Source organism: Protomyctophum parallelum, assembly GCF_964188405.1.
Source record: "Protomyctophum parallelum genome assembly, chromosome: 22".
Lineage (NCBI taxonomy): Eukaryota > Metazoa > Chordata > Actinopteri > Myctophiformes > Myctophidae > Protomyctophum > Protomyctophum parallelum.
This window is the reverse complement of record NC_139714.1, coordinates 410368-482456: the sequence shown is the minus strand read 5'-3', so window position 1 is coordinate 482456 and position 72089 is coordinate 410368. Positions and strand designations below refer to the sequence as shown.

General features: G+C 44.5%; 1 protein-coding gene across 1 annotated transcript; it reads right to left on the bottom strand.

Annotated features, from left to right (window-relative positions):
• Positions 1–28178: 28178 nt before the first annotated feature.
• Positions 28179–59283, bottom strand: LOC310853546 (Fanconi anemia group D2 protein-like). The gene is made up of 36 exons (XM_083757927.1): positions 58974–59283; positions 57823–57898; positions 57594–57728; positions 56922–56989; positions 56731–56831; positions 56351–56411; positions 56106–56158; positions 55876–55951; positions 55602–55726; positions 53738–53825; positions 53176–53280; positions 52939–53039; positions 52407–52489; positions 51656–51786; positions 49998–50678; positions 48510–49062; positions 46981–47684; positions 46338–46434; positions 46123–46138; positions 44509–44649; positions 44271–44307; positions 44109–44147; positions 43947–43985; positions 41414–41526; positions 40991–41086; positions 39057–39187; positions 38789–38888; positions 37618–37740; positions 34147–34240; positions 32356–32427; positions 32190–32228; positions 32011–32085; positions 31447–31521; positions 30422–30568; positions 29846–29941; positions 28179–28463 (listed from the first exon to the last, which is right to left on the bottom strand). The coding sequence occupies exons 2-36, from the start codon at positions 57896–57898 to the stop codon at positions 28365–28367; spliced, it is 4770 nt and encodes a 1589-aa protein (XP_083614053.1). The 5' UTR covers positions 58974–59283; the 3' UTR covers positions 28179–28364.
• Positions 59284–72089: the final 12806 nt, after the last annotated feature.

Genomic DNA, 72089 nt, shown 5'->3' with positions numbered 1-72089 from the left:
TCATACACTTCACAATATCCAAAATGCAGACAGAGATAGTTGTTCACGTCTCATTATGTTGGCACCGTGCAGAAAGTAGAAATCTCTGTACTGGTCCTGAGTGGTGTGTCATGAAGCCACATAGCCTATATGAAGCACAGACCCGCATTGCGGTATCAAGTAGGCTACGGTCGCCCCTAAACCATCTCGCCCCTCGATTCCTTTCCGCCGACCTCACGCCGAAACCTCGGTGGAAACCTCATGCAAGAACCTCGAGGTGCCACGGTTCTTGTATAGAGGGTATGCACGTGACATCGTCATTAAACCAGGAGGTTATGCGGGAACGTCTACTGAGTGCCAAAAAACTACTTTCTGGCCTTGACAGCCCAATAGACCCCATACATCCAAACAGAAAAGTCCAATGTTATTGCATTAAACGACGTTAAACTCACTTTGCCACTCGATTTGCCATTGCCCTCTATTCTTTATTTTGTTTCACTGAGAATAAGGTTGGAAATAAGTTTAGGGTTAGGCATAGATTTACTGGGGTCAAGTTTAGGTATAGGGTTAGGTTTAGGCATAGTTTTACTGAGGTTAAGGTTAGGAATAAGGAAAGGTTTAACTGTTTGAGCATAATTTACTTAGGTTACTTTAGGAATACCAGGCAGCGTAGTTCCACCAGCTGTACACCAGGGGCGAGTTGGTAAAGGGACGAGTTGTTTGGTATTCCCCATTGCAGCCCCTTCAGTGGCTTTTACGTTAAAGGTCCACTTCACCCCTTTGGCAACCAGAGCTTATTTTAATGATGTTTAGGACACAAGAAACACTTTCCTGGGGTTTATATGTGTGCAATAAATGTTTTTTTCTTTTTTGATATTTTGCCATGTTCATGACCAAAAACCTGCCATGAAAATGTGGTCTCACTTCCTTCCTGGACTACCAAGTCCCTCCATGCAACCCTCCCCCCTCTCCACAAGGAGGGGAAGTGTACTAAAGCATTATGGGCATTGTAGGAATTCAGCAATCCTAGTCAAACATTGTGCTACTGTTATAATATACAAATACTTAATATTGAGTGCAGTTTCTTCCAGTGGTGAAATGTGCCTTTTAAAGTCACTTGACACTGACTGGGGCCCCTTAAACAATCAGCGCCGGGATTTCTTTCAAAATACCAGCTCGTGGTGCCGTGCAGATATGGCAGCTTTTACTCTGAAAGCCCCCCCCCCCCCCTTCCGTTCCGTACAAAAACCGGGAGAAATAATGTTGCTTGCTTACCTCGCTAAGGCCAACCCCCCAAAAACGAAAAAATAAATCGGAATATTCTTCTCTCATTTGATATCAATGATGTGTCCTCGCTATCCATCGGTTGGATTACTCCCCCCCCCCCCCCCCCCCCCCTCCCCCACAGGGAGTGCAGTGTCCGGCCTTGAGTCGGTCGGACACATGGTTGTCCAAAACCGCCACAAAAGCCTCTGATCAGGCTCTGTGAAGTGAGGGGCGCTCTTATGATCCTACAACATTGAGGAGGGAATTCGGTATAGCTTGGTATGATGTAAAATGATGTATGATGTGTCAAAACAAACATTACATTCTCTTTATTGTCAATTGACTAAAAACAAACATTAAACCTGTATGTAGAAATGTAACACTGGGTCTGATAAGAGGCTTGAGTTTTGATTGATTGATTGAAATATTTATTAACAGTTTGCAGAACAGTACATTTCAAGCACAAACTCAATACAAAGACTGTTAACTGTGAGTGGACGACCCAATTAAGCATTACACTTGTTTACGAGAGGGTCCACCTTGTTCAATTCATCAAAACATTGATGAACAACATACAAATAGACACTTTTATATAGTCAAAGAACAGAACAGGAATTCATCATAAAGGAGGTAAAAAGGGAAAAGAAACATATATACAGTGAGGTGAAAAAGGGGTGGGGGGGATTCAGAATTTTTGTATTCACATTCAGTTACACATTTTCCTACCATTTTTGAGGAGTGCTAGCCCCTCCTATACATAGGTTTAATGTTTGTCTTTAGTTCAATGTTTGTTTAGTAAACACCATTGACAATGAAGGGAAAATGTATGTCATAATGTGCCTCATTACGTCATATTGTCTCTTTATTGTTAATGGCGTTTAATGTTTGTGTTTGCACCGTTTGTTTTACATCACCATTACATCACCTGATCAACATGAGACAGACTTTAATACATTAGTTACTTTTTTCTTGTACTGACTTTCTTTTTGTTTTCTGGCATTCCGCTGCTTGTTGTTTGTTTTATGTGAAGCACTCCCATTGCAGTCAGAACTACAGACTCACTGCCAATCTAAACTATGGAATGAACTTCCCATTACAGTCAGGAATACAGACTCACTCCCAATCTAAACTATGGAATGAACTTCCCATTACAGTCAGGAATACAGACTCACTCCCAATCTAAACTATGGAATGAACTTCCCATTGTAGTCAGAACTACAGACTCACTCCCAATCTAAACTATGGAATGAACTTCCCATTGCAGTCAGTACTGTACCGTACCATACTGTACTGTACCGTATTTTACTGTACAATACTGTACTGTGCCATATTGTAGTGTTCCATACTGTACTGTACTGTACTGTACTGTACTGTACTGTACTGTACTGTACTGTACTGTACTGTACTGTACTGTACTGTACTGTACTGTACTGTACTGTACTGTACTGTACTGTACTGTACTGTACTGTACTGTAGCATAGTACGGTACCATAGTACGGTACCATAGTACGGTACCATACTATACTGTACTATACTGTTCTGTGCAATGCTGTACCATACTGTACCAGACTGTCATACTGCAACGTCTCGTCATAGAGAGCCCCCTCTCTCTGATCCCACAGCTGAACGGTGTGAATGACAATTCACACGATTTGCGTTTGTAAAATTACTCGTTTGCCGACTACAAATTGAACGGAAAACGAATGGAAAGACGAGGCTTGTGCAAGTACAAGCTATTAGGAAGAGAGCTTTATCTCCGCAAAATCGGGGATATGGAAAGATGATTTTGACAGCTACTGTCCCACTTTCAAGGCTACAGCTGATGCAGCGCAGAATTGCATTGCTTATAGCGAAACATCTGCAGAGATCTTTCATGCCCCATGTTTATTTTACATCTGCTGGTGGGTGCTCAAACTGCTGATTCACATCTACAATCTAGTGCAAAACAGAAAAGCGTCAATACTTTTTCTAGTTGAGTGCTGTTGATTGCCCAATGCCCAGAATGCACGTAATATTTGTCTAAGCAAATCAACATGATGATAAGAGCGCCCCTCACTTCACACGGGTGTCATTTTTCCCCCCTTTTTTGTCATTGATTGGCCCCCATGTGTTTGATTGTAGTATTGTTCCACTGTTGCTTTGGCAAACATATGTTTTCTCATGCCAATAAAGCCCTTTGAATGGCATCCCTGCTTGGCACTCAGCATCAAGGATCCGCGGTAAATCCCTGCGACCTATAGTCATGTCCAGGGGCTGAACACGCACTGCCTCACGCTACATAAACAGGAGATAGGCTCCTGCCCTATAGTGTATATGTAACCATGGTTTGGCAATATAATGATAATGGCTTAATATGTAAGTAAAGTCTATAGTTAAGTGTGATCCTCATTAAAATTTCTATTACTGTACATGTTTTCCTGAGTTGAGTTGCACGAACGCACGCATGCACACACAGAAACACACACACACACACACACACACACACACACACACACACACACACACACAAAACTATTACTGTTTTCGTCCCTCTATTCTGATGAAAAAAATACGGTAGAGAATGACATGCATGCCTGCATGTCACATGAGAGTCACATCAGAGTATATTGATTGATTAGGTCAGATAAACAGCTGAGAGACAGTGGATAAACAGTGCTAAGACACACAGCTGCTCAAATGTGACCAAATTTGGCTGAGGGACTGCCCACCAGTTTTGGAGTTATGGAGTAACAGAAAACAGCGAGTTGAGAAAACAGGCTTGAAAGGTTCACTTCTGTGGTCTCTAACATTACACCTAGCTACATGTTTAAGCCAGTGGCGTATCCAAGAATTCTTTGGGCAGGCAAGATGTGTTAATTGTCGTATCCCCGCGCACAGAGATAGAGATAGAGATAGATTATTTATTTCTGTGTCATGCACCAAAGGCGCCCAGCCCACATGGACTTACAGGACACACCATAACATTGCTTCAATATTGCATTGTGTAAAATAAACATTTTTACACAAACAAAACATTCTGCCTCATTTAGTGCACAATCGTAGCACTAAAGGTTTTCGAAGAGATATACCTGCCAGATGAGTAGGATACAAAGGCTGAAAGGCACGCATTTACATTCCAATGGGTCTACCGCAATGGCCAATCAGCTGTCATTAATAGTTCTCAGGTCTTGTTTTTGTCCTCTTTTTTTCTCATTGTATGGATTTCAGCTCTGACACTTATTTCAGACATGCTCTAGTTACTAGAGTCTAGTATGTGAAGAGTCTGCCTGTGCTATTAACTGTATTTCATGTCAAGGACCCCCAGAATTATCTGTAATTGGCTGCCGACCCCCATCTAAAAATATGTTGTTCCAGGGACCCCCAGAAGCAAAAAACAAAATTTCAAAAGTAGCATGGGATGTGTCAAACTAGGGGGTTGTCATGATTCTGAATCCATTCCAAGCATTAGTACTCCTTGGCCTAAAAACGTCCATAGCCGTCATCATAATGTGATGCAGCACATTATTTTGGGCACATTTGGGCAAGTGGATATGGCCGAACTTAGGCCAAGGAGTGTTTTTTGTGCAAATGCTTGGAATGGATTCAGAATCATGAAAACCCCCTAGTTTGACATATGTCACATATACTCTTTGATGACATTTTGCCTTATATTGGTTGTCTATGGTTTATTGGTAGCCTATTAAAAAAAAGACAAAAATGGCCAAATTCGCGATCTTTCCGGCAGAGCAGAGCTCTCATTCTGTGGACTTTAACCTCTTAAACCCCAGGGGGGTCCAGGAGGGAAAATCAAAAATATCGGAGTTGGAACCTGAGACCTTGACCAGCCCCATTTACTGTGTGAAGTGAGGGGCGCTAATATATTAAAGTCTAACTCATGTTGCTATGATTAGGTGATGTAACACAAATGGTGTCAAAACAAACATTAAATAACTTTATTGTTAATGTCATTGAATGTTTGTGTTAAGGACAAGATGACATAAATTCACCCTTGAACATTGAACTAAAAACAAATTAAACCTGTATATAGGAGGGCGCCCCTCAAAAACACAAATAAAAAGTATGTCATCATGACATCACAGGTTAATCTCTATTCCTTGAGCTTTTGGGCCTGTGGCTCCCTGGGTAAAAGGGTTTCATGCAGATAGCATTAAGACTTGCTTACGTGGCTAGTGGGTTCGTCACTCTGCTAAACTATTGATAGGAATATGAAGCAACCAAGTGGAGTCCACCTCGTTAAACTGGAGTTTCCACTGCATATTTATCTCAACATTAAATATGAAGACGGAGTGATTTTATAGTGCTGTCTTTTTGTTATATATATTTACTGTCAACTTCATCATGTGTTGTTCAGCACAATAGTTTCTCTGTTTTAATAAAATGCATTAGACACGTCTGAATGTGGATTTATTCATCACTATGCATGTAAGACAGTGAATGTGAAAGAATAATGGCAAGTCGCCTCATGCACAAGTACTTCAACTTATTGAATTAAACTAGATATTAGCCACACTAATTCAAACATACTGCAGCTTTCTTAAAACAAGAAATGAGGAAAACTAGGTAAGCATGCAGGTTTATAAAGTGCAGTGTAAATTAGAACAATTAGAATTAGAAATTAGAAAACAATTAGAAAACTAAGGTGTGCCTACTGTAGCTTTAACACATCAGGCATACTAGTTCTAAAGTCCTCGTTTATTTTAGCCCACAGTGTAGGCATTTAGCAGATGAGTTCCACAGTGTAATGACTTTGGGACCCAGTTGTAAAGCTACGGCTGCAGTGCTTAGGCTATCGTATGCCCATCAGAATCCTCTGATGCACACACCCTGCTCACACGCCTCACAGTGGGACTCCTCATGGGGGCCGTTGAGCTCACTTTTGAAGGGCTCTTTGTACTTTTTGGCTGGCATTTCATTGTAGAACTTGACCCCGATATTCTCCATCAGGTGATCCAGGAGGACGTTGATGCTGGCGGGGGAGAAGCACGGCTCCTCCATCGGGGCGTCGCTGCACTGCCTGCAGTTCTGGCGTAGAGGCCTCACCTTGACGGTTCCCTGGCGGCCCGTAAGGCCAACTTCTCCTGCACTTGGAGCAGCTGAACCTTTTTAAGAGAGAGGGCGTGGTGGATCAATGCATTTGTTGTTGTTTTATTGATACATGATTTTAATGGTTGCCAAACTGGGGGTCGGGACCCCCACATTATGTTGGGGGGTCTCCAGGGGATTACAGCTTAATGTGTAACATTGCTTTCTCACTCAACAGTAAAAAATATATAAATATACAAAATACAGTAAGCTAGTGCATACAAGATATCTGCACATTTATGCAGTTACAATGAAATTACAATTTAATACCAAATTGGCCAAATTGTCAAAAATTGTGAAAATAGCTGATCAACAAGCTTATAGTTTGTGAATACCCATGTCAAACTTGAATGCCTAAGTGTTTGTCAGGGTGGGGGTCCTCAGTTCAAATATGCTTATTTTGGGGAGTCGCATCCTGAAACGTTTGGGAACTTTTGTTTTTATTGACAAAAATGCATATGACCATGCTGTATATTGACACACACACACACACACACACACACACACACACACACACACACACACACGTACTGTAGGCCTACTGCATTTTAATATAAGCACTGCAGGCAGTGCACTGTTGCCAGATTGTGTGACCTAATAGATTTATCTCCACCAGGCCGAAGGCATGGGGAGAGAGTAGCCTATGTTTTGCACTCCGTCCGTGTGTGTGTGTGTGTGTGTGTGCGTGCGTGCGTGCGTGCGTGCGTCCGTCCGTCCGTCCGTCCGTCCGTGACGGTCCGTCCGCCCGCCTGTAAATAATAATAATAATAATATTAATAATGTCCGTCTGTTAACAGCTCCGGCACTGTTAATCCGGTCGATGCCAAATTTTGCACACACACTCCCTGGAATGGATGCCAACGATGAACGGCCTGTTATAGCACCACCAGGAGGCCGATTTTTGTAAAACATTTTTTTATATATTAGGCTACTCCTCCAGATTCTGTCCAAAAATCCTGCAAATCGTTACAGTAGCCTATGATGCCTATCTCTATAGTCAAGTGTTCAAGACGGATCTGTCCGATATTTCATAATTCCATCCTAATTGGCTAACATTGGCTTTCAAAGTTAACAGGATTGTGTGTGCGTCTGTCCGTCCACTTGAAAGAATACTGTTATAAAAGATAAATTCAACCCGGGTGTCAGTTTGCTTATAAAAAGGATTGCGGTACAGAGGGGTTGTCACTGGTCCACTTAATTACAAAACACCTAGATAAGTCAAATAAGAATCATGCGCAAGGGTGCTATTCTTAGAATTTTCTTCAGCTTTCAATACAATACAGTCTGATATAGCCTACTATATAGTGTCAAAAATGGTACAGTTGGAACTGATCCATACTTAATTCACTGGTATGCTTTTTTTCTTACTATCAGAGTGCAGAGGGTGAAGGTGAACACAGCCCTCTCCGCGGCACTAACTACTAATAGCCCTACTAATAGTCCTTTTATTCCCATATATGGAGTTCTTTGTCAGACATCCACACTAAAGACTACACAAAATGTACATTCTTTACGGCGACAATATAGGATAAAGGACTCGCGGGAAGTTAACTTTCACTATCTTAACTGAAGCATATAAAATGTATGCTGTGCACGACTACGGGTGTGTGTGTGTGTGTGTGTGTGTGTGTGTGTGTGTGTGTGTGTGTGCGCGCGTGTGCGTGCGTGTGTGTGTGTGTGGGCACGTGCATAATGTTCATTTCAGCTTTATTTATTCAGGGAAGGCCAAATGAGCGCAAGTTCTCATTTTCAATGACACACTGATTACAGGAAAACAAAATGACAATATGACAACATTCAAATGTTCATTGCGCACAAATACAGACACATTTCAAAGTGTTATTGAACAAGTCTTTGTAGATTACAGATCACTTACAGATCACTCACAAATGCAGATCACTCAAATGTCCAAGTGATAAGTAACTATACTGGTGGTTAGGGTTAGAATATATGGCCATACTTGCTCTAATTCTGTTGCGGTTATGATAAGAGTTTTGTTGCATTACATTTATTATAATGTAGTTTATGTTTAGTAGTGAGGCAGACCATTTTCTGCTAGTATCTCCCTTGTTGAGAGAGTAGAGAGATGAATTTCACCCATTAGCCCCCCTCTAGGATGTGGGAGCTGGATGAAACTGTCCCCGCCTCCCGAGCCGACAGTCCCGGCCTCCCCACTAATAAAGTGGAGCAGCTGGATTTGATTGTCCTCGCCGCGGCGGCTGGGCCGAACACAAGGCATCCTTCGGCCAGCTCCACTCCAGGCCCCTGGATAACGATGTCCAGAGGGAAATATCGGAGCCCCCCCCCCCTTCATGAAGTGAAGCGATCTTCCCTTCAAAACATCCTGCACAAGCTCTTGGAATTGTAGGAGTTCAGGCATTACATTATTTTAGTTTGACCCGGTTCCACACAGATAAATAGTGTGAAAACTATGCTACACCTATGCACTGTGAGGCGTTGTGAGCTTGTAGATCAGCTATTTTCACAATGTTTGCCTTTTTCTTACGTAATATTTGACAATTTGGTATTTACTTTGTAAATGTGCAGATGACCTGTATACACTTTATGTTGGTGTGTGTACTATTGAGTGAGAAAACAATGTTGCACATTAAGCTAATCATCTGGGGACCCCTGGAAATAATTTGGGGGACACTCAGTTTGGGAAGCATTGAGCTAAACTAAAGTCCAGCTGTGTTGCTGCAGGCCCAAGAGGCGAGCCAGCGTCTGGGCGTTCCTCTGTCCTGTGGTTCCTGTGAAGAACTACAGTCTGGAGCTGGACCAGAGCGGTGACATCCTGATCCTCAGCGCCGTCAACCAAATGCTGTGCTTCGCTGATGACTAGGCTACTTTGATGAAGTCCACCGTTGCCCCTGCGACCTGACTCTGGAAAAGTGGTTGAAAATGGATGGATGAATGAGAAATTCAGCAAACTTGATGTTTAAAAAAACCTGTTCACAATCAAAAAGTTGCCCTTACCTCTTATCCCTAAACTTATTTTCCATTACTATTTTAAAATAGTTCACCTAGCCAATCTACATCCAAATGTTGTGAACCTGTAGATCAGCCATTTTAGCTATTGGTGAATACGTTTAGGGATAAGGGGCAAGATATACTGTAGCTGTAAGTCTCTCTGTCGAAATGTCTTGGATGGCATTGTTTTTGTCGCTATTATTAACCCTCTCCAATTCTAATACGATACAGGCATTTATATAAATTAGATTAAACTCTGGACATTATAGAAAATAGAAATGGATAAATACTGTTAGAAACCACCGATATTGTTTTATTAGTTGATGCAGAAATGGTCACAAGTCACAATGCCAGTGTGAAAAATCATTTAGAATTTAACTCTTATCCATGCCTTCTCTTTATTTTGTAATGGTCTGTTTTGTTTCATCTTATTCTAATGTGAATAATCAGTGATTGAAAGTTCCCTTTCTTACCACTATAGTGGTTTAATTTTATTGGGACTGCCCCTTGGTATAAAGGCACTAGGTTTTGTATTTTGGGATTTTGTATTGTGGGATATTGAATGAAGAAGAAGTTCAGTTCAGGTATTCAGTAGCGCAAATTATAATCTAAAATATACTTACCATGTACATACTTAACATGTATGTATGGACTTGTTTAGTTTTTTCTTCATAAAATGTACTGAACATGTCTTGACTACAGTCGACAGGACTTAGGACTTGCAGGAAGGATCTCATGGTTGTCCTTAACGAGGATTTAGTTCTCAGACAGTTATAGTTTTGCATTTGAGAATTAAGAGGCATGTATGAGACAAATGACACAACATTCCACAGCTGATCTTTGTTTGCAACACTGTCATAACCTTTGATATGATCATCCATCTTTGGAATTTCACAGTTAATGCATGTTATTTCTGAGTTCTGATAAAGACATTGTGTTTCTATCACATCTTTACTGTCAAAATTCTCAATAAAGGTTACAGGTTTAGAGGTTGTATTGAGAATGGCGGCTCTGCATATTGTACTCTTTTAAAACAGGGTACTATTGAGCTTCCAGGACCTGAAAGAAACATTTAATTTACATAATCAGGACCAGTGCATGTGCACATGGGTTCAGTTAGGGCCACTTATACTTCACCCCTTTTGCAACCAGATCTTATTTAAATGATGTTTAGGACACAAAAAACACTTTCCTGGTGGTTTTATGTGAGTGTGTGTTGTAATTACAGTATTGTCTGTGTGTGTGTGTGTGTGTGTGTGTGTGTGTGTGTGTGTGCGTGTGTGCGTGTGTGCGTGTGTGCGTGCGTGCGTGCGTGCGTGCTGATTGCAGTGCCAGTATTCCTATACCTCCATCAGTGTCTGAGAGATGTACTCCGAGCCAGGAAGCATCGCAACGAGCAGGAAAACCCTCTCTACCCCATCTATGAGAACTTCAACCCCGAATACTGCCGTGTATAGGGACACATGCACGCACGTACACACACACACACACGTGCGCTGTTTCCATTTACTCTCTGACAAATGGCTTCAATTATCTTAGCTCGAGCAGGCAACAAAAACACTATCTCTCTCTCTCTATCTCTCTCTCTCTCTCTATCTCTCTCTCCACAGATTTCATCTATACGGGACGCTAGAGTACAGTGGAGTTCCGTTCTGCAGCACAGAAAGAGGAAACTATAAGGGCCAGTTAGCCAGCGACACTAACTACAGTAGCTACCACGTAATGCTAGCAACCTTTTAATGGAGTTGGAACAACTGATGTTCAGGAGGCGGAGAAACACACTTTGACCATGCCCTCATGCCATCCTCCGCCCTCCTTGCCAATCTACCCAGCCTACTTATACCCGCCTCAGACAACCCAGCATCCTCTATGCTTTTCGTATGCTCGTACACGCCACAACGCACGTACACATACTAGCAACAGAAACAAAACCAGCAACACGAAACCAGCGGCTCACCTGCCATGGTTTATTCCACTTCGGAGGACGATCCTCCCACGGACGGACAGGGGAGCCCAACGCTCATACCCGACACTGACACGTCCAGCGACGATGACAGCCGTCCCACCACAGCACCCCAGACCGCCGTCTCCCAGCCATCCAGGCTCAGCCTCATCCGGAGCCGCATTCGGGACCGTATCCGAAAGCTCCGCTCCGAGAAGAGGAAGGGTCGTGAGACTCGCCACCAACCACCGGCACCAACCCTCCCTCCACCCACCCAGGCGACCCTGCGCTCCAGGCGCGTCCTCACCGCCACCCGCAGCTCCGCCGCTTCGCAACCTCCCAGCAACCCAAGCCCGCCACAACCCGCCATCTCCGACTGGACGGTAGTAGGACTTCACAAGCAGCTCCGCCTGCTCAACGTTCCGTTTGTCCGCTCCACCAACAAGGCGGGTTTGTTCAAACTTTTCTGCGACAGCACCAACAACAACAACAACGCAACTCCTTCAACTTCCTCAAACACGGCGCCCACCGATGACGTCACGAGGCGCGCTCCCAGCGCGGCCACCACCGATGACGTCACCCGCCGGTCCAAGCGGTCCCGCCTCATCCCAACCTCTCTCCCCCCCCCCACCTCCAGTGTTGGGTATTTGCATTATATTTGAATTACTTTCTGCTTAATTAATTCATCATGGTCAATTTACAAGCATTGAGTTTATGTAGTGCTGGTTGCCCAATACTGCTCGGTGCTGGGCGTCTTGCATTATATTCAGATTACTTACTGCTTAATTAGTTGACCGTGGTTAATTTACAGGCATTAAGTTACGTGGTGTTAGTTACCCAACGCTGCCCGGCGTTGGGTGGCTTGCATTACTTTCAGATTACTTTCTGCTTGAATTAATTTTCGTAATTGATTTACAAGCATTAAGTTACGTAGTGTTAGTTACCCAACACTGCCCTCCTCTAACTCCCCCCCCCCCCCCCCTCCATTCCTACCTCACTTCTCTCCACTTTCCCCAAACAGCACAATTCCAACCAGCTCAACCACCCCCCTCCCCCCCGCCATCACAATCCCTCCATTCAGCCAGACCCCCCCAAACCCCCCCACCTCAGTGCCTGCCCCCCACACCCTCACGTCCCTCCTTTCCCTCTTGACCTCCTCCCTCTCGTCCTCCTCCGCCGCGCAGCCCGCACCACCCCCCACCCCCCACCCAAACTCCCCCCATCCCCCCATCCATCGCCACTCTCATGGCTGCTTTGATCCAGGCCTTCCCTCAGGCTCTCCCAGCCTACCCGCCCTCCCAGGTCCCCCCTCCCCCCCTCATGGCTTCTCCTGCCGAGGTTCCCCCCGCCCCCCTCATGGCTTCTCCTGCCGAGGTTCTCCCCGCCCCCCTCATGGCTTCTCCTGCCGAGGTTCTCCCCGCCCACCTCATGGCTTCTCCTGCCGAGGTTCCCCCCACCCACCTCATGGCTTCTCCTGCCGAGGCTCCACCCACCGTCCCCCTGGCTTCTCCTGCCTTCCCACAGGCTCACCCTGCCTACCCTCACCTCCCGGCTACCTACCACCCTACGCTGGTTCTCCCCAGCGTCCTTTCCGACCCCTCCTACCCTCTCCCCCCCCGTCCTCCCAACTTCTCTCTCTCCACAGCAACCCCAGCAGTCGTCCCGCCCAACGCCCCAGCAAGAAACCCCCAGAACATCGGCGCCGCCCTCCGGAACCAGATTCTCTCAGGTAACGACATCGACCTGGCCACCCTCCTCCGTCCCTCCACCACCAACTCAGAATCCCGCATAATCGAGTGCGGAGACCTCGCCATCCAACTCCGCAACCCCACCCCTTCACGCTCCGCCATCCTCACCGTCGCCGAGTTCGGCCTGGCATTCTCACTATTCAGAGACGTCATCTGCTCCACCTACCCAGCCCGGCGCCAGGAGCTGGACGACTACCACACCACCATCCTAGACCTAGCCGTGAGGTTCGGCGGCTCACTCTTCCTAGAGTACCACCGCCAGTTCTCCGCCACCGCCGCAGCAAGGCTCCACCAGCTCAACACCGCCACATACTGGGGTCAACTAGACCTGGAACTCTACTGCCGGATATTCGCAGGAAGGCTCGCCATCGCCTGTAATCTGTGCGGCAACCCCACCCACCCCGCCAGCCAGTGCGTCCACGCCGCCACCCCGCACCCCCGCCACCAGCCAGTACCCTGCCGCCAGTCAGCACGTCCACACCGCCGCCAAACCCACCACCAAACCCACCACCAAACCCACCACCAAACCAGCTTCCAGTCTTCCCCCCCTCCTCGCCATCGGCGCCCCGCCCCCGCAACGAACCCCCCAATACCCAGCTTCCAAACAAACAACTGACGTACGTGGCCACCCAGTCCTTTACTGTGGCACCGAGGCCATTTGCAACAATTTCAACGGCATAGGCTGCTCCGCTTCCGTCTGCAGGATGCTCCATGTATGCACCCACTGCGGGGGCGCCCATGCCCGCCCCTCCTGCCCCCAACACCCCACCAATCCCTCCAGACCCAGCTGACTACTCCGGCACCTCTCCACCCCCATCAACATCCCCGCCCTGGCCGCCGCACTATCACGCCACCCAGACCCCGCAACCGCCTGCTTCCTCCTCGGAGGCCTGAACTACGGCTTCTCCCCCGGCCTCATCACCCTACCTACCAACAGCCACATCTGCCAAAACCTCCAGTCCGCCATCACCGACCCCGACTCTGTCACCACCCTGCTCACAAAAGAAGTAAAAAACGGATTCATGATCGGCCCATTTTCCACCCCACCATTCCCCATCTACCGCATCAGCCCCCTCGGCATCGCCACCCGGAAATATTCAGGAAAAAAGAGGATCATCCTCGACCTCTCCTCCCCCCACGGCACCTCCACCCCCAGCATCAACAGCCTCATCCCCAGCCCCCCATTCTCCATGCAATACGCCACCATAGATGGCGCCATAAACCTCATCCGACTCGCCGGCCAAGGCGCCCAGCTGGCCAAAGCCGACGTCACCGCAGCTTTTAAAGTCCTCCCCCTCCACCCCGACAGCTGGCATCTTTTTGGGGTCTTCTGGCAGGACGCTTACTACTTCGCCGTCCGCCTCACCTTTGGCTGCAGGAGCAGCCCAAAGCTGTTTGACACCCTCGCCGAAGCCCTTTGCTGGATCCTCCTAAACAACTGCAAGCTCCCCTACGTCACCCACCTGCTAGACGACTTCCTTGTCGTCACTCCCCCTCACGCACCCCCCGCATCCGGCCTCACCACACTCACCTCCCTTTTCAACGACCTCGGCGTCCCCCTCGCCCTAGAGAAGACCGAGGGCCCTTCCACCTCCCTCGAATTCCTAGGAATCACTCTGGACACTGTCTCACTCCAAGCCTCCCTGCCCCCCGACAAGCTCAACCGCATCACCCTCCTCCTCTCCAACTACATGGACCTCCCCCACTGCAGCAAGCAACAGCTCCTTTCCCTACTCGGCCACCTGAACTACGCCATGCGCATCATCCCCCAAGGCCGCTCCTTCATCTCCAACCTCCTCCACCTCTCCACTTCAGTCCCTTCCCTTCACCACCAAGTCACGCTCGACTCCCCCTGCCAAATGGAGCTGCGCCTCTGGCACCTCCTCCTCTCTAACTGGAACGGCATCACTTTTTTCTATAATGACTTTGTCTCCTCCCCCGAAGACCTCCAACTATACACGGATGCGGCCCCCTCAGTAGGCTTCGGCGGCTACTATGCCGGAAGGTGGTTCTCCTCCCCCTGGCCTGGCGAACTCCACCTCCTCGACCCTGACCATACCCAATCCTCTACCCTCTACGAACTCTACCCTATAGTCGTCGCCGCAGCCCTGTGGGGCACAGAGTGGACCAGCAAGAGTGTCCTCATCCACACCGACAACCAGGCCGTCGTACAAATCATCAACAAAGGCCGCTGCTCCTCTCTCCCCGTCATGTCCCTCCTGCGCCGCCTAACCTGGCTCTCCGTCACCCACCAGTTTCTCCTCCGCGCTGCCCACGTCCCCGGCCACCACAACACCATCGCTGACTCCCTTTCCCGCTTTCTCTTTCAGAAATTCAAGACCTTGGCACCACACTCCGATCCCCTTCCGGTCCCAGTCCCTCCATTTTCCGACATCACCTTCCCCTAGAGCATCCTCTCCACCACCTCATCTTCCAGTCCCAGCAATCCGTCCTGCTGAGCTTAGCAGACTCCACCCTCTCATCCTACCGGACAGCTTGGATCAACTTCCAGTCCTTCCATCTCCGCCACAACCTACCCTTCCCTTCCCTCGATCTCCTCTCCCTCTCCGCCTACATCAGCCACAGCGCCTCTGCCCTCTCCACCCGTTCCTCCACAATCCGAGTCTACCTCTGCGGGATCAGTTTCTTCACCAAACTCCTAACCGGTTCACCCCATCCCTTCACTCAGCACCCCCAAATCCTTCTCCAACTCAAAGGCCTACAGCGCGGCGAACCACGACTCCCCCCTCGGCGCCTCCCCCTCACCATAGAAATCCTGGCCTCCTGCATCCACACAGTCAGATCCGGCTACGCCAACCAAACCCTCAACTCCACCCTCGAATCCATGTTCCTCCTCGCCTTCTACGGCTTCCTCCGCTGCTCGGAGTTCACAGCCGCCAACCGGAACTTCGACCCCGCAATCCACCCCTGCCTCTCCGACATAACTTCCCACGACCACGACACACTGGTCTTCACCCTGAAACGAAGCAAGACCTCCCAGCATCGCCCAATCCCCATCTACTTCTTCCGCCTCAACTCTCCCACCAGTCCTTTTGAATCCCTGGCCAACCACGTCCGCCTCAGACAATCTCAGCACGCTCTCCCCCAGGACCCCCTCTTCATCGACGAACACGGAACCGTCGCTACCCGTGGCTGGTTCCTCCTCCACCTCCGCCAAATCCTCACCATCTCAGGCTACCCCGCGGAAAACTTTTCCGGCCACTCCTTCCGCATCGGCGCTGCCTCCACAGCCGCCAGCCGAGGCCTCCAGGACCACACCGTCCGCCTGCTAGGTAGATGGTCTTCCCAGGCATACCTGACCTACATCCGCTCCTCCCTCCACGACATCAAACAGGCCCACAACTCCCTGGCCTAGTAGTCGCCCCCGTAGTCCTTTTTGGGGATCACGCCTCCAAGCGTACAGCGGGCTGACCGCCACGCGATCACGCCCCACGTGTGCCGCGGGCTGACCGCCACACGACCCCTTCCCCAAAGACTTCAGGGTCGGCGAACCCCCCGGAACCCACGCCCCGCTTCTCCCCCTCATCATCACTCTCCTCCTCATCACTTCATTCTCTCATTCAATAAAAACCTTTAAACTTTCCACAATGGTGTGTTTCTTCCAACTAGTGAAATGGAGTTGGAACAACTGATGTTCAGGAGGCGGAGAAACACACTTTGACCATGCCCTCATGCCATCCTCCGCCCTCCTTGCCAATCTACCCAGCCTACTTATACCCGCCTCAGACAACCCAGCATCCTCTATGCTTTTCGTATCCCGCCACCATCCCCATCACCACCTCAAGATCAGCAGCTCCACTGCTCCTTCTCCTCCATCTCTCCTCACCTCGTCCCTTCCTCACAGTTCCCACGGGGGATCACGCCTCCAAGCGTACAGCGGGCTGACCGCCACGCGATCACGCCCCACGTGTGCCGCGGGCTGACCGCCACACGACCCCTTCCCCAAAGACTTCAGGGTCGGCGAACCCCCCAGAACCCACGCCCCGCTTCTCCCCCTCATCATCACTCTCCTCCTCATCACTTCATTCTCTCATTCAATAAAAACCTTTAAACTTTCCACAATGGTGTGTTTCTTCCAACTAGTGAATAGGCCTATTATAGAAAACAAAACATCTCTGATTGTAAAGTAATGGTAGCAACACAGGCCATATGGGTGTTATTATTCTTCTTATTTTGTCAAAAAAGACAAGCCAATGTGCTAATGTGCATAGCTTTGGTCCGACGTACTAACAGTCCAACTCGCAATCGTCCGACACCCTTAACCGGCTACGCATGTGTCTTAACCAGCAAGGCATGTCGGGAGCCATGGGTGAGTCTTAACCGGCCACACGTGTGTCTTAACCGGCACCGCATGTCGGAGCAACGGGTGAGTCTTAACCAACAACGTATGTGTCTTAACCAGCAACGTATGTGTCTTAACCAGCCACATAAGTCTTAACCAGCAATATATGTGTCTTAACCAGCCACATATGTGTCTTAACCAGCAACGTATGTGTCGTAACCAGCCACATATGTGTCTTAACCGGCAACACATGTCGGAGCCACGGGTCGAGTCTTACTCTTAACCGGCCACGCATGTCAGATGCAACAGCATGTCGGACTGTTAGTACGTCAGACCTACGTATGCCCCCCCCCCTGTGCTGGGCCTGCCCCTCCAGTGTTGTTTCCCCCAGGCTGATCATTCTTTTGTGATCAGAATATAACAACGACAAGAAATAAGTAGGCTATGTATGAATAGGAGACAAGATGAGATACATTCGGATTTGGATTTCTGGAGTATTAACCAACACATTTTCCTAATGTATAAATAAGAAATAAAAATATACATAAAATGTAGCCTATGTATATGTATATGTTTGATCACGGTGTTAGCATAATTATGTCTAGCGCTAGCACACACACATAACTGAAGGATTACAGGGAAGTAAAGAGCCATCCTTTTATTTTATTTCATTTTATTTTTTTATGCTGTCCACTACCACTGCTCATTAAGCTGTTTATTTAAATTGAACACATATTGCTGTATGTACATATTTATGTAATACTCTTCTTTTTTTTTATATGAATGATCAAATCTTCAAATGTATTGACAGATCAATTGTTATAGCATACAAAGGGCCCTATTTTGCGTGTCCTAAGTACCAGGTCTCGTGACTTAACTTAACCCATTCTGACCTGAGATCAGATTCATACGAGGTTTCCACTGGACACACACTGGTCTGATTAACCCATTCTGACCCGAGATCAGATTCTAAAAATGTGAGTCGTTCTTCGATTTTTCAAAAATAGCAGACCTACAAGCTCTTAGCGCGCCACTCGGTGGTGTACAGAAGACATGCAGAATAGGGCCCAAAATGTCCAAGACTGAAAAATGTATTTCTCTAAAGCATATGGTCCAGCTTACCAGAACAAATGTAGTAATAAGATAATATTTGAGCTATCTTTGTTTTACTTGTAATTGTAAGTAGGCTAGATTAAATTCATTTTCCAGACTTCAGGGCTTTCACTTCTAGTCATTTGTAGCCTACTAGTTGACTAGTTGCCTAGTTTACTAGTCGACTAGTTGTTTAACTACCTATTATGTAAACAATCTTTTTTAAATAAATATCTGTACTTTTTTTTTCTTATCAACTAGTCAACTAGTACCAACAAGGTTGACTAGTTGAATAGTCGACTATAGTTGCTTAAAGCCCTACTTAAAAGTTGCTTTGCTTTATTCTATTTTGTATTTGTATGCCAGCCATCCTAAAGAATGTACACGGAAGTAAAACTGTGACTGTGAACTGTAATTGCATTTGTATACAGTAGGCTATGTACAGTTTTCTTGGCTGTCTGGAGACGTAAATGTCTCACTATAAGTGATGAGATAAAATGTATCAAATATGTTATTACCCTGTCCAGATTGTAAAGGTGGTTGCACACTGGTGCTTTTTTTTCTTTCTTTTTTGCTGAGTTCTGCGGATCCGACAGTAGTAGGCTATCACTAGCTGTCAGCCTTTATGTCACCAGCACCCCACTAGACCTCACTAGACAGTAGAAAGTAGTAGGCTATCACTAGCTGTCAGCCTGCATGTCATTAGCACCCCACTAGACTAGACCTCACTAGACAGTAGAAGGCTATCACTAGCTGTCAACCTGTCACCAACACCCCACTAGACCTCACTAGACAGTATAAATGAGTAGGCTATCACTAGCTGTCAGCCTGCATGTCATTAGCACCCCACTAGACCTCACTAGACAGTATAAATTAGTAGGCTATCACTAGCTGTCAGCCTGCATGTCATTAGCACCCCACTAGACCTCACTAGACAGTAGAAAGTAGTAGGCTATCACTAGCTGTCAGTCTGCATGTCACCAGCACCCCACTAGACCTCACTAGACAGTAGAAAGTAGTAGGCTATCACTAGCTGTCAGCCTGCATGTCATTAGCACCCCACTAGACTAGACCTCACTAGACAGTAGAAGGCTATCACTAGCTGTCAACCTGTCACCAACACCCCACTAGACCTCACTAGACAGTATAAATGAGTAGGCTATCACTAGCTGTCAGCCTGCATGTCATTAGCACCCCACTAGACCTCACTAGACAGTAGAAAGTAGTAGGCTATCACTAGCTGTCAGTCTGCATGTCACCAACACCCCACTAGACCTCACTAGACAGTAGAAAGTAGTAGGCTATCACTAGCTGTCAACCTGTCACCAACACCCCACTAGACCTCACTAGACAGTAGAAGGCTCTCACTAGCTGTCAACCTGTCTCCAACACCCCTATAGACCTCACTAGACAGTAGAAGGCTCTCACTAGCTGTTAACCTGTCTCCAACACCCCACTAGACCTCACTAGACAGCAGAAGGCTCTCACTATAGCTGTCAACCTGTCTCCAACACCCCACTAGACCTCACTAGACAGTAGAAAGTAGTAGGCTGTTAGCCTGTCACCAACACACCGGAATGCGGCATACTATCGCTCCCGGTCTAGAACAGTTACTGAAGAACCGATGGTCAGACTTTGCTATGGTATTAATGGTATCAATGATCAGTAGGTTGTCCCAAAGAGATTATTCACTTTCATGTCAAAATGACATAATCCCTCATACATGTATCTCTAGGAACAGATGTAGAGGTGTCGGTGTGGGATATTTATACTTGGCATATATTATGAAAATGCAGTTCATTGTTTGAGAAAATATAGCAATAAAACACACTGTAAAAGCAATATCCTACATGTATTATCGTAAGGTGTTGCTTTTGTTTTGTTCAAGTGAAACTTGCACTTGGGGCTGTGCTACTGTAGCTGCAAAACGGATAGCATTAGCAGATGTACTACTTTCTGTAACAAAATATTCGCCACAAAGTTTAATGTGATTGAACTATAGAACTCAAATTGGTCAGATTCTTTCCATGACTTTCAATAAACAGTATCCCCCCCCCCCCCCCCCCCCCTAGTGTTTTTTTTTTCATGTGAAAAGGTTTTTTAATATAACTTCTGACTTAATGTGTAAGAATGAATTATATTTGTCTTGCTGTTTTTCTATAGTTTTTCTGTCTCAAATCATGGTCACGTGACTTTTGGCCAGTTTATCTCACCGCTAATCCAACCATGATATTTCACACTGGTATTCTTGCATCTTAACTTTTTGCTTTGTTGAACAGAGAGCCGACATTTCAACGTACGTTGTCAAAAGCAGATTCCAACACCATGATTATATACGATGATATTTGTGGGGGGAAAAAAAATCTCCAACTGATTTCCATATTGATCTAGGTCAGGACATGCCAGTGTAGAACTGGGTAACCTAGATACAGGTGTCACGTTAAGCACAGCTTGACACCTCAGCATTGATTGCATACAGCTGGCCTGCAGGGCACCTCTCCGTGGATTCGTCCATATCTTGTGTAGTCTCGCGTAGCCAGACAACAATTAATTCCACAATCTCCGAATGCTATATAGAGTCTGGAACCACACCTCCGGAAATCAGAGTAAGGTATAGCTGGCATCAAAAAACATTTTAAAATAGCTTCATATTACATTTTTGAATATCCATTTCTGCTATGCTTGGTCTTGTAAAGACTACACGGGAGCGGGGAGGAGGCTTCACTTCCACTTTATTAATGCTTGCTCATGATCAGAGCTTCCGTGTCCCAGACTGTATGACGGAACCAACGCCAGATCTTGAGTGGTCCCAGTGGTCCTGAGTACTGATTAAGCCAGTGGTTCACGGGGGTCCCCAGCAAAAATGTTAAGATACTGTATAGACCAAAAAAAAGAAAGAAAAACTAAAAAACATTAACCCTTTTTTTATACTTTTGTATTGAAAATAGCTTTCCAAAAAGAAAAATGATAAGCATCCACCATTCGGAATTGCTCAGTTATCAAAGATGAGCAGCTGATATTCTACGTCGAGACAACCGAAAAATGATGTCTGCAACTGTGAAGAAGAGTAGGCTATGTTGATTTGCATTTGCAGGGCGAGGCCGTATTAAGGAGGAAGGTGTCTTCATATGAATTAAGTGCAAGTGTTTATCAGCAGACTCAGGACAGAATGTATACAGGATTTATACAATACTCTGTCTCTTAGGATTTCTACATTGAAGCAGGTAAGACACCTCTTTTTCTTTTAGTCACATTTAGAAGTTCAAAGTCAAAGTCATACGATTTGTCACACACGTTACCGCAGTGAAATTGCGCCGCGCTCGGGAATCATTTGAATAGTAGATTTGACCACCCAATCCAACCCTTTGATGCTGAGTGCCAAGCAGGGAGGCATTGCATGGGTCCCATTTTTACAGTCTTTGGTATGACCCGGCTGGGGATCGAACCCCCGACCTCCCAGTTTCAGGGCGGACACTCTAACCACACTGTCTGGTTTGTTAGTGTGAATTAAGCTCTTCATTTGATAAGCTCTTTATTTGCCTACAATTCGAGTCAACCAAATAGTTACTTAAACAGTTACTGATGAACTTCATCAGCAACTGTTTAAGTAACTAATTGGTACTACCTGTGTCTCAATTTGCTGAGACAGAATTTGTTAAAATTGTGCAGTTGGTGATACGTTTTTGATTATTTTTTTTAGTATGGACATAAGGTTTTCAAAAACCATGGCAAACGAGTTGGTTTGCGCCCTAGTGGGCCGTTTGTAAAAATATATATATATATAAAATACAATACATAGCCTATAGCTATACAACTTCATGAACTAACATGATTAGGAAATCAATAGGCTTAAGTAAATTTTAAAGGGAGTTTAGTTTTCTGTTAATTTCACAAAATATTAGATGGGATCAGACTTGTTTCTCAGTCAATATCACAACCAGTTGCTGTCCCCCATCAGGGTCCCAGCAGATCTCCTTACACCTGATAGGATCAGGGTTATCAGAGTCATACTGGGTCAACAGGGGAACAGACCCAAGGCTGTAACAACTGGCAGGATGACTGGGGCATGGAATAACCATTCATCACTTCCCATTCTATAGAGCACATGCCGTCACAGTTTATATATAGGGATTTGGATAGCATGTGAAGTCATGGTGACTGAAAAACAATTATCATAATTCACTAAGCAAATAGTTGTTTCTGGATAAAGGAAACATTTAACTTGAACTTGGAAAGCCATTTGATTGATTGTAATAACTCCTTTTCCAACAAATATTGATAGTTTACCCACGATGCAACACTACATTTAACTAAAGGAATAATGTTGGCCTCTGATTGGCTAGTAAGCTAATTGGCAAGTTGGGTAGCAGTAACGTATGCAGCAGTCAGAAGCATTATAACATTACAACAAGAAAAGCTTCACATGTTTCACTGCTCGGTTGAATGCTTTATTCTGGTTGGTCAATCACTATAGTATAAGTGCTATATGGAGCCTCTTCTTATGACTTTATAACCTGTGTGAATGAGACCAGCTGTATGTTGTGTCAATGAGATTTCGTTTGAAATCTTTAATTTGGATCACAATCCACTCATGCCGAACATGGATGGTTGACTGCTTTATTTGAACACATTATTTGTTCTGACGGTCCATCGCTCCGAAAATACACTCTGTTGGCATAGCTAGAATTTTCCTATAATAGGCATAAACAACATGGATCAACATCAGGTATAGCCTACAGTGACTACACTGATTGCTTATAATCTGAAGTGTAGCGCTATAGCCTATCTTTTACGCACTGGAGCGCATCATGACATGCCTGCACTGTACAGTGTTTTTTACATTCATTGTTGTAATATAACTACTCACAGTTGGAACTATATTAGAGTGAGCAAATGACGTTACAGTGCCTGTATATGAGATCTTATTATATTATAATACCACAGCATATCAGTAGGAAGTATCGGCGCTATAATTGTTTCCTCATAGCCTACATTAGAGAACGCATTTGTCCAATCCATCCCTGCAGTGCATTTGATTAAATTAGGCCAGTGTGTGGTTGTGAAAGCTTGTTTGGATATTAAACCTATAGGCTACTTAATCTCCGAATCCTGTGGATTCAGGGAAACGTGTTGGCTAGTCAGTTATAATGAGGTCCGTGAACCAGAGAACACAATAATAGATATAATGATAAACCTGCAATAATTCCCACATGTTGGGAAAGCCTGGGTATCGAGGCTACATGTTGGGCAAATCAGCCAAATGCACGCTTCAGCTCCACAGGGAATGAACAGCGACGGTCCGACGGACACGCACGCACGTGCACACACAAACACACACACAAACACACACACACACACACACACGCACACACACACACACACACACACACACACACACACACACACACACACACACACACACACACACACACACACACACACACACACACACACAGCAGAGAGTGGTGATCAAAGGAATAACTATACCATACCTGTGCCGCATATCTTTTTTTGAGAGTCATTCATCCAAGCTATAGGCCTACATTAGGCTACGTGCTTTCATGTTCAATGTTTTAATGTGATAACATTTGAAATGGAGCGGACGTAGAATACGCACATCGACAGGCTGGGTGCTGGGCTAAAGAAACTTCAGATATTGCATGGAGGGTTAAACAGTCATGTTTCATTTAATTTAAATATTTTATCAATATTAATCTCATGCTTTTATTCACTGAAATGAAATCAGACTTCTTCAAGAAAGTTTTGCATAATAACATAATCGACTCCTTATCCAGCAGGAGGAGCTATAGCTCTATGCAGTAGGCTGCAGTTTGTGTATGTTGTGGAAATAAACCATATTTATTCATAGACCATCTTCTGGGTGTTTATATTAACATTGAACATCGTCCTGTTTGAGATTAATTACAGCTCTGTAATGTTGAAGTGAAGAAATACCACGTTTTGGTGTTTCTGTATATTTATTTGGGTCACTCAGTCACTGAACTTGGTGAAGGACTGACTGGCTTTGTCAACGAGATGCTCTCTCTCTCTCTCTCTCTCTCTCTCTCTCTCTCTCTCTCTCTCTCTCTCTCTCTCTCTCTCTCTCTCTCTCTCTCTCTCTCTCTCTCTCTCTCTCAATTCAATTCAACAGGCTTTATTGGCATGACATTTTACAAGTGTTGCCAAAGCACAATCACATATATGACAAATAACTTGGGGCTGGGGCTAAGGGGGCTTTAGAACCTCCAAAAATCCCATAGCACCCCCAAGAAATTCTCAACCAAAATGTATTTTTTTTCCCTATAGGCCTACTGTCAGTGAATAAAATTATTTTCTCTGAAATGATTTGGTGGTCATATAATATTATTTTCAATGGCCTATCGGCTATCTGTTAACATCGATTAGTAAAAAATATATACTTGTATTTACAGTCTATGACTTGTATACGCGCAGTGCCCCGTTCGGGTAACGTTACGTACATAACGTACATTACGTACATAATTATTTACATTATTTACGTAACGTTACGCGAGCGGCGCGCATCACCTGACATGCTTTGAACCAACCAGGTGTAGTTGGGGAGGCGCTGTTTCCGAGGAGAGCTGTCAGACGGGAGGGCGGCTGGTAGTAAATTGGTGAGAATAGAGGGTCAAGATAGATGTAAGGTAGTATGGTGTGGTGTTTTTAATTCCCATAATATATTGTGGGGGGGGGAAGAACAGACGGGAATGGGCAAACAGTAGAAGAGTTAATGGAGGATAAAGGCTTAGTATGCTTAAATGATGGGAGAGGAACAAGAATTGATGTCAACACAGGGCGTCATTCAGTTCTTGATCTCACCCTGGTCTCAGATGTGTTGGCACGGAATAGTGAGTGGGATGTCTGTGAAACAACGATAGGGAGTGATCACTAACCAATAGTGTGCAAACTAGAAATGAGAGTAGAGACAGTAGCAGGAGGAGCAGGGGTGGGGAAATGGGTTTTTGGAAAAGCAAAATGGGATAAATATCTAATTCTATCTGAACAGAACATGATGGGAATTGAGGGGGATGAAGATGTGGACAGCTTTAATGATGAAGTGAGTTCAGCAATGGTGGACGCAGCCACAGGATCAGTTCCCAGAAGTAAAGGGAGGATGAAGAGAAAAGCAATCCCATGGTGGACAGAACAGTGTGGCGAGGCAGTTAAAAGTAGAAATAAAGAATTTAGAGCACTTAAGAGGACACACAATTTTCAGAATTTAATACAGTATAAAAGAGCGCAGGCAATGGTAAGAAGGACAAGGATAAGGCAGGCAAAAAGGACAAGTTGGCGAGCATTTTGTGAAACCATGGCAGAACCATGGGCGTAGCTTGAACTTGACGCCAGTGGGTATGATTATTTTAGCGTTTTTACAATGCCCTAACCCCTAATTTTTTTTTATTTAGGTAGTACAGCAGCACACACAGTGTGCTGCTGTACTACCTGCTGTACTAATGAACTACCTGCTGTACTAATGAACTACCTGCTGTACTAATGAAACTCCGTAGTGCTGTGCACACACACACACACACACACACACACACACACACAACAGGGGCTTAAGCAAATAAGCCATTACAGCGTGCTCCTATTGGTGGTCTAAGCCCATGGAGCAAATTGCAAGACTGTAGCAAGCTGCAAGCAAAAGTTAGAGCTGTGTAAAGGACAGCCAATAGGAAGACAGGGTTTGTGTGTGTGTGTGTGTGTGTGTGTGTGTGTGTGTGTGTGTGTGTGTGTGTGTGTGCACGCACGTGTGTGTGTGTCCATTTAGTTTCGCTCAGGGGGGGCGGCCCGGTTCCGGCGAGCCGCCCCGCGTCTGAAACGGTGGAGAAATGACAGAGTTACGTGTTTCCTCGATTTTCTCCATTGACTTTCAATGTGTGCATGCACATGTGTGCATGTGCGTGCGTGCATGTGCGTGTGTGTGAGAGGTGGTCAACTTGACCTTGAATCATTAACAAAGTATAATTTTCACCTGGGCTACTACAATATGCAAATGCAACCACTATTGAAAGTTAAAAGCACACTGACTTTGAATGGAGATTTTTCGTGTCATTTATTGCTAATTACGTGGGCCCGGTAACGCGAATCGGAAAGAAAAGCACAAGCACACCATTCCCGGCCGAGCCGCACGTTTTGATGTATATATTGCGGGGCTTTGGTAAACCGTGCGGCCGGACATAGAGGTCAAGGTTTCGCGTATTGATAATTACGATTATTAAGTATGTGTTGCCATTGCATGGCAGGCACCCAGAATTAAGTAGGCCTATGTGTTTCGGATTTCAACCTGTGTTTCTGCCATTGCATGGCAGGCACCCAGAATTATTACTGGGTGGTGGTGGTAGGTTATATAGACTCTGGGGGGGGTCACCTGCTTGGGGTCATCGTAGAATATGCAGATGCTGCTCAGGTTGGGCCTGATGCTGGTGCCGAACTCCAGGCACTGGGACGACGGACCCTCCTTCAGCTTGTAGGCGATGGTGACGTTCCTCACGGGAGGAGAGCCCGTCTTCACCTCGACCTGGTGCAGCAGCCCCGAGTAGATGACGAACCCGAACAGCGTCACAGTCAAGCAGAGGAAGAGCACGACTATCAGAATTAAAATCAAGAAGTCAGACATCGTTTTTGTTCTTTCTTCAGACAAACGGGGATAATAATAATACCCAGCCCCGGCTCAAAAGGTGATGCAATGCTAGTTGATTCTGACTGACTTCTCCACGTCCTCCTCTCTCTCCTCACCCGGATTTGCGTACAGTATAAATCCTACAGTAATTGGTGAATGTGGTCCTGTTTGTTGTTGTTGGCTTGCTTCGGTGCGACGTCGACACAAAACGTGGATATTGTGGCGAAAACGTGTTGTTGTCACTGACTGAATATGCCTTCAGGGGTTGTCAATTCAATACACTTTAAAAAAAATATAGCCACAGCCCACATTGCATCGTGTAAAGAAAAAGAATGCCATATTAAGCATTTTCTGTCCAATAACTTCACTATTCCCCCGTCAATTATTATGCAATACCTCCTTGAGATATTAGGGAACTTTCGCCAAGAAAATGCTATATCCCTGTGAGTTGGTTCAAGCTGGTGTTTTTTTTTACATAGCCTACATTTATTTTAAAAATGCTATGTCTTTTTAAAGGCCTGTGCCCTAACAGGTTGTTGCCAATTTACCTTTTTTCAATGGATTCACTCCAGAGTCTAGACTTAGGGTACACTTATTTTGAAGAGATCATCCACCGGAAGTCTTGTAAGCTTATATCTGCTGAGAGAACACTGCTCAATGGGCAATGTTTCGGCTGTCTTTCATTGAAGTACTTGCACAGTCATAGACAGATTCCTCCAAGCTGGACACCTCATGAACAAATCCATGTTTCCATCCTCTCAAAAGTTCAGTTCCATCCGATCCAAAACAAACCAATTAATGACATCATGGTGTACTGTAAGCAGAAGACTGGGCACTTCAGTGTGTATTATTGTATGTATATCACCAGTGGCACTACAGCCTTAAATCATTATTTTATATCCGATACAATTCACATTTGTAAGCCAATTAAATCAGACCAAAAAACAATGAATTATATACATACATTTTAATTGGCTGGCAAAGCACAAAAAACAGACACCAAACACAGAACTGAAAATACAAGGCCTGCTTGGTCTTTTAAAAGAGCAAAACAAAAATAAAGAATTACAGTAACATTTAAATACATCATACAATCTATTTTCTTTTCCTTCAGTCGTCAATGCACAGGGATATATAAATTAACCACCCGAAGCTTGTGTCTATGATCCTGTAGCGTGTGAAAATTGAAAATAGCAGTCAGTGTGTAGATTGGCTATTTTCGGTTACGAGATTTGTTGTGTGTAGACTGTACTGTATAGTGAGAAAAAAAAGGAGCAGACCCCGGTCAACTAAAATAAGTATTCATTTAGAGGGCTGTGGTTTATTCGGTTGTTGGTCTCAGAAGATCTGATTATTAGTCTGAGTCTTCATCCTCTTCATCTTCCTCTCCGAGTCCAGCATCACTTCTCCAGTGCTTTCCGCTTCACTTTCCGCATCCTGGAATTGAAGCATATATTTAGACCTGAGACCGATTCTACAAAATATGTCTTCTAAATCTTTAACAGTTTTCTGAAAAACAAATGATTTGCACACATTTCAACATGAAAAAAAAGAAAAGCTATTTTTGAATATAGTATAAAATAATATGTTAATATATAGACAGATGCTTTCCCGGCTTTAATGGGTTATCTAATAAGTCCATTTGCAAAACTAAATCTCAAAAAGGGCCATACCATACAGACTCTGATGCCTGGCAGCGTGTCCCGGACGTGCCTGCTCAGTAAAGCTGAGAAGTGAACCAGAACAGCCGTTTCTGTTGGTAACTGTACCAGCCAGAAATGATTAGCTCAAAACACAACATCTTATCTCACTGTGTATCTAACTGCCTGTTAGCCCTACATGGAGCGACTCACACTTCTCACATTGCCAGGGGTTTCCCGAGATAAGAGTTTGACTTGTGTAAAAAAAAAACACACACATTTAAATAGACATTAGATTATTACTGTGCTATATAGTTCATTTGGAAACAGTTTTATGAAGGATGGCTGTAGCACACTTGTAGCCACGATGCAAGTAAGGGTACCATGACAAGTTAGCCGCAAGCAACTTAGATGCTATAAACTTAAAGGCTAACTGCTGCATCTATAGGTTGCAATCAGGGGGGCAGTCAGACAGATATGTTGTGAAGCCACTAAGTATATCGGGACTTCCTGAAAGTTCATATAATGGCCTGTTGTGGCGCTGTCATTGGGCCCAAAAAAACCCATAGCTCCATAGAGGTCCATTTATTTGGGCCCAACTTCACCTAGACTGTATTACCTTAATAAACATGGTTGTGAATACTTTCTGCTTCCAGTCACTAGTTTAAAGTCTCATTTCTCATGTCATAATATTCTTTTTGGAAAATTATGGTCCCATTTATTTTAAAAAATGACCATAAAGTTGCGTATGTTTGAGGGGCGTGGCTACCGTTACAGTCTATGATCGGGAGCCACCCCCGTTTATCCAAGGACCTTTGATAAATTCCAGACCCGCACACCGCCGCTGGTTCAAGAAGTTTATTTTAAGAGTCGTAGCAACGTTTCGGCCTTTCGGCCTTCTTCAGGCATCTATAAATCCCATGCAACGATTATTTTTCTACAGTATGTGTCGTTCTGCTGCCTAACTAAATCAATAGTCAAAAATAAATATCCAAATATTATTCCAAGGACCTTTGATAAATTCCAAACCTTTTCCAGTCCTGGAAAATTATATATTTTTTCTTTCTCATTTCAAAATATTTCCAGGAATTTCATGACTGTGGGATTCCTGTGCCAGGAACCAACCAGGTACATGTTTCTAACACAATCCTTTTTAAAATAATGACATGAATAAAGCACCTCATCCTCAGTCGGTTGCTGCGGGTTCTCTGGGGCTGGGCCTTCCTCCTCCTCCTCCTCACTTCCCTCGGCCCGCTGAGAAAGAATCTCTTCACCCTGAAACATGGAGACATCAATCAGCCAAGTCAATCCAATGCTAGTCATGGTCTCAGGGACACTATTTTCTTTTTAAGGGAAGGTAATAAAAAAAAGTCCCTCACACACACACAGGGCTCCAAACATTATGAATCTATGAAAATCTATCTTGTGATATTATTCATGTTTGGATAAATGGTAGTGTAAATGGTAGAAGTCATGTGTTATAATGCACAGCACGAGAAACACATGCACTTCTAGTCATTTTTACTAGTTTTCTTTTTTTTAAATAAATATTTGTACATTTAAAAACGGTGTACATTGGTATACAACAACTATAATCTACCTGATCTTGAGGCCTACAAAAAAAACTAGTCAACTAGTACCAACAAGGTTGACTAGTGGATTTACTAGTCGACTAGTTGAATAGTCGACTAGTTGCTTAGCGCCCTAGCACGCACACACGCACCTTTGAGTCCGATCAGTAGGGAGAAAGCATACCTTCAGGTCACGGTACTTGAGGTTGCCCATCCAGAACGCCTCCTGACAGTTATTCATAAGCAGCATGGCTTTGACTCGGTAGACAAACAGCTCTAAACTCCTCTTCAGGGCTGGCACGTGGTTGGTCAGGTTCATGTCCTGACGAATCTGAACCACAAAACAACCAGATTTATCACCTTAACCCATTTAGGCCTGACGTTGAAATAAAATAAAAAGTCTTCTAAATCATGAGTTTTCTGAAAAACCTCATGTTTCTGAATCAGTGTGGAGTGGTGCTCAATATTTCATGTCAAGGACCCCAAACATGATATGTAATTAGACACCGACCCCTATCTGAAAATATGTTGTTCGCTCTGAAAGAATATATATTATTCAAAGATTTGCGCCATTCAAAAATAGCAGAACTACAAGCGGCACTCGGTGCCGCGCTATGAGCTTGTAGATCTGCTATTTTTCAATAGCTAAAGTACAACATACTTGAACTACAGTAATAGATAGTCTGCCTGCTTGATAAATTGAATCTTGAGCATATGGTCAAAATTAGATCCCGTCTCTATATGAAGACATGACCGTAACGTGCCTTGGATAAAGGCGCTATATAAATGCACCGTTTACCATTCGCCGCGATCAATTGATATGAAAAGGCGATCTCGGCGCCGAGCGCCATTAGAAAATAGCCGTGAAAAGGCGATCTTGGCGCCTTAACATACTCTAACATACAGATTGGATAATTGGATTTTATTTGTTTAAACCAACCACTGGGGGCACTATGGGGTTCAGTGTCTTGCCCAAGGACATGTGGACAGGAGAGGAGGGAGCCGGGATTGGACGGATCATTGGACAACCTGCTCTATCCCTCCTGAGCCACAGCCACCCCATGGAATAATGATACATATGACAGGCAGCTACCTTTGAGTGTCCACACATGTGATGGAGTTTCAGAATGATACATATGACAGGCAGCTACCTTTGAGTGTCCTCACATGTGATGGAGTTTCATAATGATACATATGACAGGCAGCTACCTTTGAGTGTCCACACATGTGATGGAGTTTCCTGGTGCAGATTTGAATGATCTTCAGCAGACCTTGGACATCCTCCTGAAACACACATTACAAAGAGTTAGCCATTGGAAGGAATTAACTCTATAGAGCACACCATTTCGTAGTCTACCCTAAAACTATGTTCGTCGACTACAATTTTGACAAAAACTAGACTAAGGGAGGGTGGGACTAGTGGATAAGCAATAGTAGAACTAAAATGTCATTTTATGTTTGGTTGCGCTCTGAAAATAGCATATTTGTGATACAAGCTCACAAACGGGTCGCACTGCAACGCGTTGTGATTGGCTATTTTCAGCATGCAACCAAGAGTAAAATCAGGCATGAAACTCGACTAAAACTCGACTAAATCTAAAACATTTCAGATTACTAAAATATGACTAAAACTAAATACAATTTTACTCAAACGACTGATATAAAACTGAGTCAAAAGATATTTACTTAGTCGCGAGTCGCAACTCGCAACCCATAATAATGTGACCCACTGTTGCAGCTAACTTGCGGATGAGAACAAATAATGGTTTGTACCTTGTGCCTTTTGAAACTATAGTCCAACAGCGGCATCCCCAGCTTTAGGAAAGACTCCAGGAAAAGACGACCATACTAGCAGAAACACCATTAGGAACATAGTTAGTATGGAGCCGCAGCAGCAGCTGCTGCTGGACGTGAGATCTGTTTAATTGTAGAAGAAGAGGCAGGTTACTCACCCTAAGACACACATTAACCACTGACTTGGAGTCAAATACCTGTGAGAAGACATGGACGACAGATATCTTTAGTGGGACACGCACGCACGCACGCACGCACACACGCACGCAAGCATGCACGGACGCACACTGATCACTGCAACAACTACTGTAACAAGAAATGCACCTGAACTAGATTGACCAGGAGGTAAAAGTCTCTGACAGCCAGATTCCATGTCAGTAACTTCTCACTCTGGGCCTGGAAGAAGCAAGAAAAATTGATTACATTACACACACATACAGTACTCATGCACACACAATTGCTATACTGTGAGTAAATGAAATGCATGGAGTGTGCAAATGTAACTGTGTTGAAATTACAACTGGAAAGGGGCCTTCACATTGCATTCAGAAAATGTGTTTCATTACTTACGCCAGTTTTCACCCCAACTCTGACAGAATTTCACAAAATGGTGTGAAAGCCATTGGTGGAAAGAAAGGTTGGTCATGGGCCAAGGAAAACCGGATAACTGATTCATTAAAGTTGGTGAGGTCTATCACAAAAAGGCGCCCATCTTAGGATTCATTCACTGTAACAGGAATGTTTGAGGAATGGTTTGTCATGGGGCTAGGGATCCATTAACTGAAAGGTCTTCCACTGCCATGGCCGCGGCAGCTTCAGCACTCCCCCCCCCCCCCCCCCCATTCACCCTCTTTTTTTTCATGTCTTCAAACGGGGTGTCATTTGGAATTGGTTCTGATCCGGCAACTCTTCAGGCAAACACACACACACACACACAGGCTAGTCCCACTTCCTCTTTTGCTAATGTCTCTAAAGGGGGGCCTTGTGGGGTGCCGTCAGACTCTGTTCAGAGTGGACAACTCACTGGCCGATACCCGGAGGGCTATAGTACTGTATGCCCACTTATGCTTTTTGAAATATCTCCGGGAGAAAAAAGCGTCTTCATTCAGTCTCGACTTGGAGCCGCCGACTTGCCAGTTTCATCAAATGATAAATTATTCTGCACTTGTCATGGATAGTAGGGATGCACCGAAAGGGAAATTCTTGGCCGAAACCGAATACCAAATATAGGAAACAGTTGGCCGAAAACCAATACCGAGTATAGGAAACAGTTGGCCGAAAACCAATACCGAATATAGGAAACAGTTGGCCGAAAACCAATACCGAATATAGGAAACAGTTGGCCGAAAACCAATACCGAATATAGGAAACAGTTGGCCGAAAACCAATACCGAATATAGGAAACAGTTGGCCGAAAACCGAATATAGGAAACAGTTGGCCGAAAACCAATACCGAATATAGGAAACAGTTGGCCGAAAACCAATACCGAATATAGGAAACAGTTGGCCGAAAACCGAATATAGGAAACAGTTGAATATGATTATATATCTTTCTTCCTACCATTGCTGTCATGGCCGTACCTAAAAGCTATAATTTATGGCAAAATAAATGGTAATGGCAAAACCTAACTTAAAAAATAATCACTATTATGGGTGCATTTATTCAGCTCTTTTGAATGCATAAATTGCATACAGTGATATATTTTTTGCCTATTTTGGCCGAAACCGAATAGGCTGAAAATTGCATTTTCTGCCGAATATTTTCTGCGGCTGAATATTCGGTGCATCACTAATGGATAGTAAAAAAAACGTATAAAAGATGCTATATACAGCTAAGAATTTTAACCATGATGAATTTTCTTTACACAAATTGTAAAAATTGCAGTCCCTAAAAATGGTCACGTCGTGTCAGTGTTAATGGTATTCCAAAACGTTGTCGTCTGTGCTCTACTGAGCGCGTTGTCTAGTGTCCAATATAGATGAATTTAGGTATACACACAGCAACAATTCCATTCTCACCACCACCCCAGTGAGACCGCCGTCGTGTGGTTTTACCCCAGTGAGACCACCATCGTGTGGTTTTACCCCAGTGAGACCACCGTCGTGTGGTTTTACCTCAGTGCTATCGCTGTTTTTGCAAGCAGGAATCTTCCTCACAGCCTTCTCCAGCTCCGTCATCATGCCTTTATAGAACACCACGAACGTCAGCCTGATGAAAGACGGGAGAAAGTGAAAGTACAAAAAACAAAACTGGTGTTTTAAGCATTACTTTAAACTTTAGCTATTGAAAAATAGCAGACCTACAAGCTCGTAGCACGGCACCGAGTACCGCGCTACGAGCTTGTAGGTCTGCTATTTTTTTTTAATCGTGAAAATGTGGCGCAAATCTTTATATATATTATTTTTTTAGCTCAAATCTTCGCTCCTGGAATAGCATATTTTCAGATGGAGGTCGGCATGCAGCCAAATACAGATAATTTTGGGGGTCCTTGACATGAAAATGTTTGAGAACGACTGACATAGAAACATGGGTTTTTCAATAAAACAGTCATGATTTTGAAGGCATTTGTAGAATCGTCAACAGGTCTAAATGGGTTGAAAGAGGTCAGGTTCTCATTTTGGGTTGTGAGCGCTGGAAGCCCGGCCTTTTATATTATGTCTGCGGTGGACATTATGAGACTCATGGAACAAAAAACAGAAGTAGTGTCTGTATTTTTCCCTCCATAGTAGGCTGTATAGACTGTATTAAAGCGAGACTGCATGACGAAACACATCTTTCACCAGCTGAAGTTGGATATAGCCTCTGTCGGGTGGAAAGGGAAACCTTGTATGTAAAAAATTATAAACCTCTACTTTCCAGGAAATGGTAAAAAATAACCTGTGTTCTAATGTATACAAAGTACTGTTGTTAATACTTTTAATTGGAAAATTATTTCTAAAACCCACAAAACCCACAGACTTAAACACTTTCAAAGTGGCATCCCTTTATATAGGCAAAGAATTTTTGAAATCTTCCAAAAATAACAAAAATAGTCGATCTACAAGCTCACAGATTGTTGTGATGCAAGCTTGTAGATCTGCTAGCTACTTGAGCACGATACTATAATACAGGGGTTTTCAACCGGTGGTCCGCGGGCCCCTGGTGGTCCGCGGAGGTACTGCTGGTGGTCCGCAGCCAGGCATTCAGAAAAGTTATATTTTTGCCTTTTTTTTTCTTTACTTTTTTTTTTACCTTTCTAATATATAATATAAAACTTATTTGCACTCTTTTTACTTGTTTGTAAATAATAATAACTTAAGTCGAATCTAACATTTCAAAAAGTCAAGTGCTCAAGGTGTCAAATAAACCAAACAAAAAGCTGACGGTGTCATCAGCTGCCAGCGGAACAACCATCCTGCTCTTCCATCCAAAAGTCTCACATAATACGTGACGTATTCACTATTCAATGTGCAACTTCTCAGTCTATCGTTGCCGAAAAGGCAGAGCTACAAGCTCACAACGCGATCTCTGTCAGGGAATGTTCCCGTTTTAATCAATGAAGGGTGGCTCCACTGCCCACGTTGTGTTGCGTTGCGTGACTGCATTAAAATTACCCCGGTTGGCCGGTTCGTTTTTTGACGCACACGACGGAGGCGCAACGCGCCCGGTGGAGCCCCGGTGTGAGCTTGTAGATTGGCTATTTTTGGTGCGTGACACCGTCGTACGAATCGATGATGTATACATTACGCTTTTAAAGTGACGGTACACAATGAACAGTTCCCTCTGTATGTTAGAAAGGTACTGTATATAAGGCCCTAGTAAAATGTAGTGCAGGTTGTAGGTTGGTTAAAATAAAGAGAAGATTATTAAAATAGAATAAGATAAAAATATATTTTCTGTGTGTGTGTGTGTGTGTGTGTGTGTGTGTGGGGGGGGGGGGGGGTTGTCAGAAACAAACCTACTGTGACTGTCAAATGCAAATGTGTCTTCAGTGTTTGGGTGATTAACTGAAATGAATTATTATTTTGAAACTTATTTTGAGTCCTGCTTAGTACAAGTAAAAAACACTTTAGTAAAACTTTTGATAATAAAATACTTTGAAACATAGTTTTTTTGTCCAGCTCATGAATGTAGCCTGTGATAGTGTGATTAGTGAGTAACAAGTAAGAAGAAAACAAAATAGCAGACCTACAAGCTCGTAGCACGGCACCGAGTACCGCGCTACGAGCTTGTAGGTCTGCTATTTTTTTTAAATCGTGAAAATGTGGCGCAAATCTTTATATATATTATTCTTTTAGCTCAAATCTTCGCTCCTGGAATAGCATATTTTCAGATGGAGGTCGGCATGCAGCCAAATACAGATAATTTTGGGGGTCCTTGACATGAAAATGTTTGAGAACGACTGACATAGAAACATGGGTTTTTCAATAAAACAGTCATGATTTTGAAGGCATTTGTAGAATCGTCAACAGGTCTAAATGGGTTGAAAGAGGTCAGGTTCTCATTTTGGGTTGTGAGCGCTGGAAGCCCGGCCTTTTATATTATGTCTGCGGTGGACATTATGAGACTCATGGAACATAAACAGAAGTAGTGTCTGTATTTTTCCCTCCATAGTAGGCTGTATAGACTGTATTAAAGCGAGACTGCATGACGAAACACATCTTTGACCAGCTGAAGTTGGATATAGCCTCTGTCGGGTGGAAAGGGAAACCTTGTATGTAAAAAATTATAAACCTCTACTTTCCAGGAAATGGTAAAAAATAACCTGTGTTCTAATGTATACAAAGTACTGTTGTTAATACTTTTAATTGGAAAATTATTTCTAAAACCCACAAAACCCACAGACTGTTGCCTGATAATGAGAGAGAGAGAGACAGAGATAGAGAGAAAGAGAGAGAGAGAGAGAGGGGGGGGGGGGAGTTGCAACACTTAGTTCACACTACAGTGTACAGTATGTGGACCATGGTGACATTGATCAATTATTGATTAAAAAAGCTTCTAATATATTATTTATGCCCCCAAATCTATAAAATATAAATCCCATACTATTAAAGGGACACTTCACCCTTTTTGCTAAAAAAATATATGTTAATGACATTTAGGAGCTTTAGAACACTTTCCTGGCGGTCTTTATGTGTGTAATATGTGGTTTTAGATATTTTAGATTGTATCAGTGAGCCCAGTGTCTCTGATGTCATGGACACTGGGATCACTTACTTCCTGGACTACATGTGTACTCAGTAAGACAGACCTCCCCTATCCACAAGGAGGAGCAGTGCACCAAAGTATTTTGGGAATTGTAGTCCAGGAAGGAAGTGAGACCAGTGTCCATGACATCAGAGACACTGGGCTCACTGCTACAATCTAAAATATCTAAAACCACATATTACACACATAAAGACCCCCGGGAAAGTGTTCTAAAGCTTCTAAACGTCATTAACATATATTTTTTTGCAAAAAGGGTGAAGTGTCCCTTTAAGGCAACCGGCCGGTTCCACGCGCTGCACAAGGTGCCCTTTTTTCACTTGAGCACCTGCCCCTCTAAATGTCACTGCCACTGAGGTAACTGGGGATATAAACAGGGTGATAAAGTCGAGGTTCTGTACCTGCTGAGAGTGGGCCAGGTTTTGGCCCACCCGTCTTTAGGTGCGTGAATGAGTTCGGGGATGCCCTCTCCGGCTATCTCCTCCACGGCCTTCAGAACATCGTCCGTGTGCTCCAGGTAGATACTAGAAGAGACAGAAAGAGGAGGACATCTTCAGCAGATCTGTGTTTACAGGTTTATCAGGCCCTCGCAGAATTCATTCATCATCACGTTATAATAGATCTCGGAGGAATGTTAATTCCTGAGAGATTTAATCTATAATAAATCAGTAAGTGGGCTAGTGTTCTACATCACAAATCAGCGTTTGCAGAATTACAGTACATTTCAAGCACAACTCAATACAAAGACTGTTAACTGAGAGTGGACGACCCAGTAAAGCATTACACTTGTTTACAAGAGGGTCCACCTTGTTCAATTCATCAAAACATTTAGAGACGTACAAATAGACACTTCTGTATACCGGTAGTCAAAGAACAGAACATGAATACATCATAAAGGAAGTAAAAAAGGGAAAATAAACATATACAGTGAGGGGAAAAAGGGGAAAACAGTTGCTTGTACCCTATGCTTTGTTTTCTTGTTAATCTATGATGTATACATACATCCAGCAATGCAACTGTAACTACTGTATGTATTATTGTATGCACTAAAACAATCACACCCGTGTGAAGTGAGTGGTGCAACTCCGTGTGGGGGTGTGTGTGTGTGTGTGTGTGTGTGTGGGGGGGGGGGGGGGGGGGGGGGTGGCGGAAGTTCCAGACCCACAGGAACGCACCAGCCCGATTCCGGCGAGCCACCCTGTGTCCGAAATGGTTGAGAAATGACAAGAGTTACGGTGTGGGGATCCCTCTACTGTACTGTAAACAACCATGCTGTTTTCGTGCTCAGACACCCACCCACCCAGCCAGCCACACACATAGCTTCGTAAGGGATTGGTTGCACCACTCAAAAATGTACTTGGGAGTATTGTCATGGCTGAAAAGGATGGGCCACTAGGTGGCATGACACAATTATCATTCAAATCATTCGTATTCTTACAAACTTATAAAACCCCCCTTGAACTCAACACATATTTGTGCTATGTAGCATTATAACTTGCAACTTTTGTGGACAATGTCATTCGGTGGTGGGTATCCTCTGATACAGATATACTGGTAGATTAGAAAACACACCTGAGCAGAGTCTTAAGGCCCTCGTTAAATTTGGTTCCTCGCTCTCTCTCCCCGCCGGCGGTCACCCACTCTTGGCCCAGGAAACGCCGTGCCAGGGATGCTACGGCGGGAGAAAAAAAAATCAATCGTGGTAAAATTAACAGTCCGAGCAGAAGAGCAGAAGATTAGACAAGTGGATTTAGATAAGTGGATTTAGCTGAGGTAATAGCATGTGGTATATGATAATACTGTAAGTGGATTTAGCAGCATGTGGCCGTGTGATGCTGACCGGTCTGCTCTCTGAAGGCGCTGGGGTTCCCTCCTCTCTCCGCCACTGTGGAGAGCAGCCGGGAGAGACACAGCGCTGTGCTCAGACAGGGCACCGTGCTGTGGAAGTTCAGCAGGTACTGAAAACTGTCCCTAAAGAAAGCACAAACAAGTCCATCATTACTGCGATACTAATGTATCGTATTCGCACCGAGACGGAGATCTCTCTCCCTGTGTGTGTGTTCTCTGAAACAGGCTCACACAGCTGGACTGCAGAGTGTGTGGTGCTTACACAACGTATCGTTCATCAGTTTCAGTTCAACTCTGGCAGCGTGCCAGGCAGGCAGTGAAATTTGATTTAATTACTAAGCACATCAATTACTCGCCATGTAAAAAAGACCTTTAGACAGAAAAATCCAAGTATTGCAGCCATTTACTAATCTCTACTAGTCTAAACAACGCTGATGATTTGTTGATGATGTATTGATATACAGTATAGTATCAATGCATGATTAATGGCATCGCAAAACTCTGATGCTGGCCTACGAAGCAACCAAAGGTATGGCACCGGACCCCATATCTTCAAAGTCTGATCCAACCCTACGACCTGACTCCGCCAGCTGGTGGCAGCAGTGAGTTCCTCCTCCTGCTCCCATCTGGTCCCTCTCGGGCAGAGACGATGCACTCCGGACCATTTCTGACCGGAGAGATATGTGGCCGCATGCGGTCGCTATAGAGGCGGGATCAACGCGATACTGATGACGTATCGAAGCGCTGCCACAGTGGAAATGTAAACACAACCTAACAGGACTACAACTCCAAATTATTATGGAGATATCATCCTTTTTGTCCCGCTGCTTCCGGTTTATCGTTTATGCGTGAGAGAGCCCAGATCCAGGCAGGAGGAACTTGGGAACTCAGTACTGCCGCAATCTGGCGGAGTCAGGTTAACAACCCCCTTCCCTGCTCGCTCAGATCAGCCAACACAGGGAGGCAGGCAGATCATTCACTAGAACAACGCTCCACACGTCCCAGACTCTTCTTCCTTCTGGCGCCAAAGCTACGGCATGAACTTCGCAATCAGAACTACAGACTCACTCCCAATCTTCCGCAGTAGTCTGAAAACTCACCTCTTCGGACTCCATCTTAGCCTGTAGCACTTAGCCTCGACGACCTCACAGGCATATGCAAAGGCTAAATTTATGTAATTTACATAGCATTTTATGTAGACATATCACTCTATAATGTATATAGCTTCACTGTCTGTACATATATTATACTGTTAGACAGATGCTAGGTGCTTAGCTTGCTTATGATTCTTGATGACTATTTGAATGTATTTGATGTATTACCATGTGTTGTTCTTTGCTTACCGTATAAATCACTCTGGATTAAGAGCGTCTGCCCAAATGCCTAAATTGTAAATTGCATTCATTCCATGTATGTATGCCATGGAATGTATGCTTGTAAGACCAGGTACAGTACATGCTACATAATCCTCTCGACTTCAAACCTTCATCACTCACTTTATAAGCTGCTCCAGGGTCTGTTCAAACCTTCATCCCTCACTTTATAAGCTGCTCCAGGGTCTGTTCAAACCTTCATCACTCACTTTATAAGCTGCTCCAGGGTCTGTTCAAACCTTCATCCCTCACTTTATAAGCTGCTCCAGCGTCCGTTCAAACCTTCATCCCTCACTTTATAAGCTGCTCCAGGGTCTGTTCAAACCTTCATCCCTCACTTTATAAGCTGCTCCAGGGTCTGTTCAAACCTTCATCCCTCACTTTATAAGCTGCTCCAGGGTCCGTTCAAACCTTCATCCCTCACTTTATAAGCTGCTCCAGGGTCTGTTCAAAACTTCATCCCTCACTTTATAAGCTGCTCCAGGGTCTGTTCAAAACTTCATCCCTCACTTTATAAGCTGCTCCAGGGTCTGTTCAAACCTTCATCCCTCACTTTATAAGCTGCTCCAGGGTCCGTTCAATCCGTCCAGACAGCACTCCCAGAGCAGTCTTCAGTAAGCTCCGCTGGCCTGGCTGGGAAAACCCAGACCTGAGAGAGAGAGAGACAGACACACACACACACACACACACACACACACACACACACACACACACACACACACCATTGATAAATAGTAAATACACTATCTGCTGTCTGGAAGAAACCACCAAAATGTTCATTTTTCAAGATAAGAAAAAGCATCCCGCTCAAGTGGAGTTAGGAGGTTTTTGTCAAAGCGCTTTTTTTTCTTTTTGCGGACCTCGCCTTTATTAAAAAAAAAGAAGAAAAACTCTAAAAATTGAGTTAAATGAGTATGCTCATTTAAATGAACACAACTCCAATGCTATAATGTGACCGACCAGTACGTCTCCTCACCAGCTGAACGTGGTGTTGAGGATCTGCAGGAGCAGCCGGTAGGCCGAGGACAGCAGCTGATGCTCCTGATCGTCTGTAGACGGCCCGTCTACAGACGTTCCGTCGTAAAAAGCCTAATTTCAAAAGCCAAAAAAAAAAACTTAATAAATGAGAACATTGAATCAAACGTTTTCCTGAAAAACTCTGGGAGGCTTTAAATAAATTAGGGTATAGCAATAAACTTCAAACCAAATCCTCAAACTTCTCCATTATTTCAAGCGGCTCCATTATCACAGACAAACAAATTGTAGCAAACAGTTTTAATAATTTCTTCACTAACATTGCCACCCAGTTGTTTAATAAACTCCCCCCACATTCAGGCCTGTACGGTGCTGAACACATCAAAACCCACTATTCTAAATTAGGGGCCCAACAAGACTCCTTTTCAATACAACCAGTAGTAAACGAAGAGGTGTTGAAAAAACTCATGGCCCTTCAGCCAAACAAGGCCACCTGGCTATGATAATATCCCCAGCAGATTCCTCAGAGACGCTGCTGTCTCCATAGCTCCAATCATAGCCCACATAACAAATCTATCTATCAGCCAATGCTATGTCCCAAAGGAACTAAAGATGGCACGAGTAATCCCCCTATTTAAAAAGGGAAGCAAATTAGATACAGGGAACTACCGCCCCGTATCCATCCTGAGTTCTACATCTAAGGTCATAGAGAGATTAATTTATGAACCGATCAACAGCTACCTAAACGAACGCAACCTTCTGTTCGAGTTCCTGCAGTCTGGATTCAGAACATCCCACTCCACTGACACCTGCCTATTGTACTTAAATGACTACATCAAGCGTGAGGTAGATTCGGGCAAGTACTGTGGCATGGTCATGCTGGACCTCCAAAAAGTGTTTGACACTGTTAACCACTCAATCCTACTTGACAAACTGGAGGCGATAGGATTTACTAGTACATCAGTACGCTGGATGAAATCCTACCTTGAGGGAAGAGAACAAATGGTGGACATAAATGGAACCTTGTCCTCCCCCCTCTCAGTGAACTGTGGGGTGCATACTAGGGCCGCTATTATTTTTATTATAAATTAACGACATGAGTGCTGCCTGTAATTGTAAATTGTTCCTGTTTGCAGACGACTCAGCACTCCTGATTTCGGGAGAACACAAAACACAGGTTGAGGAGGCACTCAGCTCAGAACTCACCAATATCCGAACATGGCTTACAGATAACAAACTCTCATTGCATCTAGGTAAAACAGATTCTATCCTTTTTGGGTCCAAACATTTCCTTAATAGGGTAAATGCAAAGGATTTTAAGGTCAGTATTGATGACATAGTAATCACTAGCAAAGAAGAAGTTACTTATCTGGGCTGTATCCTGCACAATAAACTGACGGGTGAAGGCATGGCAACAAGAGCGATCAAAAAAGTTAATCAAATAACAAGATTCTTGTGCAGAATCTCCTCATTTGTTAACAAGACGGCTCTCAGGACACTAGCTGGAGCTCTCATTCAGCCCTTATTTGACTATGCATGCACCTGCTGGTATTCCAACATCTCAATATCACAAAAAAATAAGATCCAAACCTCCCAAAACAAACTAATCAGACTTTTACTATAGGATTAGAGCCCATGGCCCACCTCTGTGCAACACAATTTGATAGCATAGGTTGGCTCAGTGTTTACCTCAAAAAGGTGAGCAGCAAAAGGTGAGCAACTCCCACAGCCCCCCCCCCCCCCCCCCCCATTTTATGTTTTATTAATGTATTTCTATTCCAACCTGTACATATAGATTTAGTGTGTTTGAGAAACGTATTGTTTGTTGTCACAGTTGTCATTGTGAATGAATGCATGGGACCCGAATGGAAACAAGGTCTTTCTTCGGTGCCGTCCTTTTGGACCAATGCTGTGCTTGACTGTACCCTGTACTGTTTGCATCTTATTGTCTAATAAAATTATCAATCAATCAATCAATCAATCAATCAATCAAAAGTCGTTGTTAGAGAGCAGGGTCTGTTATCATAAATGCAGAATATAAATGAATACGAGTTTCTAATAATACAAAGAAACGACAGTGGCACAGCGCCACCACGCCAACACTATTTTTAGTAGTTAAGCAAGTGCTTTTTGATCGATTGAGCAGATGCCTTCGCACACACACACGGACGCACATGATACAGGTGCTGTGGTACTTTTAAACCCCCAGCACACACACACACACACACACACACACACACACACACACTACCCCCGCGCGCTGTGCGTAAATGTAAAATTGTATGATATCGTTACGTCACGTTGTAGTATTGTTTTGTAGTCATCAGGCAGGAACAATCAAACGGAACTTCCTTTTCCCTCAAACCGGAAGAATAACAAAACAAGCTCTCGTAGCCTGTAGCTTTTATTGAGAAAAATCGTGTTTGAGGGAAAAGGAAGTTGCGGAAGATTGATGACTACAAAACAATACTAGAACATGACGTTCTACAGACAGAGACAGACACAGAGGAGACACCCGCCTGAAAGACACAAACCATGAAGAACAGAGAGACAGACACAGAGGAGACACCCGCCTGCAAGACACAAACCATGAAGAACAGAGAGACAGACACAGAGGAGACACCCGCCTGCAAGACACAAACCATGAAGAACAGAGAGACAGACACAGAGGAGACACCCGCCTGCAAGACACAAACCATGAAGAACAGAGAGACAGACACAGAGGAGACACCCGCCTGAAAGACACAAACCATGAAGAACAGAGAGACAGACACAGAGGAGACACCCGCCTGAAAGACACAAACCATGAAGAACAGAGAGACAGACACAGAGGAGACACCCGCCTGAAAGACACAAACCATGAAGAACAGAGACAGACACAGAGGAGACACCCGCCTGAAAGACACAAACCATGAAGAACGGAGAGACAGACACAGAGGAGACACCCGCCTGCGAGACAAACAAACCATGACTACACAATCCACATCACCGCCTTAACCCATTTAGGACTGAGGTTCAGTCCTGTCTGTGTTTTGACACACACACACACACACACACACACACACACACATACACACACACATTGTGGTGACTGACTTGTGTGCCTTGTCGTTCTGACTCCACAGTTCCACTTTGTTCTGGACATCGTCAGCCAGAAGAGGCAGGAGGTTGATGGCGATTCCCATTCCATCATCCTCATCCAGGTTGTAAAGCATACAGGCAGGGAGGAGCGAGGAGCTGTGACACAGACACAAGGAAGCTCATTAGGGACTGGCCCTCACAGCTGTGACACAGACACAAGGAAGCTCATTAGGGACTGGCCCTCACAGCTGTGACACAGACACAAGGAAGCTCATTAGGGACTGGCCCTCACAGCTGTGACACAGACACAAGGAAGCTCATTAGGGACTGGCCCTCACAGCAATATCAATGATCTAAACCACTGCTTTTCAACCTTTTTCATTATTGTCTCCACCAGGCCGAAGGCATGGGGAGAGAGTATGTTTTGCACTCCGTCCGTCCGTCCGTCCGTCCGTCCGTGTGTGTGTGTGTCCGTCCGTGACCAGCTAATCTCGGCCACCGTTAACCCGGTCGATGCCAAATTTTGCACACACACTCCCTGGATGCCAACGATGAACCTCTGCCCCAAACTTTCCAGAATGGCCTGTTATAGCGCCACCAGGAGGCCGCTTTGTGCAAAACAGGTTTTTGCACAGCACACCTACAGATTTTGTCCAAACATCACGCAAATTGGTACACAGTCTCTCTAGAGCCATTCAACCAAACCGGTCTTTCAGATTTCTCACACTCCATCCTGATTGGTTAAGATTGGCTTCCAAAGTTCACAGGAGTGCTCAGTTTCAAACAAAATGCTGCAAATCATGAACACATCGCGTGATTTCCGTGACATTGTGCACCCACATTCCCACTAGGCCGAAGACGAAATGCCACATGAACAATTTCAACTCAGCCTCAAGGTGGCGCTATAACTGGCCGAAAAGTGTTTTTACCTCTAACTGCACGGATCTGTGGATAACCTGGTGGAGACCTGTGCCCAGAAGGGCACTTTTTCTAGTTTATTCTGCACTAGAGCCATGGACCACCATGTGATGAGATTTAGCCTCTAAACTTTAAATATTTTGTTGAAATGAAATCAAAAGGACCCTTATGTATCGGTCCATTTGGTTTCATTTTACGCTCTCAAGAGTTAAAGATCTACAGTATAAGGGTCCATTGGGTTACCAACTCTCCATCAGTTAGCTGGGGACCACCTGGAATCCCTTCAAGGAGACGAGGATCACTGGTGGTCCCCGGCCCACTGGTCGAAAACCACTGATCTAAACCAGTGCTCCACCATTATCAACCCATTTAATTTCAGGGACCCCAATGTTGATATTGTTGTGGACTAACTTTCTGTGGTTTGGAGGCGAGGAATGATGCCACAACAAGGGTTTTCAGTAGCAGGCTATTTACTGGCAGAACGGCAGACAAACAGTGTACTTCCAACAGGTTGGCACAATAATAACAGGACTTCATAGGTCGGCAATAATACAGCAGCAGTACAGGTAAACTCACACTACTACTGTCTCTTTGGTGGGTGAGTCAGTCCGTGGTGGTCGGGTGGAGACGGAGGATTATTCACTCGGTACATCTACACTCATTGAACACCGGAACATAACTGACTTAAACCAGGCGGGCTGAACATAATACCCAGAACTCTCTGAGGCTGAGAGCCAATAGCAACAGATTACGTCTAGTAAAGACACACATCATAGGCTGTGGGCAATGTTGTAGCAGGGCATAGAATGGCAGTTGTTCCCGCGTTATAATATGCATAATTAGGCCACACAGACCCTCATTTGAAACAAATTTGTTTATCTCTAGGACCCCAATTCTACACTGTAAAATGTTAATTGTTAGGTTACAGGTGAGGACCAGGTTGGCCATCTCGTCATAGTACAGAGCAGCAGCCTCAGGAGAGTTTTCACTGCACGATTTCACCAGCTCCAACAAGGCTGTCACCTACATGGGAAACAATATATAGTTGTATACTGTGGACACTGAGCGGACACCAACACAAGGCAGTGTTCAAACTGGGCCGGCACGGCCGTTTATTATAGTCAGATGCACTTTTCCGTGCGTGGCGTCAAAGGTATAACTCAAATGTCAATTATAACAAAAAACTCTGCCTCTTCTCTGGCGGGGGGGGGGGGGTTTGGGTAGGGATCTCTTCCCTACCGGGCTTAGTGTGCCACTAGTACTACCTCACTCTGTCCCCGGGTTTTGACAGGGCTGTCAATACTCTCCTGGGGAGGAGGAAGTGTCATCACTGTTCATTCGTCCGGGGTAGCGGGTTACCTACAGGAGGAGAACAGGCGTTTTAGTTTCAGTGTTCAGGTATAAGGTATATGTCTGGTGTGGTGTGAGAGGGTGAGGTGTCGCTTACCGCCAGGCATCTCTGAACTGTCCCTGTCAGCTGTCAGTGGGGAAATGAGAGCAGGGGCAGACATCGCTTCCTTTTTAGCCTGGCGTGGGCGCGTGCACTTGGCCTTGGGCCAATAGGCGCACTTGGCCTTGAGCCAACAGAGAGGCTGGGTAGTAAGTCTGGTCGATGACGAGGCAGAGTGGGCGTGTCCCCCTTGGCCGTGCTCTGCCTCCTCCCCACTGGCTGTCTGGGCTCTTACCTGGCGGGTGGTTGCCTAGCGACACCCCACATATCCTCCCCCCAAGCTTGTCGGTGCCACCGGAAGCTTCAGTTTCCTCTTCTCCCTCGTATCGTCTGGACAAGGCGTCCGCGTGAGCGATGGTTCTCCCCGGCCGGTGTTCTACGTCGAAGCAGTAGTCCTGCAATTCCAGGAACCATCTGGTCACTCGGTCGTTCCGATCCTTATTTCTGGCCATCCATTTCAAGGGGGCGTGGTCGGTAATGACCGTGAAGCGCCGGCCCCATAGATAGTACCGGAGGTGATGGATGGCCCACTTCACCGCCAGGCACTCCTTTTCCACGGTGGCGTAGTTTCGCTCGTGTTTCTTCAGCTTCCTGCTGATGTAGGTGACTGGGTGCTCTTCCTCGTCTATGCGCTGTGACAGCACCGCTCCTATTCCCGTCCCTGAGGCGTCTGTGTGCAATATGAAGGGCCTACCGAAGTCAGGCGCCTTGAGCACCGGCTCATCACAGAGCGCCTCTTTCAGAACGCGAAACGCTCCCTCCGCTTCGGGGGTCCAGGTGACGTGGAGCGGGAGGGTTTTTTTTGTCAGGTCGTAGAGCGGCGCTGCAATGGTAGCAAAGTCTTTAATAAATTTCTGATAATACGCTATTAGTCCCATAAATGACTTCACCTGTTTTTTGGTGCCCGGGCGGGGCCAATCCCGGAGCCGCTCCACTTTCCTCTGCTGGGGTTTCACACAGCCTCGGCCCACTGTAAAGCCGAGATAGTCAGTCTCTCTTGAGCCAACGTGGCACTTTTTAGCGTTGGCCGTCAGTCTCGCCTCTCTCAGGGCCCCTAGTACATTTTCCAAATGTTGCAAGTGCAACCCCCAGGTGGCGCTGTGGATTATAACATCATCCAGATATGCTGCAGAATATTTCCTATGTGGTCTTAGGACGCGGTCCATTAATCTCTGAAATGTTGCGGGAGCGCCATGGACACCAAACGGGAGGACAGTGTATTGAAAGAGGCCGTCTGGGGTGGAAAACGCGGTCTTGGGTTTGGCTCGCTCAGTGAGGGGAATTTGCCAGTACCCTTTTGTCAAATCAAGGGTGCTTATGAACCTTGCGGGGCCGAGCCGCTCAATTAATTCATCAGATCTAGCCATGGGGTATGCGTCAAAGGCAGAGATCTCGTTTAGTTTGCGAAAATCATTGCAGAACCTTAGAGAGCCATCTGGCTTTGGGACAATTACAATGGGACTGGCCCAGGGGCTATGGGACTCTTCTATCACTCCTAATTTTAGCATTTTTCCTACCTCTTCTTTAATCGCTATGCGCCTGGCCTCAGGTACACGATAGGGCCGCTGGCGAATAGTTTTCCCTGCAGTGGTTTCTATATCGTGCTTAATTAGGTGCGTTCGCCCAGGGATCTCCGAGAATACGTCACTATTCCGATTGAGGAGCTCTTTTACGTCCTGCCGCTGGGACGGGGACAGGTCCTCCCCCGTGGGGACCGCGGCCGTGGGAGGAGGAGAGAGAGCCGTTAATAGGACAGAGGACGGCACGGGACCGGGGGCTTTCCACTTTTTCAGGATATTCACGTGGTAGATTTGTTGGCCTTTTCGCCGGCCGGGTTGTTTTACTCTGTAATTTACAGGTCCTATTCTCGCTTCGATCTCATATGGTCCTCTCCATTTAGCTAGAAACTTGCACTCGCTGCTGGGCACTAAAACAAGGACCTGTTCTCCCACCTGGAATTCTCGGACACGCGCCCCTCGGTTGTAGGTGCGTGCCTGGTCTCGTTGTGCGCGCTCCATGTGCTCGCGCACCATAGGCCAAACCTTGCGGGCGCGCGCCTGCAGCTTGTCCACGTGCTCAATGACAGAGCGGTGTGGGGAGGGCTGTGTTTCCCAGGTCTCCTTGGCAACGTCTAACAGGCCTCGCGGTCTCCGCCCATACACCAGTTCAAACGGTGAGAAGCCTGTCGACGCCTGGGGAACCTCTCGGATAGAAAACAAGACATACGGGATTAATTGGTCCCAATCCCTCCCATCAATGTCCACTAGCTTCCGCAGCATTTTCTTCAGGGTTTGGTTGAAGCGTTCGACAAGACCGTCTGTTTGCGGGTGGTACGGTGATGTGCGAATACGCTTCACTTTTAGCCATTTATAGAGCGTGGACATTACTCGGGACATGAAGCATGTGCCTTGATCAGTTAAAATTTCGTCTGCAATGCCAACCCGGCTAAATAACATCAGAAGCTTGTGTGATACTGTTTTAGCAGTGGCCGAGCGTAGTGGGATGGCCTCGGGGTAGCGGGTGGCATAATCAACTATAACCAATATGTATCTGTGTCCACGAGCTGACTTTGGCAATGGGCCAACAATATCCATCGCTAGCCGTGCGAATGGGGTTTCAATAATGGGTAGTGGGATAAGAGGGTTGCGATAGGTAGGCTTAGGAGCGTTTATTTGGCAGACTTCACAACTCTGACAAAAATCATCTACAGCCTTCTTTATCCCAGGCCAGTAAAAGCGATCCAATATTCGATCGTATGTCTTTTGACAGCCCAAGTGTGCTCCCAACTGGTGAGAGTGTGCAAGATGTAGGACACGGGTGATATACTGCTTTGGAACCAACAGTTGCTCTATTTCCTCGTCTCTCTTATTTTTCGTGACTCTATACAATAACCCATTGTGCACGATAAAGTGGGGACAGTTTAAAACACTCACCCCGTCCTGTTTCTTTCCTTCTACGACGAAGACGTGCATTCGGGCCATTTCCAAGTTCGGGTCAGCCCACTGGGCCGTGGCGAATTCTCCCTGCCGGGTCGGGCCTGCATGCTCCGCTATGGGGTCCAGTGTCGCTCAAAGAGCGAGCAGTCGGTTCCGATTAACAGGGGAACGGGTAGATTGGGAACTACACCTGCCGTTACTGTGGCACTGCCTTTCGTGGTCTGCACATGTATCTGGCAGACCGGGTAGTGCCGTTGGTCTCCGTGCACGCAGCTTACTGGTATCGAGTCGCTCTCCAACGGGCCTGCGTATTCAGCGTGGACCAGTGTGACGACACTACCTGAATCGAGCAGCGCCTGGCTGTCAACGCCGTTGATTTTGACAGGCATGTTGGCGTGGCCACGGGAAGCGGTGCCGGTATGGAGGCAGGCCTGGGGACCGTCGGTGCTGCTGGCCGAGGGCATCAAGACATCCGCCCTGCCTGGGCACGCCCATGAAAGGTGGTCGTCCTGGCCGCATACGTAGCAGCGCCTGCCCGGGGGTCGGCCGCCTCTATCTGGGGCGGAGGTGCGCTGTCCACCTCGGGGTGGTGAGCGACCCGAGGGTGGGCCTCGTCGTCTGTCGCGGCCGCCGCGCTCCTCGCCGCTCTGCTTCGGGTTCGGGGCCTCCGTTTTTGCTCCTCTCGTCATTTCAACTATTGCCTGGTGGTTCTCTAGTAGACCTATAAGCTCGTCTACTGACGCGGGGCTGACTTGGGACGCGTATAGTCGGGCATCTGGCGGTAACCCTCTGATGCATCGGTCAATAACTAGCCTGTCTACGGTCGGGAGGTCGCCGGGGCTCGTTAACCAGCTGTGCGTCACGCGTAACAGCGCGGCCACCTGAGCGCGCGCCGATTGTTTTGGGTTATATGCCCAATTGTGATATCGCTGTGCCCGAGCGGGGAGACTCAATCCTTGACGGGCGAGAATGGCGTTTTTCAGTCTCTGAAAGTCTCGTGACTCGGCTAGGGACAGATCTCTCCATGCTTGCTGGGCCTCCCCAGTGAGGAACGGTGCCAGAATACCAGCCCACTCAGCGACTGGCCACCGCTCTCGGGCTGCTGTGCGCTCGAACAGCTCGACATATGCTTCAATAGCATCGTCGGGGGATAGTTTGGTAAAGACTTCGCTTGGGCTTTTTGCCGCGGGGCCGCCTCTCGGGCGAAGTGGCGCACTAGCTCATTTACTGCGGCGTGCAGGTTGTTTTGGCTCTGTAGGAGCGCGTCAATAGCTTGAGCCTGCTCCATTTAAGCGGAGAGGTTGGTGTGGCTCGGTGTAACCCACAGGTTCTCCACCAAATGTGGACACTGAGCGGACACCAACACAAGGCAGTGTTCAAACTGGGCCGGCACGGCCGTTTATTATAGTCAGATGCACTTTTCCGTGCGTGGCGTCAAAGGTATAACTCAAATGTCAATTATAACAAAAAACTCCGCCTCTTCTCTGGCGGGGGGGGGGGGTTTGGGTAGGGATCTCTTCCCTACCGGGCTTAGTGCGCCACTAGTACTACCTCACTCTGTCCCCGGGTTTTGACAGGGCTGTCAATACTCTCCTGGGGAGGAGGAAGTGTCATCACTGTTCATTCGTCCGGGGTAGCGGGTTACCTACAGGAGGAGAACAGGCGTTTTAGTTTCAGTGTTCAGGTATAAGGTATATTATGTCTGGTGTGGTGTGAGAGGGTGAGGTGTCGCTTACCGCCAGGCATCTCCGAACTGTCCCTGTCAGCTGTCAGTGGGGAAATGAGAGCAGGGGCAGACATCGCTTCCTTTTTAGCCTGGCGTGGGCGCGTGCACTTGGCCTTGGGCCAATAGGCGCACTTGGCCTTGAGCCAACAGAGAGGCTGGGTAGTAAGTCTGGTCGATGACGAGGCCGAGTGGGCGTGTCCCCCTTGGCCGTGCTCTGCCTCCTCCCCACTGGCTGTCTGGGCTCTTACCTGGCGGGTGGTTGCCTAGCGACACCCCACAATACATAGAAACACTAGCGGTGAAATAATTCATGCAACCATTGATTAGTGGGGCGGCTGTGGCTCAGGAGGTAGAGCAGGTCGTCCAATGATCCCTGGGGCGGTGGTTCGAATCCCGGCTCCTTCTGTCCACATGTCGAGGTGTCCTTGGGCAAGACACAGAACCCTACATTGCCTCCAATGAGTTGGTCGGTGTGAGCTTGCCACCATTGGTGTGTGAATGTTGGAAGTGAGGACGCTGATGTCGAATGTTCGCTGCTTCACCTCCCAATGTATGAATGAATGAACCATTGTAAAGCGCTTTGAGCACTTGGAAAAGTGCTATGAAAATGCAATTCATTATTAGTGACTAATCGACAAACATAGCAAACCTGACTGCACATCACATATAGCCAAATTTATATTCCAGGGGCAATCAGAGTAGGACAATATATTCAAGGTAAAGTAGATACAGCATCATCGTCAAAAAGATACTGTAGATACCGTAACAACATAGTAACTAATATATGAGGCAAGTTGATCTAATTTCATACATGTAGTTTCCAGTCATTTCTGTATGACTGAGGTGTGTACAACGTAAACAAAATGGTTCAATTTCTCCCTACCTTGAGCCAAGCCGCAGATATGGTCTTCTATGCCATCCAACACCAAGGAAACACTGTCCTGACTGCTGCTGCGGGCAGAGGACCTGTTGAACAATTAACCTCATTACTAAACAACAACACTTCCCAGGAGGGTCTCTGGGTGTGTACTGTCGGCCTATGCAGAGAGTAAAATAGGGTGCATTTCTTTTGGCATCCCAAAACGCAGTTTATAGTTAAGGGACGCAATAAAACAAAGTCCTCTGCATCCATGGGATGCACTACTATACTGTTTTTTATTATAGTTTATTTTGCTAGCTTTAATTATTATAATAATTTCTTCTTCTGTTTTCTACATGAATATAACCACATTATAACCATATAAACTGAAATGGGAGTTAATTGCTGCAATTTGTAAAAAGGGCAAAATATGACTCCTAACGTCGTTGAAGTGGGACTCATGAAATGACCCTGGGACTCTTTACATTGAAAACCTATTTACATCACTGCCTATGTGTAAATGCTGAGTGATTGTTATGGTCTGTGGAATGCTTACGTTGCCGCTCCCTTGCTCTTAATGCGAATCTGCGAGGCAAGTAGCACTGGAGGAAGAATGCACAGTTCCAGTTCTAACTTCTTACGAAGGTCGTTCACCACCTGCCACAAGGGGACACATTCTTAACACTTCATCAACGCGCACTTCTTAGTTAATTGTATTCTTATTAGCTGGAGGTTTCTATTGAGGTGATGTGGGTGCAGAATTATACTCTGAACAATGATTTGAAGTTGTGACCTCATATGCATCAGGGCCAGAGATGGAGTGCAGGATGAACTTGACAACCACAGGGAGGTCCTCCAGCTGTACTGCTGCCAAGGTGGCCATAACTGCTGTACGAACCTGATGTTGGGCACAACATAAGTTAGTCTACTCTACACGGCCAAAATGTATGTGTGTGTGTGTGTGTGTGCGTGCGCAATGTTTTGTATTTCTTTCTGAGATTTGTCTCATTGCCCGTCTCATTTTGCTCTGTTGTGAAAGAGTGGGGGGGGGGGGGGGGGGCGGGGCAGTGATGATATGTAAAAAGATTACATTATACTGGATCTGTCGTCATGATCTTAGGGCTTGGCGATAGGACTTAAAATAAATATCAAGATTATTTCAACCTACAGTATAAGTATTATGTGTTGTGCAAAAAAATTGCATCTTAATTATTCAATTAACGATAAATTAGAAAGATTACGTCAGTTAAGAGGTTCTAAATGTCGGTTTCACAATTCACTGAAAATACGTATTTTCAGTGAATTGTCCAGCATTACATGGATGGATAACATTGTCAAAGGTATGTGCATCTTACCTCAGTCAGTAATGAGACACTGAGGTTCAAACTAGAGAGGGCATCCAGGATAGGGACGGTCAACTGGATGTTCTCCTGCAGTAAAGAACTAGAACACACAGAGAGATAGGGACGGCCAACTGTGTGTTCTCCTGCAGTAAAGAACTAGAACACACAGAGAGATAGGGACGGTCAACTGGGTGTTCACCTGCAGTAAAGAACTAGAACACACAGAGAGATAGGGACGGTCAACTGGGTGTTCTCCTGCAGTAAAGAACTAGAACACACAGAGAGATAGGGACGGTCAACTGTGTGTTCTCCTGCAGTAAAGAACTAAAGAGAACACACAGAGAGATAGGGACAGTCAACTGGGTGTTCTCCTGCAGTAAAGAACTAGAACACACAGAGAGATAGGGACGGTCAACTGGGTGTTCACCTGCAGTAAAGAACTAAAGAGAACACACAGAGAGATAGGGACGGTCAACTGGGTGTTCTCCTGCAGTAAAGAACTAGAACACACAGAGAGATAGGGACGGTCAACTGGGTGTTCTCCTGCAGTAAAGAACTATAGAACACACAGAGAGATAGAAGAGACATGGGACTGGGAATTGTTCTCCGTCCGTCAGAAGTACCATCATCATTTATTTAAATCACGACCATGTTCACATGGTATAGAGCACAACTTCATAAATAGACAGTACATAACAATATTAGACGTAGCAAACGGCATGGCATACAATATTTGAGCAAGAGGAAGAACGTTTTGTCAGAAAAGCACACAATTTACAAATAACTTTGGGCTTATCAGATTGCAGTAATAACTTTATGTGGATAAGTTAAATAATACTTTGGCAGGTATTTTTGTCTAATATTCATAATGCTAATACTTTTGCACTCAAACAGAAAGTGGAACTCATCCCCAAATTGGTTGTAGATAAATTGCATAAACTCTGGCTTCGTCCCAGCCCTTTATATCTGCCAGTAACCTTTGGAATTCTCGTGCTATTCACTCTAAAATTTACAAATGGCCTGTCTGTACTTATGTCTGTCTGTAATACTGTCTGTAATATGTTTTTCACATAGCAGGAACTCTAAATAAATCTCATATGATATCATACCACATATTGCACTGCACTGTACTTACTGTAACAAGCTTAATCATATCTCTCTGTGGTGCAACTGTTCTTATCACCAACACCATCCCGTTCCCTTAAAAACCTCATGACACAGCTGTACTTCCAACTTTAACGTCACTGTGATGCAGCTGTACTTATCGCCACCATCCCGGGGCTTAAAGGGATAGTTCAGATTTTTTTAACTTAAGTTGTATGAAATACTTGCCTTTATATAGTGGTTGCAACTGTATTAATTGATTGCCCGAGTCCCGTGGTGGGAGTTCTGCTCTGGTTTTAGTGAATATTAAGTAGTTCCGGTCATTTTGTGGGGGGGCACTGGGGCCACGCAGTAAAAGTAAATTAATCCACAAAACGAACGTAATTTGTATTGTTGACCTATTTCTAAAATATTAGCGCGACATTCGTTCAACTTTGACCCCTCCATAACATGGAACTATTTATTGGGCGTAGTGATATGGACACAAAAAACATAGTTTTTTTCAAAGTTGCACTAATATTTTAGAAATAGGTCAACAATACAAATGACGTTAGTTTTGTGGATTAATTAACTTGTACTGCGTGGCCCCCAGGACCCCCCACAAAATGACCGGAACTACTTGATATTTCACCAAAACCAGAGCAGAACTCCCACCACGGGACTCGGGCAATCAGTTAATACAGTTGCAACCGCTATATTAATGGAAAGTATTTCATACAACTTAAGTTCAAAAAATCTGAACTATCCCTTTAACAGCATTAGTGACACTTACTTGAGATCCTTGGCGATGTCATTGTGCTGGGAGTCTTCCAGAATCTCAGGCAGGCTGGTGATTATGTCATGCTGGATCTCCACGGGCGCCACGGAGACCAGCTGCATGAGCTTAGCGGACAGTTCCTACATGATCAAACAGAGAGAGCGCAAGTACAAATAAGGCCGCTTAGGGCAATGTGGAATGAATGAGCATGATGAGATGAGATAAATAATGGCTGACAGAGAAGGTGAAAGTAAACTTTTGCTACAACCAACTAGTCAGAAATGGTTACCGTGCTGTCCTTTACTCTGTCTAGCCATTTAAGCTGGTTGATTATGACATGTGGAATATTAAGTCCATCTTCTGCACTGTAGGGGACACAGAACAAGATGACAGCATATAATAATATATAAGATTATCTTGTATACTGCAGTGCAATGCAGTATATAATATAAAATTAAAATACATTTGTAATACTGTTACATTTGACAGAGTAAAACTGTGGTCACACACAATACTGACCTGTTAAACATGAATTCAGGGAGTTTCTCAAACAATACATTGATGATTAAAGTCTACAAGGAAGAATATTTAGATGGATTAGGAATCTGTGTTGCAGTTGAAATCTCTGTTCTAGTTTATACAGTAGTACACATGTCCATGGATGGATATCAAACAGCAGGCAACAATTCATCATATTGATATCCTTATAATCCTACTAATGCAAATGTCTTGCCGTCTCTGCCAACCAGTCACATAATTTGTACCTGTAGCATTTCAATCCCCAACAGCATACGTAGCAGACTCTCTTGGAACGAACTGACAGATCTAAAACACAGGAGGAAAAAAAATGAGCTGACTGGTCTTGCATTCTAGCATTATGGCATAAATATAAGTCATTATTCTAGGAGCCTTCTCCCAGTTAGATGTGTGCATTGTTTAATAATAGAAGAAAACAAGCCATGGTGCTGAAACACATTTGTGTCACGTTGACGTCCTGAATTGAAATACATATTGAAGGACATACGGTAACATAATGTGTTCTTTTTTTTTGGAGCTGTGCACTCGGCAAGTTTTGTTGTACTATTAGTCTTTGACTGAAGTTGTGCTCGCATTATTTCTTTCTGGTTTGTTTGTTTTATAATACTTAGAGTCAGGCAACCGAGGAACACAAGGAAGGAGGCAATTCCTAAACTTCTCAGGATCCTCAATATAGGACTCCATTCCAGTGACGAACTCTTGGATAATCTGTAAGGGAATGAATAGTTTGTAACTTCAAGGCAGTTCGTTGTTCTCCTCTTAAAATTGTCTTGTCTCCAGCCCAGTGTTCATACTCACACCAGGGTACCTCTGACTTTTAAGTAGTTGTTGCTGTATCCGTTTTTGGAACACTACTTGGTCAACGGCTGGTGGGGGGGAAAAAACGAAGGTAGGCCTACCAATCAATAAGCAGTGATGCTAATAGGGTGCATTTTGCATCCCAAAATGCAGATTATTGATAATGGACCCATCCGTGGACCTTTCTGGGGCTCCCATGGACGCACTACTGTACTCAGCACTGTACTGTAATGTGGTGCTATTTAATTTACTTTATGTTTGCATATACTTTGCACTGTTGTTTGCACAACACTTTGCAATTGTCAGATTTAGAATTGTGTTTATTTATTTCAGATAAATTTTCAACATGAATATAACCATATTATAATAACCATATAAGATGAAATGGGAGTTAAAATGCTGCAAATTTGTAAAAAATGTCAAAATATTACTCCTAATGTGGTTGAAGTGGGACTCATAAAAGACCACGCCTAGATCCCGGGACCCATTACATTGAAAACCTATTTACATCACTGAACAAGTTATAGGTATAATTCTATGAGAACATTTTGATCACTTTTCCCAGGCGTTTCTCAACATGAGCTGGTTGGATTGGATGTTCTTACCAATCTCGTTGGATGCTCCTCCTTGTCTCAAGTCTCAACATGAGCTGGTTGGATTGGATGTGCTTACCAATCTCGTTGGATGCTCCTCCTTGTCTCAAGCTGACACCAGCCTCTTGCAGGAAGACACCAAATACAGAGTCATTTGTTTCTTCTTGAACCGCAGCCTTGGACAGACGACTACTGGCACGACTCTTCTTTGATTCTGGAAGAGCGGATATAGGAAGCAGAACATGACAGTGCAACTGACTACTGACACCAGATATATAATGTATAAATATTATACTGTATAAACATACTACTGGATATGTCATGCAGCGTTGCAGCACTTTCGCCTTTATCCACAGACGGCCCGGGTCGCTTCCTGCGCATCATCTGGGGGAAGAGATTTGACCAAAAACCGGTCCGAAAAACATGCTGGTGCTATAACAGGTAACATATGCAGCCAGCTTGTGGAGGTCTGTCTTGTGTCAGGTCCAAATATGGAGTGCTGTGAGGTCAGAACAGGCCAGCTCCATATATGGGCACACACACACACACACACACACACACACACACACACACACACACACACACACACACTTGGTGCATTCATAGATAGATATTGAAATATATATATAAATGCTGCTACAGTACATGTTTGCACTGTAGTAAAAAAAAGCTGCATTTGATGGAGGAGGGAAGTGTTACTGAAACGATGTTGGTGCTTCTTGCACTTCCTTTTTTATACATATTCTCCAATGCATTTGGAATTATTGTGTTGGAATGTATGTTACTGTAAGAAATATATTTTTTAACTTTAATTAATCGGCTCATAATATCGGCTATCGGCTTTTTGATTGTCCACTAATCGGTGATCGGATATATCGGCCAAAAACCATATCGGTCGATCAGTGCTATATGGACCATGAGCTAGGATCTATCCAAAATCCTGCAGTCATTGGTCAAAAACCATGTTTAAATTGTACCCAGGCTGTCAGAAAACCATGTTGCTGGGTGGTGGTAAACCTACCTACCGACTACTCAGTGAAGAGATGCATCCTAATCCAAAACCCTTGACCATGGTGTAGCCTTGATACAACATGTCAACATGACAGAGAGATGACCCATCACCATGACCATCGTCCTATGATTCAAGGCTAAACCATGGTGTTATCATTTCAACTTTCAAGTAAAGTGTACACTGTTGACTGTCTGTACAAATGAAATAAAATGTAGTAATGCACACATGCGCATAATCACACATGAATGAAATCTAGGTAATAATATCACAGCCATTCCAGGGCTAGTGGTACGTGGTACCTGCAGCAGTGTTAGTAGCAAGATGTTTTGATTATGCCAACTAATGACAAACTGATGTGGGTTTAAAATGACAATATAAAATCAGATGTCACACTACGTCTTGTTCCAGTTTAGATGTTTATCAACAGAATGACAAAGTGGAACTTACTGTAGGCCTATGTAGTGTTTACAGGTTAACATAGACGAGACGACACCGGACGACACAGAACAGCAGTCAGGATCAAATTCACAACACGACTCCCCGCGCCGTGACGTCGCTCCCCTCAGCCTCAGGGATCTACACACCAGTGTCAACAGCGTGCTCAAACTTCCACGTGAATTAAAATATAATAGCTGAAATTAAAGTGTCTACAGCTATAGACCGTCGGACAAACCGTTGTGGAGAATATACTTGACAATTAAGAACTAAAACATATTCCACACGCACGCCGGAATAATGGAAAGATATGATAGCGCTCTTGAATTCACAGTTGTTGACGTTCCTTGAAGTGTACATCGGGTTGCCATGTCTCCATATTATAAGCGACTTCGGGCTTGTTTTTCTGTAAAGTTGCTTGTACTCAGTACAAGCAACTTTACAGAAAAACAAGCCCGAAGTGTGTGTACTGTATTGTAATACAATATTATTGGTATTTGGTAGATTTATTTTGGAGGGGGGCTTATTTGTAGTTACATGTGTATACATTTGCTTATTTGGGCTTGCTTCCTAATGTTTTAAATGTTGTTAAAGTAATAATAAGCAGGCACCCCCAAATTGGGCTATTTGTCTGTAGTGCTTTGCAGACCCCCATCTGAAAATGTTTTGTACCCAAAAACCAGATTTGTGTTGTTAAAAATATATATATTCTAAATCCCCCCCCCCCCCCCCCCCCATTCTACAAGCCCACAGATTGGTCAAATAGAGAAAGTGATCCATCCATCCATGTGCCTTTCTTTTGCCCTTGTTTTCATAGACCTGGATGCTTTCATTAGCAAATTCTGGCAACACTGGTTGTACCACCCACTTGATACCTCCTCCTTTACCACACTGTCAAAAGCAGATGACAGTGAACTTGAAGTACAGTAGAGAGACAGAACACTCACCCATCACTTCACTTCACAGGGAGATCAGCTTCAACGAGGAGGAAAGACACTATAGGCTACGCACCTTAAGACAGCGAATAAATCACAAAAAAATACAATGGCTGCTAATTTCCACGACCTAACCGCCAATCTCGTAAACAGAGAGGCGTTTAATTTCTCCTCCCTCCAGGGCGAAGTTGTACTCATTGAGAACGTCGCGTCTCTCTGAGGTACGACCACCAGGGATTACACCCAGATGAACGAGCTCCACGGGAAGTTCTCGGGCAAGGTGCTTGTGATCCTGGGAGTTCCCTGCAACCACTGGCACAGAGACCAGAAAAGAGAACACAACAGAGTGAGAGGGGGCATAATTGGCACACGGCCGTGCACAGCTGCCCGGCCCGCCATAAAGAATACAAAACAACGTCAACAACACTACAGTGGCGCACACACAGCAGCCCGACCTTCAGAACACAATAGAAGACAATAAAGACAGACTATAGACAGTCTTTACCATTAGCAGCCAGCAGCAGTTCGGCACATTCGTCAATAAATAAAACAACCCGTGCTGACACTACTCTGATAGCTGACCGGAGACGGAGACATGCATGCGTCCCGCGCGTAAAGCTAAACCAGAAACTATCCTTATTGTTTGGGGATACAGTGTGTGCTACTTCTGTTACTTCTCTGACAAACAGTTCAACTTCTTATCTTCAGCCAGTCAATTAGTGGGACACAGACAGAGACACCAAAATGTGGAACGCCCTACCAACAGTCATTAAGACATGTGAATCCCTTGACTCCTTCAAAACCGCTCTCAAAGGGCACCTACGGATGGCTGCAATTCGAAACTGGCCTCTGTAAAATCTGAATCCCCCCACCCCCCACCCCATTTCCCTCACTGTATATTGTATATTTTCCCAGTGCTTGTATATTTTCCCTTTTTTGCTTCCCATATGATGAATTCCTGTTCTGTTCTTTAGCTACATAGAAATGTCTATTTGTATGTCTCTAAATGGTTGTATGTCTTTAAATGTTTTGATGAATTGAACAATGTGGACCCTGTTGTAAACAAGTGTAATGCTTAATTGGGTCGTCCACTCACAGTTGACAGTCTTTGTATTGAGTTTGTGCTTAAAATGTACTGTAAATTCTACAAACTGTTAATAAATATTTCAATCAATCAATCAATCACAGACAGACAGACAGAGCAGCTGAGAGAGAGAGAGCAGAGAACAAACATCAAAGGCACACGCACAGCTGCAGTAGATAGGTTGTTACTTAATTGAGGCTGAAATGTGACTACGGTATAATATAACCCGCACACCCCCCCCCCCCCTTTGTGACGACGTTAGCATTAGCATCAGTGCTATGCTAGTCCCAGCAGCAGCAGCATCACCTGTCTCGGACTCGCCGCCGGCCATTAGCATAGCTCTGTTACAGAGTCAAGAACACAACATGTCAGCGAGTAAAGTCACATCCCAGACGGTAAAAGCGGGCCTCAAACGTAGACCTACTGGACCGTCAGAGCGGACCGCAGAAGGAGACGAACTATTTGGGCTTTTTAAGAGAGAGATGTCGGAGGAACAGCTCTACCAGGCAGCCATGCTGAAGCAGCCTGTGATAAAGTTACACAGAATAAGTAAGTGCATGTTTTCATGTCACTGTACACTTTGATTTCCATCTTCCACGGAAAGCACATGTACACTAATGTTGTCGCTACTCGGTGGAGTAACGGAGTAATGCTTCCTCCTATAGAAGTCCGACTCCTAGCGCTAAACTCAAACTGTAGTTAATTTTCTCCACCAGGCCGAAGGCATGGGGAGAGATGTCCGTTTGTATTTTTAAGTTTAACTATAACTGCACGTCTGCACCGATCAGTGTAAAACTTTGTATGCACACTCCCTAGAGGCCAAGGAAAAACCTTTGCCCTGCATTTCACATCTGCTCTTTATAGCGCCACCAGGAGGCCAACTTATGTAAAACACATTTCTTTTATATTACTCCTTCAGATTTGATCAAAATTTCACTCTAATCGGTACACATGATTTCTGTAGTCATGTGATCAACAAGGATCTGTTTGATTTATCATATTCCACCCTCTTTGGCTAAGATTGTCTTCAGGAGTGGGCCGAGTGGCTCATTTTGTACAAAATGTCACAGAATTAATGCAGCATCCGATTGCGGGGAAACTGCACGCATATTCCCACTAGGCTGAGGAAGGAATGCCACAAAAAATTCTAACCTGGTGGAGACCTGTGCCCGAGTTTAAATTATACTGTGTGTGTGTGTGTGTGTGTGTGTGTGTGTGTGTGTGTGTGTGTGTGTGTGTGTGTGTGTGTGTGTGTGTGTGTGTCTGTGTCTGTGTCTGTGTCTGTGTCTGTGTCTGGGTGTGTGTGTCTGTGTGTGTCTGTCTGTGTCTGTCTGAGCTGCAGTCATCAGGCATGCCAGGAATCAGCCTGAATGTTCCAACTGACATCATGAAATTAGAACATTAGTTGCTAATACAATTATTTGTATGGGTATGTACTGTACGCGGTACTTACAATGTCTTTATGGGTTCCTACTTGGAACTAGGGATGGTTATCGTTAGGATTTGTATGAGTCCGATACTAGATCCGGTGTTACAGTTTGACTAGTTACCTGGTTTGTCTGGTTCCCTGGGCTGGATTTGCGCGTGCATGAGCCGTCTTTCACAGCTGTCTCATGAAGGGGGCGGAGCTATCTTCTATCTTCTCGGAGCGGAGCTATCTTCTATCTTCTCATTAAATATCCATCCGATTGTTTGTGGAATCTCACTTGTATGAAACAGTGACAACATGCACTTATAAAACACAGTTAGAATGATGAAAATAAAAAATAAATGAAAATATCTGTGGGAAGTGGGATTCGAACAGTCTTTGGAGTGAACCAAAATAACCTTGGAAGCTGTGCTCAACCCACTACACTATGATGCGCTGACAACTGATGTAGGAAACGATCTATTTGATCCTATATGTGTGTCTGTCCAGGCGTGAACTTGGGAACAGTATAGTCACAGCATGTCATTTCATCTTGTGACTCTGGTTTTTTAACAAATATAAGCACTCCGTTGAACTGATCAATGAATAGCTGTAGAAACAAGTCAATGATGTTGCTATAGTCACATCATGAAACACAAAGGGCCGATTCATACTCCTATTTTAGAGCCGAATAAAAGTCTGTTTAATAGGCTCTGTTAAGCCTACAATGTGACGTCATTTGAGGTTCGGGGGGCGGGCCCCGTCCTAAAGTCGGCTCTTCGGTGCTACTGAAAATTTCTGACGAGGCGAAATCATTTTCGGCAATACAGCGCTGAAACAGCGGTAAAATAGGAGTATGAATCGGCCCTTTGTGTTTCATGATGTGACTATAGCAACATCATTGACTTGTTTCTACAGCTATTCATTGATCAGTTCAACGGAGTGCTTATATTTGTTAAAAAACCAGAGTCACAAGATGAAATGACATGCTGTGACTATACTGTTCCCAAGTTCACGCCTGGACAGACACACATATAGGATCAAATAGATCGTTTCCTACATCAGTTGTCAGCGCATCATAGTGTAGTGGGTTGAGCACAGCTTCCAAGGTTATTTTGGTGCATGTTGTCACTGTTTCATACAAGTGAGATTCCACAAACAATCGGATGGATATTTAATGAGAAGATAGAAGATAGCTCCGCTCCGAGAAGATAGAAGATAGCTCCGCCCCCTTCATGAGACAGCTGTGAAAGACGGCTCATGCACGCGCAAATCCAGCCCAGGGAACCAGACAAACCAGGTAACTAGTCAAACTGTAACACCGGTTCTGTTTATCGATTTTGGTTCCTAACGGTTCCCTATTTCAGTTCCAAAATGGTATAAAATAAGAAATATATATCTCTGCTGTCGGGAGGAAACCTCTTAACTCCAAAAATTTCATTTTTCAGAAAATGGAAAAACAGATTTTACAATTTCCAGAAATGGAAGAAAACCTTATATTATTTGAAACAAAGCAAGCCTCATCAAAGTTGCTATTGTGACTTTGTATATTATCAGATACTTGCACGTGTCATTATATTATCACCACTTTATCCTAAAGGGGAGTTAGGTGGTTTTCTCTGTCAAGATAGTTCTAACAATGACAGAGGAAACCTCTTAACTCCACTGACAATGGATCTCCAATTTTGATTATCACACACACACACACACACACACACACACTTTCTAACTATGGGTTATTTGAAATCACGCAGATGCTGTGTGAGGAGGAACGATGAGGTTTCTATGTACTGTATGCTGTACTGTATGAGGGGTGAAGCAATGCACCACATTCGACCCTTATCTCTTCATTGAATCTGTGAAATCATCCGTTAATATCAGCACCTTTGAATGAGCTCAGTATGGCCATACAGGCATACTCACTGTCTCAGTATGTCATTATCACCTATATTGTGACGGTGGTGATGATGTCAATGACGGAGGCGCGCCGTGTCTGGGTGGCCTTGAGCCACGTGAGGCCCCTCCCAGCTAGCCCAGCGAGGCGCCGTGCCGAGCGTTGCGACCACCACCAGACCCGACTCAGCACCGTCCGAGTTACGTCCCGATAGGCATAGAATAGTAGGCCTATTTATTAGTAGCCCCTAGTTTCCACCAGGGGGAAACCTTGACCAGGCTATGTTCAGCCAAGGGTGAGTATGGCAGTAAGGCCATACAGGCCCTATAGAGCATTGCAGTCCCTCCCCCTCTCAGAAGGACGAGTGGCCCAGGAAATTAATCGCAATGCATTTTTCCTATAGGCATTTCTTAACGTATTTATTTAACCCTCTAAGACCCCGCGTTGCTTTATAGCAACAAGTTATATTTTAATTAATTACTTAATTATTATAATTTCTTTCTGTTCTTTTTTCACCTAAACGTCATCAGTGATGTTCATTGCAATGCCATTTCAATGCCATTGGTCATGATATTTGCATATAAATACCCCCCACAGAGGCTGAAATTCACACAAATTAAAAGTGTCTGGACTCTGTGCAATTTTGAACATTTTTTAACCTATAACCTTTGACCTTTAACCCTAATAAAAGTAAGTAAAATAATTGTAATATATGTTTTTTTTGTGATTATTAGAATGTCTAGAACATGTTTTATTCATTATTGTGAAAGATATCCCCCAAATGTAAATTTGACGGTTACAAAGCCAACTCGGATCGTGACAAAATCATGACAATGAACACAATATATTGGGCCGATCAAATCATTAGAAAGAAGAAAATAAAGGCAGGAGACAACACTATTTGTTTTGTTTTTCTTCTTATAAATTATTTGATCAGCCCAAAACATTGTGTTCATTGTCATGATTTGTCACGATCCGAGTTGGCTTTGTCCACGGCGTAACCGTCTTTAAATAAATACTTTAAGAAATGCCTATAGGAAAAATGCATTGCGATTCATTTCCTGAGCCACTCGTCGTTCTGAAAGGGGGAGGGACTGCGACGCTCTATTCCAAGGTGCTGATAACGGATGATTTTGCAGATTCAATGAAGCGATAACGGTCGAATCCGCTGAGCAATACATTGTTAAAAACATGAAGAGCTGCCTGTGTATTATCATTGGAGCACTGACACACAGCGAACAGTCCAATTCTAACATCAGCGCGTCAGCCAGGTCCAACAACGGGATCAACCCCCTCGGTAGCTCCGCATAAGACGGACGATCCTTTAATACCAAGCATGTGTTAATTCGGTTCCTACTTGGAACCGAATTTCAGTACCCAATAACCAACACAGCTTACATGTTATTTTAAAACGTTTTATTTAGCCTATGTTTCTCTCTCCTCATTATCCATCCCAGATGTCTTTCCTGCCCAACTCAAACATGTCTACAGCAGAAAGAGACATCTCAACCAACACCAGATAACTCCTACAGCTGAGAAGCCCTACCACTGTGACACTAGGTTCAGCCGCAGCAATACTCTGAAAAGACACCAGAGAATTGATACAGGAGAGAAGCCCTACGCCTGTGACCAGTGTGGGACTAGGTTCAGCCGGCGCAATCATCTCAACAACCACCAGAGAATTCATACAGGAGAGAAGCCCTACGCCTGTGACCAATGTGGGAGTAGTTTCAGCCGGAGTGATAGTCTCAAAGAGCACCAGAGAATTCATACAGCAGAGAAGCCCTACGCCTGTGACCAATGTGGGACTAGGTTCACCACGAGCAGTCAACTCAAACGCCACCAGAGAATTCATACTGGAGAGAAGCCCTACGCCTGTGACCAATGTGGGACTAGGTTCAGCCGGCACAATCATCTCAACAACCACCAGAGAATTCATAGAGGAGAGAAGCCCTACGCCTGTGACCAGTGTGGGACTAGGTTCAGCCTGAAAAGTACTCTCAAAGAGCACCAGAGAATTCATACAGCAGAGAAGCCCTACGCCTGTGACCAATGTGGGACTAGGTTTACCACGAGCAGTCAACTCAAACGCCACCAGAGAATTCATACTGGAGAGAAGCCCTACGCCTGTGACCAATGTGGGACTAGGTTCAGCCAGCGCAATCATCTCAACAACCACCAGAGAATTCATAGAGGAGAGAAGCCCTACGCCTGTGACCAGTGTGGGACTAGGTTCAGCCTGAAAAGTACTCTCAAAGATCACCAGAGAATTCATACTGGAGAAAAGCCCTACGCCTGTGACCAGTGTGGGAGTAGGTTCACCACGAGCAGTCAACTCAAACGCCACCAGAGAATTCATACTGGAGAGAAGCCCTACGCCTGTGACCAATGTGGGACTAGGTTCAGCCAGCGCAATCATCTCAACAACCACCAGAGAATTCATAGAGGAGAGAAGCCCTACGCCTGTGACCAGTGTGGGACTAGGTTCAGCCTGAAAAGTACTCTCAAAGATCACCAGAGAATTCATACTGGAGAAAAGCCCTACGCCTGTGACCAATGTGGGACTAGGTTCAGCCGGCGCGATCATCTCAAAAAACACCAGAGAATTCATACAGGAGACAACAGGGTTTAGAGATCTACAAGCTCATAGCGCGCCACCGAGTGGCACGCTACGAGCTTGTAGGTCTGCTATACAGAGATGAACGGAAAGCAGGTTTAATAAACTACAGGAGCCCTGTAGTGGGCATCATGTCATTATGAACATCCGGGCGAACATTCCGCGATTATGGATCTTTCGGATACTTCTATTGTCATTTGTCACTGTTGATGTACAGCAAAGCACACAGAGATGTAGTGGTTAAATGTTTGTGAGAGATGGCAGGAGGTTTGAGAAGGAAAAGTGTACAGAAAGTGTAAGAAGAAAATGGGTGATGTGTTAATCCTAATCTATTTAGTTATTCAAATGCTGCACGATACTTGAGCAGCACACGCCACAACACGTTCCCGGGTGTCTGCCATTGTCTGATACCTTGTGAGGGAGAGGGTTCAGTGCACAGTTTGTGTGCACGGTAGTAATCTGCGGATCCGCGGATGAGTCAGACATTTTCTTTCTTTTTATTTTTTTATTTTTGTCGCGACAGGTTGGGGACAGTCAAATTCATTCATTACCACCCCTCCCCAAGTTTAGCATCACTAGTGCGCGGGAGTTTTACCCATCGTTTTCTCCGGTATCAATCTAACCATTGATTATAAGAAGAGAGAAAAACAAGTGGTTGTTTGCGGGGGAAGGGGCTCGGATCAATCTAAATGCACTTTTAAAACACTCCTTAAGAATAGAAAGGGGATGGTAGTTGAGGAGATTCAGGTGGGGTGTTAGGGTTATGTTATATGTTTTTGGTTATTATTATTATTATTTTTCTGTGGGCTGGATTCCCAATTGGGGTGATGCATATTGTATTGAAAGCTGTCCCATGGGTTAGTAAATGCAAACCTACAAAGCCAAGTCACGTATAGACTTAAGGCAAATTTATATTTTGTCATACGACCATGGCACTAGACAAAAATCACACTTTTTCTTTTGGGTGTGGAGGGGGCGGTCAAAAACGCTTGTTGAAAGCGTTGCGTGAAGAAGTATAAATTAAGCTTTATTTTTAACCTTATTCATTTAACCTTACTTGAATTTTTGGTTTGCCTAATCCATAGCCAAACTTTGTGATGATTCTTTGAAATAATTACATTCTGTGTCTTAAATATTACTTTCTCGTTCTTGTTTTGCTTGTTTATGTAAGATGTTCTCCAAACTGAGTTAAAAAATAAAAAAGCAATGCCTCAATTCCATTATCTAGTCATGGGTAGGGGTTGAAAAATTCTCTTCAATATATAACCAAATTTACCATGAGAGAATACTCAGTTTGACATTCATGACAGAAATGTTCTTTATTATTATTTTCTGATTTTTCTCGCATGTTTAGTGGTGCAAAAAGCCAAAAACATTTTATATTAGAAAAACACTCGCCTGCTTTAAACATTAACATTGTTGATGCTTTTAAAGGTTTGTTTTTGTGAATAATTTGAAAGATATAATTCCAAAGTGTTTATTATAGACATCTTCCTCTTGCTGCTATTAAGCTTTTCTTTTTCTAGTCTAGACACAAAGATTACGTTGCCTTATTGTGATTCACTTGAGTGTGCTGCTATATTATGACATTTTGAAAATGTAACGTTCTCCTTGCTTTTCTGCCTTGTGCGTACTGGAGGGCAAGTAAGAGGTTTGGTCTGGGACTAGAAGCACTTGTGTTCGCAGTCCTTTTTTGAATAGCATGTTTATTCTCAATTATTGTCTGTTATATTCCTATTATCTGATATTCTTGCTGCTTCCTGTGTTTGTGTACCTCGGGTTCCTTGGACAGAAAGAGCGAGATTCCATCTTGCATTACCTCTGGGCAGTTTTTGTTTTTTCTTCTTCTGGGGGGCGGGGGGGTGGGGTTCATCTCTTGACTCTGAATTTGTTGGACGGGTTACGTTAATTTCCTGGACGAGAGGCATGATGGTACCTCTTTGAATCCACTAAACGAATTCAAGTGATCACTCATTGGTGACTACCGGTATTCTACAAATTTGTTTTCCCATGTCTCATTTGGTGCTAAATCAGAGAAGGTGACGGTATAGTTTGTATTTCAAAGACAGAAAACATCTATATTATTGGTTTTCTTTTCCTATAGAATGTCCCCCTTCTTTCTTTTGAATTTGACATTTTTAAGACGAGTGCCTTGGACTAAGTGAAGCATTTTTTCCCCCTTTCTTTTCATTCTTTTTTTTTACCATTTTTCTTTGTGAGGTACTTATTTCAGTCCACATTTTAGTCACCAGAAGTAAGTTGTTCATTATTGTTCATGTGTCGAGAGGATGTGGGACTGCCAGTTGTTTTTATGCCACACTCCCTTTTCTACCACCACAATGAATCACATAATGTACCTCAGACATGTCTGATCCAAAATAACTTCATTGTGTTCAATAAATTGACTAAAGATCTTTGTGTGGCATTTTCCTTCTCTACAGTAAATAACCTTAAAACCCATTTAGACCTGAGGACGATTCTTAAATGTCTTCTAAATCCATGGACCCTCTCATGAAGCAAATATTTGAGTTAAAAACGTTCGCTCTGAAAGAATATATATTCAAAGATTTGCGCCACATTTTCACGATTTTTCAAAAATAGCAGACCTACAAGTTCATAGTGCGGCACTCGGTGCCGCGCTATGAGCTTGTAGATCTGCTATTTTTCAACAGCTAAAGCATAACATAATGCTTAAAACACCAAAAGGGGTTCCCCCCCCAAAAAATGGGTTAATAATGACCACCGCTAGCTGTGTGTGTCCAGGCACAGAGGCTTGCCTGCATGCCAGGCATGGTGAGCCTCGCAGAACAAATTTCAACATCACATTTTATGCGACCTGTGACTAGTAGTTTGTGTTAAAGTAACACAAAAGCTCTATAATCACCTTTTAAAACGTTATATTGACTATCAAAGTCAAACATTCTAGTATCATGATCCCTTCTTTGACATTATGGTTTTATGCAAATCCATGTTATTCCTGCAGTAGTATACTACATACAAAACACTGCACTGCAGCTGACCTGAGCTTTGCTCAATGTTCTCCCTGAAATAAACACTAGTGATAAGGGAAGATTAGCAACATGTCTGGCCAATCGGTTGGTCTATTCACACAAATTCTATTAAACTGAATGAAATGGTTTTACATGACTTAGGCTACATGACTAAGATTTTCTTAGTGATGTAGTGTTCTCTGTATTATATATGTGGAACGTATGACTAATTAATAGCAGTGTTATGATGGTATAAGTAGCCAGAGACTGCAGCTATAGTACTTGATGTGTGAATCACTGCATTGCCACATTGTCTTTTGAGATTATACGATAGAAGTCAATTTGCAGTAGGCCTACGTGTCCACCAGGGGGAGACAAGCGAACATCACATATTACACCCAATTTAAACACTCCCTCTCTCTGCTTAATTTATATTGCCATGATAGCTTTTAAAGCCATTTACATTATAATAAAAGTAAAATAGTTTATGTGTATAATGTAATTATTGAGGACTTTATATTTAGCAACCATCAGTATTGATATTCTCCATTTCAGTGTATTCTCATTGACTTTTCTGTGTCCTATAAACATGCTGTATTGCATTTAAGTGGAGGTTTGTGTATGAGAACATTAGCACTTCTAATGAAGTATAATTGAAATGGACAAAACCACCTACAAGCACTCAAATTAAGGCTAGAATTGAAACGCAGTTTAGGCTACAGGTAGAAGTCACACCATCAAAGATATTGCAAATACAGTAGGCCTATATTTTAGCTGCATATTGTTATAAACAAAATCATAGTATAATAATGCCAAGTTGACTTGGAGTTGACAAAACACAAGCACTGTCTGGTGTGCAAACTATATCTTAGAATAAAGCTTAACGTTCAGTGAGAATACCTCTTAATTCCCTCAGTTACTTAAAATCAGAAAGCTTAAAGGGATACAATGGAGGCTGCAGTGTTTTCAAATGTGCATTCCTGATTAAGCAAGTAATCACTGCAGTATCATGAGATCTTACACTTCACAATATCCAAAATGCAGACAGAGATAGTTGTTCACGTCTCATTATGTTGGCACCGTGCAGAAAGTAGAAATCTCTGTACTGGTCCTGAGTGGTGTGTCATGAAGCCACATAGCCTATATGAAGCACAGACCCGCATTGCGGTATCAAGTAGGCTACGGTCGCCCCTAAACCATCTCGCCCCTCGATTCCTTTCCGCCGACCTCACGCCGAAACCTCGGTGGAAACCTCATGCAAGAACCTCGGTGCCACGGTTCTTGTATAGAGGGTATGCACGTGACATCGTCATTAAACCAGGAGGTTATGCGGGAACGTCTACTGAGTGCCAAAAAACTACTTTCTGGCCATGACAGCCCAATAGACCCCATACATCCAAACAGAAAAGTCCAATGTTATTGCATTAAACGACGTTAAACTCACTTTGCCACTCGATTTGCCATTGCCCTCTATTCTTTATTTTGTTTAAGGCCAACCGCCCAAAAACGAAAAAAAATAAATCTGAATATTTTTCTCTCATTTGATATCAATGATGTGTACACACGCTAGGACGTGTGTACACATCCTCGCTATCCATCGGTTGGATTACCCCCCCCCCCCCCCCCCCACAGGGAGTACAGTGTCCGGCCTTGGGTCGGACACATGGTTGTCCAAAACCGCCACAAAAGACTCTGATCAGGCTCTGTGAAGTGAGGGGCGCTCTCATTATGATGTAGTGATGATGATGTAAAACAAACGGTGTCAAAACAAACATTACATTCTCTTTATTGTCAATTGACTAAAAACAAACATTAAACCTGTATGTAGAAATGTAACACTGGGTCTGATAAGAGGCTTGAGTTTTGATTGATTGATTTAAATATTTATTAACAGTTTGCAGAACAGTACATTTCAAGCACAAACTCAATACAAAGACTGTTAACTGTGACCCAATTAAGCATTACACTTGTTTACGAGAGGGTCCACCTTGTTCAATTCATCAAAACATTGATGAACAACATACAAATAGACACTTTTATATAGTCAAAGAACAGAACAGGAATTCATCATAAAGGAGGTAAAAAGGGAAAAGAAACGTATACAGTGAGGTGAAAAAGGGGTGGGGGGGATTCAGAATTTTTGTATTCACATTCAGTTACACATTTTCCTACCATTTTTGAGGGGCGCTAGCCCATCCTA

Coding starts and splice junctions, on each gene's coding strand:
- LOC310853546 (XM_083757927.1), bottom strand. CDS start 57,898: ATGATGCGCAGGAAGCGACCCGGGCCGTCTGTGGATAAAGGCGAAAGT. Junction 41,527..43,946: donor CTGTCTCTCTGTTCTTCATG/GTTTGTGTCTTT, acceptor TTTTGAAATTAG/GCTTTTTACGACGGAACGTC. Junction 39,188..40,990: donor ACCCTGGAGCAGCTTATAAA/GTGAGGGATGAA, acceptor TGCTTTCTTTAG/GGACAGTTTTCAGTACCTGC.